This window comes from Ornithodoros turicata, unplaced genomic scaffold (assembly GCF_037126465.1).
Source record: "Ornithodoros turicata isolate Travis unplaced genomic scaffold, ASM3712646v1 ctg00001209.1, whole genome shotgun sequence".
In the NCBI taxonomy this organism is placed as follows: Eukaryota; Metazoa; Arthropoda; class Arachnida; order Ixodida; family Argasidae; genus Ornithodoros; species Ornithodoros turicata.
In genome coordinates, this window is record NW_026999503.1 from 34,523 (window position 1) to 106,611 (window position 72,089).

General features: G+C 47.0%; 2 protein-coding genes and 1 long non-coding RNA gene across 4 annotated transcripts in view; 1 reads left to right on the forward strand and 2 right to left on the reverse strand.

Annotated features, from left to right (window-relative positions):
* Window positions 1–1,727: 1,727 nt before the first annotated feature.
* Window positions 1,728–28,272, reverse strand: LOC135376667 (uncharacterized). 2 transcript variants are annotated; one of them, XR_010417793.1, is made up of 3 exons: window positions 28,179–28,272; window positions 21,980–22,180; window positions 1,728–1,822 (listed from the first exon to the last, which is right to left on the reverse strand). It is a non-coding gene; the product is annotated as an uncharacterized LOC135376667 (long non-coding RNA). The 2 variants fall into 2 exon arrangements; XR_010417794.1 differs by lacking the exon at window positions 1,728–1,822 and adding an exon at window positions 8,748–8,764.
* A 30,356-nt stretch (window positions 28,273–58,628) lies between these two features.
* On the forward strand, window positions 58,629–59,579 carry LOC135376668 (uncharacterized). Its single transcript, XM_064609171.1, has one exon. It carries the CDS (start codon window positions 58,629–58,631, stop codon window positions 59,577–59,579), a length of 951 nt encoding a protein of 316 aa, XP_064465241.1.
* A 12,316-nt stretch (window positions 59,580–71,895) lies between these two features.
* LOC135376666 (uncharacterized) overlaps window positions 71,896–72,089 on the reverse strand; it is a 4,123-nt gene continuing 3,929 nt past the window's right edge. Inside the window, exon 2 of the mRNA XM_064609170.1 lies at window positions 71,896–72,089. This exon is cut by the window's right edge and continues 270 nt beyond it. The gene's annotated coding sequence lies outside the window, so the exon portion shown is untranslated.

Consider the following 72,089-nt stretch of genomic DNA (forward strand, 5'->3'; position numbering starts at 1 on the left):
GATTGTGTTGGCTTAGAATCGGCCATCTTGGATTAGAAAAAAGATGCCGTTATAGCGCTCGGTTCTTGTGCCGCTCGGTTCTTATGCCGCTCGGTTCTTATGCCGCTCCAAAATTATGCAGTCTATCTCTATACTACTTTCCTGATTATTTCCGCACAATGCGCTTTCCTGTACTCAGTGCTTTCCAAAATTTATTCGCTGTTTCACGATCCGCGATGCAGTGTATGCCGAAAAGCTTGCAGTAGCACAAGAACAACTGGCCAATTTCCCTGTTAAAAAAAAAAAGGCAAATAGGTTTGTATGGGATCCTAGTTATCCTATACAAATTGATGTAGGATCCTTTATGTCCTATTTTGTTTCATGTGGGAAAGTTGTGGGATCCTACATGTCCTACATTCATTCACATATAGGTGAGTCATAGGATCCTACATGTCTCATATTAAGCTATGTAGGAGAGTTGTGGTGTCCTACTTGTCCCATATACGGCAATATAGGAGAGTTGTAGGACACTACATTGCCTATATCCGGCTACGTAGGAGACTTGTAGGATCCAGGAGCTATGGGAGATCTTATGTGACCTGTTTGGCTTCATGTGGGGAGGACGTCGGGAATTATTTTGAGATATGTAAGTGATATATTAACAGAGCAACAAACATTATTTTATTGCATATATATATATATCCTTCAAAATTGGGGCCCTGGACGAACTAGGTTATTCAATCATGTTTGCCAACGTGCACACATACGGCAGGTTATAAAGTGCGAATTCTATTAGAACCACTGCAAATGAATCTATTTTTTTAGGTTGAAAACAACTGAATGGACTGGTTGCATTCATTTACGGAACATGCATAGAGTATGTCCATTACCAGTCTACGAAACATCAAGCATACAATGATGCGTGCATTCCTTTGAGTGCTATTTAAACACAGATTTAGACTGAGCAGAGCGCAACCGGTCGAGGTGGCGGGTTGAACCCCATCGAGCGATATTGCGGTGTCGATGAGGTTCTCTCGGTCTAATATCTAGGACTAAACCCGTCCTATTAGGACACGGTTTGTTGTGACCGGACCTGTAAAATGAACAAAAATTATCTATTCCTTACAAGAACCTGATTAAAAATAAGGTCTGTACTTTGCATGTTGGCACGGTTTGGAAGCACGGGGAGGGAGCGTGGGGGGTCTGATAAAGGCACTAGGCGACTACCTGGATCAAAAAAATTACAACGGATGGGATGGGGGGAGGGGGGGGGGAGTTACAAGGGCAAGAAAGAACGCGTTCTCCTACGAGGTACACGGATAATCTTGGCAAAAACAGGAAACCGCCTTTCTAATTGATAATGTCGGCACATTTTTACCCTGTCAGTCAAGCGAAACAATAACAGACATACGCGACAGAAACGCGTACGAAGTAAATTTTAATTTCGTTCTTTCGACGGCGAGATGAAAGAACGTTCCGTGCAGTGAGCTAACTGTAACATCTTCACTTCTTTGACATAGAAAGGCGGGACCAAGGTCGGAGGACCACCAAGAAGAGGACCCCCTCCTCAATTTCTGCCTTCACGTCCTGTTTTATTGACCCAGATGGTGTATCTACCATACTGGCTAAGGCCGGACACCCATATCAGCAAAATCCTAGATCTGCCCCTGGACGGGACATTCTCTACAAATCAGTTGTTTAAAGAGCAGCAAAGCACCACCAGCACTTTATTGCAATACTTACATGTATTTCTTAAGCCCGCTTTCAGTGCTCAAGTCCTGGTGCATCTTCTTGCACTGCGCATCATTTGCTGCAATGTTTTCCGCACAGGTGAGGCCTGCATCTGCGTCGAAAACAGAAACGGATCTGTAGAGGAACATCACACAGATTGATGCACGGAGTAAAGTGTTAAATTGCCGATATCCGCAACATTCGGGAACTTTAGAAAAGCGAAACTGTAGCTGTGTTTGTCAAATGGTGTGACATCATCAGTTCACGCAAGTCGGCAACCAATCGGCAATGGGTAGGCAAATCGAATTGGTGGACGTATTCCGACGAGGAAAAAACAAAGATTACATTTCTTTGTGAATGCGGAATCGAATATGGCACGCTATTTGTTCGCGCTCAGCCACGTCCTGATACGCATATCTCAATAGCTGTGCGATGGCTAACGGCGTTGCGGGATCACATCGGACACACTGAAACAATGCACTCCAGCGTCGAGAGTGGTACGGTTTCTACATAAAGTTCTGACAGGAGAGAGTAGTAGGAGGCCAGAGATCGGAAGAACCAGAGATACTGGTGACCATCGGTATCCCCGTCCGCAGCAGATAGAGAGATATTTGGAGCAAGATAATCTGCGCCACGGGGGAGCGTGCGCCAAGACCGCCCCACGGGTTTCGCGGCCGCGCGTACCGTACAGAGGGCTTTCCTTCTCACATTCGAGCATGCGTCAACATGCAAAGTACATATAACCACCAACCATAATGCATCTTATTCCATCTCCCACCCAGTTTCACATACATTACATCCCCAACGAGGAGGTCCACTGCATGGAAGAGCGTTTCATCTCCCCATGCTTCCCCTTAACCTAGCGTACTTTCCTTCTCGCGCCCAGACATGCAAGCAATAGACATACACATTTGTACAAGGGAAAATATTTTATTAATCCAAAGTACTAGCAATCAGGATAGAGATGTGTAAAGTTGAAACGAGGAATTTCTGCAGGCAACATTCATATCCTACACACGCGCTACAAATTTCAAGATATTGTAATACCTGCAGTTAAAGCAGTTTAATATCAAATGGATACGTTCGCTAACTCGAGCGCGCAGACAATCACTTCCCCAGAGCAGATAATATTTATTAAAGAACTTCCAGGAACACAACTTTTAATGAAGGAAGAGATTCTTAGTCCATACAATGATAATTAAGATTAAAAATTCTACCATAACAAGTCTGAGCTTCATGTATGTGACCTCCATCTTCGTGATGTAAATCAACATAAAAAAATAATACACACGTAAATAATTAATTATCCCATGCCCAAATCATTTCAATGCTATTAAATACGAGCTTTTCGATTGAAGAGCAGAAAAGGGGGACACACACCACCGTCCAGGAAAGCAATAATTAAACAAGCAATAGTTAACACTCTCAGAGGACATCATTAGCACAACTGTCAATTACAGAATCTTTAACTTCTAAGCTTGCTATCAACAGGACCTGACCTAGGACGAACGCTGAGGAACACGAATTACATATGGGGGCACAATTTTCATTGATGTGAAAGATGGTACAGACCTCACTTTCTTGTGCATTCAAAATCATTACATGTACACACATTAAATATAATCTCGACTTACATTCACGCATTTTGCCGAACATTTCCATGAGAGGAACAGTGACACACACACACACACACACACACACGTGGTCAGATAGAAATGTTCACAAACCCGGTCCCCTAGAAACGGTTTCACCTCTCCTTTCATACATCCCTCTTTCACTAGTTCCTCGAAACACGCGTGAGATCTCCCTCAACCCCAGAATCGAGGATTCCCTTCCAAAGTCACAATACATATTGGGATATTACAGTGGAAGATGATATCAAAACACAAGTAACACCATAAATGCTAGTGGATATAAATGCATATATGCAATACATAAATGCGACTAATCTTGCTGTTATATGAAGGCGATATTTTTTATGGTCCTAATTGAACACTGTACTATGATCACAAATACTCTACGTGTAAGCATCTTGAGGGTAGTCAATTCGAATTTTGTTGCAACTCACATCCCGTTGTTTTTCATCACGTCACCATCACAAACAGGTGTAATAATTATCCGCTTATATTAATCAAAAGCTACCAAATGCGGATCTATCAACGGAAGAGCAAAACGCAGGAACCTCACTCACTTACTCACTCACACACCCTCACACACACGCACACGCAGGCACGCACGCACACATACACACACAATCATCGCAATAGTTAGCATTAGTCAGCACAAGAAATATTATGCTTCAAGAGGGACAAGCAGAACCTAGGAAAATGTAAATAGATGAAGAAAGTATGGCGGAGTATAATCGGACACGCAGAATCGTAGCAACAATTATCAATAGGCAATGCTTGAAGGAATTCTGTATTTACATTAATCGAAAGCTACCAAATACGAATCTAGCAAGTGGAGAGCAAAATACAGGAACATGTAGATAGATGCAGAAGTAGGAGAAGTCGAATCACACACACACGCACAATCATAGCAACAGTTATCATTAGTCAGCACTAGAAATATTATGCTTCAATAGGGACAAGCAGAACCTAGGAAAATGTAAATAGATGAAGAAAGTATGGCGGAGTATAATCAGACACGCAGAATCGTAGCAACAATTATGAATAGTCAATGCTTGAAGGAATAATAATTCTGTGTTTATATTAATCGAAAGCTACCAAATACGAATCTAGCAAGTGGAGAGCAAAATACAGGAACATGTAGATAGATGCAGAAGTAGGAGAAGTCGAATCACACACACACGCACAATCATAGCAACAGTTATCATTAGTCAGCACTAGAAATATTATGCTTCAATAGGGACAAGCAGAACCTAGGAAAACGTAAATAGATGAAGAAAGTATGGCGGAGTATAATCAGACACGCAGAATCGTAGCAACAATTATGAATAGTCAATGCTTGAAGGAATAATAATTCTGTGTTTATATTAATCGAAAGCTACCAAATACGAATCTAGCAAGTGGAGAGCAAAATACAGGAACATGTAGATAGATGCAGAAGTAGGAGAAGTCGAATCACACACACACGCACAATCATAGCAACAGTTATCATTAGTCAGCACTAGAAATATTATGCTTCAATAGGGACAAGCAGAACCTAGGAAAATGTAAATAGAGGAAGAAAGTATGGCGGAGTATAATCAGACACGCAGAATCGTAGCAACAATTATGAATAGTCAATGCTTGAAGGAATAATAATTCTGTGTTTATATTAATCGAAAGCTACCAAATACGAATCTAGCAAGTGGAGAGCAAAATACAGGAACATGTAGATAGATGCAGAAGTAGGAGAAGTCGAATCACACACACACGCACAATCATAGCAACAGTTATCATTAGTCAGCACTAGAAATATTATGCTTCAATAGGGACAAGCAGAACCTAGGAAAATGTAAATAGATGAAGAAAGTATGGCGGAGTATAATCCGACACGCAGAATCGTAGCAACAATTATCAATAGTCAATGCTTGAAGGAATAATAATTCTGTGTCTATATTAATCGAAAGCTACCAAATACGAATCTAGCAAGTGGAGAGCAAAATACAGGAACATGTAGATAGATGGAGAAGTAGAATCACACACACACACACACACAATCATTGCAACAGTTATCATTATAGTCAGCACTAGAAATACTATGCTTAAAGAGGAAGAAGCAGAACTTAGGAACATGTAAATAGATTAGGAAAGTATGGCGGAGTATAATCGGACACGCAGAATCGTAGCAACAATTATGAATAGTCAATGCTTAAAGGAATTCTGTATTTACATTAATCGAAAGCTACCAAATACGAATCTAGCAAGTGAAGAGCAAAATACAGGAGCATGTAGATAGATGGAGAAGTAGAATCACACACACACACACACAATCATAGCAACAGTTATCATTATAGTCAGCACTAGAAATACTATGCTTAAAGAGGAAGAAGCAGAACTTAAAAACATGTAAATAGATTAGGAAAGTATGGCGGAGTATAATCGGACACGCAGAATCGTAGCAACAGTTATCAATAGTCAATGCTTGAAGGAATAATAATTCTGTGTCTATATTAATCGAAAGCTACCAAATACGAATCTAGCAAGTGAAGGGCAAAATACAGGAACATGTAGATAGATGGAGAAGTAGAATCACACACACACACACACACACAATCATAGCAACAGTTATCATTATAGTCAGCACTAGAAATACTATGCTTAAAGAGGAAGAAGCAGAACTTAAAAACATGTAAATAGATTAGGAAAGTATGGCGGAGTATAATCGGACACGCAGAATCGTAGCAACAGTTATCAATAGTCAATGCTTGAAGGAATAATAATTCTGTGTCTATATTAATCGAAAGCTACCAAATACGAATCTAGCAAGTGAAGGGCAAAATACAGGAACATGTAGATAGATGGAGAAGTAGAATCACACACACACACACACACACACACAATCATAGTTACAGTTATCATTATAGTCAGCACTAGAAATACTATGCTTAAAGAGGAAGAAGCAGAACTTAAAAACATGTAAATAGATTAGGAAAGTATGGCGGAGTATAATCGGACACGCAGAATCGTAGCAACAATTATGAATAGTCAATGCTTGAAGAAATAATAATTCTCTATTTATATTAATCGAAAGCTACCAAATACGAATCTAGCAAGTGAAGAGCAAAATACAGGAACATGTAGATAGATGGAGAAGTAGAATCTCACTCACACACACACACACATACAATCACAGCAACAGTTAGCATTAGTCAGTACTAGAAATAGTATGCTTAAAGAGGAAGAAGCAGAACCTAGGAACATGTAAATAGATGAAGGAAGTATGCCGGAGTATAATCAGACACGCAGAATCGTAGCAACAATTATCAATAGTCAAGGCTCCAAGGAATAATAATTCTCTAAATAAATAATTGGGTGTTTACGTCGCGAGACAAGAATAATAATTCTCTATTTATATTATCGAAAGCTACGAAATACGAATCTAGCAAGTGAAGGGCAAAATACAGGAACATATAGATAGATGGAGAAGTAGAATCTCACTCACTCACTCACGCACACACACTCACGCGCGCACACACACACACACATACAATCATAGCAACAGTTATCATTAGTCAGCACTAGAAATATTATGTTTAAAGAGGAAGAAGCAGAACTTAGGAACATGTAAATAGATGAAGGAAGTATGGCGGAGTATAATCAGACACGCAGAATCGTAGTAACAATTATCAATAGTCAATGCTTGAAGGAATAATAATTCTCTATTTATATTATCGAAAGCTACCAAATACAAATCCAGCAAGTGAAGGGCAAAATACAGGAACATGTAGATAGCTGGAGAACGTATGGAGCAGTAGAATCAACCACGCAGAATCGTAGCAACAATTATCAATAGTCAATGTTAGAAATACCATGCTAACAGAGGAATATCAAATAATCATTGAAGGGGTAGAATCATGGCGAGCAGTCATAGAAGTAATTAAAATAATCTGTAGTCAATGCTAAAAACTGTCAGAGGGATATTAACACAACTTGAAATTAAAGAGTTGACTTGTAAGCATGCTGTCATTGCGACCTGAACTAGGGCGGATACCAAGGAACACGAATTTCAATAGCAGGACAGTTTTTGTCAAGGTGAAAGAGGCGACAAAGCTTACATTCTTTTGCATTACATGTGCACGCATTAAACGCAATATTGACTCACATTCTCGAATTTTGTGGACTATTTCCATGAGAAGAACACAATAACACGCACGCACGCACTCAGAGAAACATGTTCACTGATCTCCCGGTAACATCTCATTACGGCCAAAGTCTCATTACGGCCGAAAGTCTCATTACGGCCGAAGGTAGTCTCATTTCGGTCGAAGATGTTTCATCACGGCCAAAAAGAAAAAAGAAGCATCCACTATATTAGCAATCGCTGTGTTTTATGCTTCCCAAAGTGTGTCCGAGGCGGTGTGTCCCCACGGCTTGTGTCACACACAATGGTTCATGCACATAATATTGCGACAGTGTTTCATGCATCCCTCATGAAAAATGTTTTTATTGTCATGCTGTGTCACATGATATTTGTATGTGTTACGCCATTTTGTCTCAGTATTCGAGCAACATCCTACTCGTTCGTTCTGTGAGCAAACTGTGAGTCTGTGTGTTCTGAAAAGTTACTCCACAAGGGAGCCCACTGGGAGCTCCAGGAGCCACATGACCTATGACCGTGATCTTTTCCCCCGCTTGCTGCCTTCCACAATTTACGTCCACCTGAAATAAAAAAAAAGTATATAAGATGCTGAACAAAACGACATATGCTCTTGTTTGATGATGACCGCAAGACATATGCTGTCAAGCAGACTTTTTTTCCATATATTCAAAACATATTCAAGAATTATGGACAACAATGACAATTACATCATAATGATGCAGCTGCATAGCCAGGAAAATATTTCAGGAGGTGTTTTATGAGGCTTTACATGTGGTGGAGGAGTCCCCCTCGTCAGTGCTTTATCCAGACCCCCCTACACCCCCCAAATGTTCAGTGACACCCCCTAACTTTTTTTGACTGTGCACCCCCTACAGGGGGTGCCCTTGCAATTCCAGCTTCAGACACGTCTGTAATGATATGTTGAGCTGTAATAACGCAACTATAGTGATGACCTCCATCCCCAATTTTTTCCAACACCCCTCTCGTGCTTGGGCTTCTGGATAAACCACTGCCCCTCGTTCATTTTTGTGGGGCACTACATTAGTGCTTATGCCACTGCGCTGATGTCACAATGTTATAAGCGTGTGTCACTCTGGGCATTCGGAATTCCTCTAAGCTACAATATGTAAATTCAGAATCAGCATATCCGAAGGGTAAGCATCAGATGTTACCTGCAGGCTTCATGCTGAAACGCGTGTGCGCAAACCACTTCCGCCGTGGAGGGCGACGTCGTTAGTGTAATCATACACGCAGGACAATTGCGGGCATATGGAGTAGTGGCAGCAACCTGAAAACGATACATTTTCGCGTTATATATGAGTAATCAAAAATATACCTTCCCACGTGTTTCGTTTTGTTGTTTGTAAGGAGGGCTAGTAAGGGAACAGCACTTGGTTGGTCACATGCAAGGCGCAACGCGAGAGGTGCCGATATTCCGATCATACGATCAAAAATTAAAAGTCTAGAACCATGCACACTTCCCATGCAACTACTTCCCCAGCATCTTGAGACACGACACGCATGTATTCAGTGTCACAGTGTAATGTGAAATGATACGCAGGAATCAAAAAGATGCCAACATGCCTGTAATCCATTGTCTCATAACTTCGCTTCGTTTCTGGCAGCTACCATGAAGTGCAATGCACTATTTACAAGTTTTGTTTCGCCATGCTGCACATTTCGCAAGCGTCACGCAATCCCACGTGACCTCTTTTTGATCAGTGAAAATAACTCGCGCCATGGACATGTATGTTCATGCACAATTACTGCATGAATGTGAATTCGTGCACTACTTTTATAAGAAACGAGAAAAGGAAAGTCATGCATGCATCATTTCATGAATTGTAATGTATCACTGTTTCATATTCACATGTTTCCATTATGTGAATGAACTATAATGCAACTAAATTCATCTCATGGTCATGCATTGTGTTTACCTGGAAGTCACATTCTTAAGGTTTGTCATTTTTTGTCTTGATGAAGATTTATGATAGCCTTGTATGAAATAACGGATACATATCAACATGTATGCAGCTTGTGCACATTAAAACCAGCCATGTTGAGTCAAATGCTTGTGTTTTTTGTGTTTTTTTTTATATTCTAGCCTATTCACGGTTGCTCTTTGCTTCTTGCAGGTCTACTCATTCCAGAAGCAAGAACTGTACCATCGTAAAGCGAATGGAAATAAACTGACGTCGACTGAGATAGGTGTTCCTTCTTGGCCAGTGACTGTAGGATGACTCCAAAAAACGTCACAACAAAGGCGTTGTTCAACTAGCTCTCCACAAGTAGCTAACTTCACATAGTAGCAACATCAACACCACCTTTGGGGTGTACACATTACACAATATGCTGCATGTGCTGTGGTATGATAACATTCAGATTGTCTCACAATATGCGTATATATATATGATAAGGGCCCTAAGGGCACACTGCATGGCTTATACCCTCTGGAATCTATATCCATACCTGGCTGCAACATTGCATATCAATGCACGTTACAATACACATTTTGACTTTTGGCCGTTATGAGACATCTTCGGCGGTAAGACTACCTTCGGCCGTATTGAGACTTTGGCCGTAATGAGACACTTAGGGATTAAAGCATTATCGGCCCTATTGAGACTTTCGGCCGTACTGAGACATCGGCCGTAATGAGATACAATCGTCAAGACCAGGCATGGCATTCTCGGGCCGTTCGGAGTACAGTTACTATATAGTCTATAGTGACTGTAGTTCGGACCGTCTACGGTAATCTGATGCCAAGTGTTTTCGCCCAGAATCTTTTGGTCCCCGAGACTTGGGAATTGTCTTCGCACCCTGACATTTGGAAATGAAGTAAATTATTATTATTATATATTTTTTTACGTAATGCGGCCGTAGTCGGGTTTTGTGACAGTGGCGTCGTCACTCTTTCCCTACCAAGAAAAGAGGGATGTTCCTGGAGTGACCTGTGAGAGCCCCGTTTAACCAGGTTTTATAAGGGATTATTGGATGAGTTTGGGAGACTCGCCACGTGGTTGGTCTGGAGAACTAAAGAATGTAAACACAAGGGGGACATCAGCGGTTTTCCCGCCGGAGAAGTTTGGAAATAGCGACGGCGGCAATAGTAGCGGTATGGCTCCACGATCGGTTTGAAGTATCAAGTGCAGGTTGCTGCACAGTGCAGTTAGATTATTTTTGTGACGTGTGCAAGTGTTGCGTGCCACGATGTGATGTCGAGGAAAATGCCAAAAGGCACCATGCCGACAAGAAGACGTCCCAGGCTTCGAAGAATCTTTGGACTTCCTCACCTCTACAGTGAGCTGACGAGACTAACGTAAAAATTGTTTAGTTAGGTAGCCTGTGCGGCAATTTTGTGTTTAAGGATTTGTGCAACTTGTTGTGTAGCCTTGCGATTGTGATCTTAAGAAGCAGATATCACTTTTGTGCAATTTGTCGGGTAGCCTGTGTGGCGATCCTTGTTGTGAGGAACAGAGATGTCGAGAAGCCCGTGTGGCGAGTTTGATTTTAAGTTTCTTGAGAATACAGTGTCTTTCGGTAATTTGTTGTGCAGCCTGTGTGGAATTTCAGCGATAGGTGAAGATTTGCCGAGCGTGAACGGGAGCCGTGTATTCATCGCGAGGCCACTGCTCGTAATCCTCTCCACCCGCTGAGTCCCAATCTTGATTAGCACGAAGCTCCAGACTTTACTCAGTATCGTCCCGACCGAGCCCGTGACCGGCACCTGTATGCTCTTGCTGAGCCCCAGACCGCGCCAAGAAAGCCTGGTTTAATCTCAGAAGGCAAAAGGATCGAGGATCAGACGATATTCGCTTCCAGCTCTGGATAATATAGTTGCAAATATTCGTTGGAGTTGGCGTCCTGCAGTCGTGCTGTGAGACTGTTGGTAAGGCTATCTTCGTTCCGTGCCGCGGCTCCAACGTATACATGCATTTCCTTCTGTTGCGTGTTCCATTGTTTGGGCTGCCGCATCGGCAACAAGCTGCACAAATATCCTTGATTGGAAAAATCCACACAAAAAGCCCGCGTTCTCGCGGCAAGTAGCGTTCGTTTATTTTTCCTTGTTTGTAAAGTATGTATAAAAGATATGTAAATTATGTTTGTAATTACATTAACATTATCTTCTCACTAACGTATTCATATATATTACTTCTGAAATGTTAATTATGGCCTGCCGTACAAGGATGCACATGTCGTAATTTGCCTTGAGCACGTTTTCAATTAGTGTACCACCCTTGTATTGCCTGCATGAGCTTTCAAATGAAAATAAATGATTAAGGTTATAGTAGCTTTTTGTTCGGCTTCCCCAGTGGAAAAATAGTTCCGACGCCACCGCCTCAAAACGACGTCTTCTATGACGTGCGACCAGGACAGCATGGCAGTTTTGACAAGAGCACCCGCTTGAGGGCAGTTATAACAATGGCGTGTTTGTGTCACCCCTGCGGCTGTAACTACCCTCAAGCGGGCGGTTTTGGCAAAACTGCCATCTTGTCCTGGTCGCACGTCATAGAAAACGTCATTTCGAGGACATGTGACTTTGTTTACACGTCGTTTTGCTGCTTACCGACATATTTCCGTGGTTACAAAGCCACGAGATGAACGTGTTTTGCCAGCGTAAACCATGCGGTACTGTAGCGGCGCTTTCATCCGCCAGACGAAGAACCCGACGAGACAGCAGCGTCACCCGACGCGAGCTTAACGTCCAGTGCAGCCCGCGAGTCCAGTCCAGCCTTCAGACAATAAACTGCTACCCCAACTGCTGCGACCGCCGCCCATCCCAGCTGTTACGTTCCATGATAGCTTCGCTCGGGGACCGCGCCCCCAGTTTCGACGCACAGCTTCTTCGCGAGCTCTTCATACAGCGCCTTCCATCTCAGGTTCAAATGATTCTGGCTGCCGCATCAAGCCTGCCGCTTGCCAACCTAGTAGAACAGGCTAACAAAAACAAAGTTGTCGGCCCCGGTGTCTCTACGGTCACGCAGCCATCCCCAGATCTTTCGGCCCCCGACGTCAAAGCCCCGCCTGTGCACCACAAGACGACGTCCACGCGCGTCTGGGCACTCTTTCTGCCGACGTCTCCCGCCTGCGCGCAAGCATTGACGCCCGTTCCAATGCCCATGCAGACCGTCGACGAAAACCCCTCCATCGCCCCCGCTCAGGAAACCGCAATTCCCAATCTCGCCGACGCTCGCCTTCCCCACGCTCTGGAGATTCCACATTCACTTGGTGGTGCTGGTACCACCATCGTTTCGGCGACAGGGCCGAACGCTGTGCCCGCCCCTGCGGATGGTCGGGAAACTCCCAAGAGGAGCACTGACAGCGACCACCAGCACCCTGACTACTCCCGCAGGTCGCGTCTTCTGTGTCACAGACCGTGCCACCAAGTTACGCCTTCTGGTGGACACAGGAGCAGAAGTCAGCGTCCTACTTGCTACACCTTCTGACCGGCGTCGCCCGCCCTTATTCCACCTTACGGCGGCCAACAATACCACCATCCCAGTTTTCCGCCAGCAGATTCTCAGCCTTAACATAGGCCTACGCAGGAACTTTTCCTCGTAGCCAGTGTCGGCCAACCCATATTGGGGGCAGATTTTCTGCAGCATTTCGGCCTCACGGTTAATGTCCGGAATAAGCTACTTCTCGACACTTGCACGAAGCTTTCCGTACACGTCATGACCGGCAACCGACCTCCCTGTGCCGATACCGTCACGCTTTCTGCATTGACATCGCCGTACGCCGCAATCTTTCGAGAGTTCCTCTCACCTTTCTCTCACCCAACCACCGGTCTGGATGAGACCCGTCGCGCACGTTATTGTGCATCACATCTGTACCACTGGACCACTTGTTTTTGCTCGACCTCGACGTCTCGCCCCGGAAAAACTCAAAATCGTCCGCACGGAGTTCGAGCACATGCTCGCTATTGGTGTTGCCCGACCTTCCTCCAGCGATTGGTCATCTCCGCTGCATATGGTCCCCAAAAAGACCGGGGAGTGGCGACCTTGCGGAGATTACATTGCCCTCAACCTCGCCACAGTTCCAAACCGCTACCCCTTGCCTCGCCTGCATTTCACCGTCAACTTGCACGGCGCTACCATCTTTTCTAAAATCGACCTAATAAAAGCATACCATCAGATTCCCGTTGCCCCCGAAGACATCAAGATGACCGCCATTACCACCCCATTCGGTCTGTTTGAATTCCAACGGATGCCTTTCGGGATGCGCAACGCAGCACAGACCTTCAAGCGGTTCATTCACTCCGTCACCAGAGGCCTTCTTTTCGTCTTTGCCTATATCGACGACCTGCTTGTTGCAAGTTCTACCCCTGAGGAGCATTCCGACCACTTCCGTCAACTTTTCGCGCGACTGGCCGCTCATGGCATCGTCATCAACGGTCAGAAGTGCGAATTTGGCGTTGAGTCCACCGAATTCCTTGGTCACATGGTCTCTTCCGCCATCATCGCTCCTCTCGCAAGCGAGGTCGACGCGATTCACCAGCTTTCCGCAGCCTCAGTCTCTCCGCCAGTTGAGACGTTTCCTCGGTTTAATTAACTTTTACCGGCGATTCATCCCTCACTGTGCCACCACTTTGCGCCCACTAGAAGCTCTCCTCAGTTTTCGCGACGGATCGAAGCCCCTCCCCTGGTCAGGTGAAGCCGAAGCCGCCTTTTCGAAGATAAAGGTGGACCTCAGCGCGCAGATACAGCTGTACCATCATGGCTGAAGCATGGCGCTCCGACCGCGCTAATGGTGGATGCCTCCAACGTGGCCGTGGGCGCGGCCTTGCATCAGAAGTTTGACGACAGCTGGCGCCCTATAGCGCACTTCAGTAAGAAGTTGAAACCCGCTGAACAGAAATACAGCACGTTCAGCCGGGAGCTCCTTCCTGCTTATCTTGCAGTCAGGCAATTTCGCCGCTTTTTGGAGGGCCGAGACTTCACCGTCTTCTCGGACCACAAGCCTCTCTCCTATGCTTTTCGTTCTGCTAGTGGCCGCTACTCGCCTCGTGAGATGCGGCAGTTGTCCTACCTGGCGGCATTCTGCACGCAGATCCAGTATGTGCAGGAAAGTGCCAACGGTCCAGCCGATGCCGTCAGCCGCATCGCGCCGTTCTCTGTACGTGCCACATCCGTCTCGCCGGAAGACCTCGCATCCGCTCAACCCTCCGACCAAGAGCTCCTCCGACTCCGTGAAACACAGTCGTCTTCCCTAATGCTGGAAGACATTCCGCTGCCCGGCACGGACATCACGCTGTGCTGCGACACTTCGACCGACCGTGCAAGACCTTTCGTACTAGCAGAGCTCCGGCGCGCTATCTTCGCTTCCATTCCCCCGGCGCCCGACCTACTCAGAAACTCATCGCCGAGCGCTACGTGTAGCCATCCATGAATGCGGACATTCGAGCTTGGGTGAGGTGCTGCGTCGCTTGTCAGCGCTCAAAGATCCAGCGTCATATACCATCACTCCGCTTGGCAAATTCGCGCCGCCCGACGACCGCTTCGGTTCTGTCCATCTTGACATACTCTTCCCATCTTGCGCGGATACCCGTACCTTCTCACCGGCCATTGACCGGTTCACGTAGAGGTGCTTCCAGCCGCCGGACGAAGAAGCCGACGAGACAGCAGCGTCACCCGGCGCGAGCTTAACATTCTGGCTCGCAGCTTCTCATCCTCACGGACGTTCAGTCCAGTCCAGCCTTCGGACATGAAACTGTTGTCCCCAACTTGGAATACCCTCTCATTCCTACAGTACTTCTTCCGCGACATGGTAGCTCATTTTTCGTTAGTTTAAGCACATCGCATTGGTTCAGTGGTTCTTAACTTGCGGTCGACATCGCATCTTTGGAAGTCAACAGTACGAGGCCCCATGTGCAAAACTGCACGTTTTACTGCAAGATTATCGGATAAAATAATTACCGTGATCCAAAGAGTCGCGCAGAAACAACTGCATTGTTTACACACGGTTTGGCCGCCGATCACGGGCGTCGCCATCTTTAAGGTCACGTGTGCCCTGACGTTTGCTGCGACATGCGACCAGGACCTGTCCAGGATTCATTGCGTTAGCCCAGCACGCTTTCGTCTACGGAGCAATACATTAGATGCCACTCCTGGTTCCCAGGGGGTCGGACTCGCTCAAAAAAGCGTGACCACAAGCGAGCTGCCATCCGTCACCAGAGCATGGAATGGCAGGTGGTTTCGTTTTTGTCATTTCCGGTTCCCGTTGGTTCGCAGAGCAGCATGAACAGATGACGGTTTACTGTGTGTATTCATCAGTATTCATCTTTGGATTATTATTGTCTTCGGAAATACATGCCAAAATTTGCTACGATGGGTGACGATTTATTGATTTAGCTCGCAAAGGATACATACGCCACTTCAACACGTCATGGCGGTAAACATCACGTTCATCTGTGTTGGTGGAAAGCAAAGGGTTGGCGGTGTCTTAGGTAATCCTAATCGACTGTACTATAGCAGTGGGACTGGTGGCTTTTAAAAGTTGGTGAGTGTGTTTAAAAGTGAAATAATGCATGGAAGTGAGAGAAGACCATATACCGAGTCTAAAAATATCAGAATTATAAAATGATGTTGTCTGGAACCTTTTTTGATATCCATTTTATTAACACCATCTGAAGCACAGAAAGACACGGCCACGCTAAGCCTAACGGCTGCAGATGGGTAATGTAGCGAAAGGTATGAGCGTTGGGTTAGGCCAGGTAAGCGCATTTTAGTTAGGTTAGTTCGGGCTAGGTTACACAGACTGAGGGGGTCTGAAGGGCGCCCCCCCCCCCCAGGCACGCACTAGGTGGGTGCGGGCATCAGACTTTGCCTGACTAAAGATGGCGGAAATCAGTCCCATTGCTATAGCATATCCATCTAATCTCATAGATAAAATATAATTCACGTTTGATATGACAACGCTTACCTTGTTATTCCGATAGCTCTACTCAATTCTGAACGTATCCCGAATGTTCGTACGTGCTATTCGCAATTACACGGCTTCCTTGCTTCCTACGCTGGACGTCGTTCCCTCCACCGACTCGTTTCCCCGTTTGTTATCCCACGTGACTGCACAAGGTTGGCAACAAACGGAGAAGCTCAGCTGTTGTTAGGGGGCAGAAATTCGTCCACTAATCCGCGCTTGGCTGTCCATGACCATGGATGGCTGCGCAAGGGGCGGTCACGCTCGGGCATAGGAGAATCTCATTGACGGCGCGTCAAGTACGTTCTCTAGTCTTCCTTACGTTCATTAGTGCTAGAAAAAAGTTGCCGCTGACCTGCAACAGCCCATGACTCTCCAACTAAGAGACGATCGAGAGGGGCCGGTTGACACATATGACCACAGCAAAGAAGACAAAATAACACAAAGAGTACCAGCGTCCAACTTTCAACTTTTAATGGTATGATAAAATGTTGAAAGCTCGACGTTTCCTATCTTTCTGTGCTACTTTTGTCGTGTTCGCTGATGGGCCTCTAAACTTGTCCCTGCGTCTGATATTTATTCGATTAACATTACTATAGTCAGTGACAACATAAGTCAAACACTTGATCCCGCACCCCACACAAGAATCGCTCTGCGCGCGTGCCAGTGTAGCGCGGCACGACCAGGTGTGGACTGGCGGTACAGTGCAGGGGGATGGAGACCGCGATGGGACGTCGGCACTACATCGGGAAGCGGGGGCGTCGTGCAAAGGCTGGTAGCCAATCGCTGCGAGCGGCCGTTTACATCGAACGAACATCTCAACAAACAATTTAAACGAACATCTCAACACAGACCTTCAGATTGCGATTGCGTAATCACTTTCACACGCAGCTGACGCAATTGTTAAACACAAGATGTGCCAAGTTTCCTCATGACACGGCATATAAAGTGGATTGCTGACCGTGTGATCGAGCAACGCTATGTAACCCAAATCTATACGTTTTATATCGTTTGAAGTTCTGTTCTGTGTCATCTATATCAGAAACAGGCTACTCCAAGATCTTCTCGATGCGGCCAGGGAACACGAATGAGTTCGGCGCCCCTGGCCTATACAAGAATGAAGAAGAAGAAGAAAAAACAACAACAAAAAAGAAATAGCAGTCGACAGAAGGCTGTTGGGAAAAAGCTTTTAAAGGGGTCGCTCAGTTGCGGCATCAAGTGTGCACGTCCGGGTTTTTCTCTGTACCGCCAACTAAATTATATGTACCAACCGGCAGGTTTAGTGCTATGTCAAACACCTGTCACCGTGCCACCGGACTTCGGTAACAAACAAGTTATAAGCAGGGTGTCGAACCGAACCCGAACCTGAACCGAAAACCGTACCCGAACCGTTAATTTTGCCGGAACCGTACCCGAACCCGAACCGAAATTTTCGTGACACTGTTGAACCCGAACCGGAGCAGAACCGTAAAAAATAATAGCGGTAACCGGTTCGCAACAAAACGGTTCGGACATAAAAGAAGTCAGCATAAGAGTTCCTCTCAATCCCAGAACGAATACACATTGGTATCATCATCACACGTCCACATCATGAATTTCGGAAATTATCACCTAGCAGACAAACGAGGACATATAGTCAGTATACTCTCAGCGTCTTTTTAACACGCTGAAGCGCAGTTGTCCTTGTGAGCGCCGTGTCTAGCGCCCCATGCACGCGCTGCGGCGTCTACTCTTCAGAGACGAGGCGCCAAGCGGACGAATGAAACAGGAATGGAGTAGGCCAGTTATGTAGCTCTATAGGACGAATATGTGATTAAGTAAGCTCCAAACATTTCCCTTTACACGTGAGCAGTAAAAATTACACAAGTTAGAAACATGAGAAGTGGAGAAGCAGCATACGCAGAACAGTGCCTGTTGGATTGGTCGTGGTTTGAAAAGTAAATGCAGTTCTACTTATTGGTAGTGCAGTTGTGTCGCCTGTTGCCTTTGCTTTTGTCTTGCCTTTGTGTTGTGGATTAACTAGTACACTGCTGTGAGCTCGGACAGAGTAAGGCTAGCAGGCTTATTTTCGACATGTTTCCGTACGGTTTCAGATCGATTCACGCTACGAATGCAGTCTGCCGGCAAGTACCGTCGTCTATGTAACGCTGTTCATCTTATTAGGCCTCCTTTAAGTGTATCTTGCTGGCACTGTGCGTGTGAAAAAAGAGATTTTAGGAACAGAAAGTAGCAGGTCTACGACGCTTCATCCATTTCTCCTTTCTCTCGCTAAAGGGAGTACCTGACCGCTAAAAACGTCAATGCAGACAACAGCGGTACGCTATTAGCCACGCATTTCCTGATAAAAGCAGTTTTATGGAACATGGAGCGTTGAACCGGTTCGTGAACCGGTTCGAGATTGAGAACCGGTTTGCGAACCGGTTCGATTTTTGGCATGGCCGAACCGGAACTGAACCGGAACGAAATCAAAGCAACGCGAACCCGTACCCGAACCGAACCCGTAATGTTTGCGGTTCGACACCCTGGTTATAAGTAGCTTGTAATTATAAGTCGGTACATTTGGTAACTACGATGAAACCTGACGAAACCTGAGGAATGACGATGAGACCTGAGACAGGGAATAGAAAAAATAATACGACACGTTCTCAAACTCAGCAACCCATTTAATGACACAACCTACACTCCCAATAACCTCCTGATTGGTAGAGAGGGGTGAAACAGAGGGAGCACTAACCGCCGAATTCATGAGCAAACCTCGACTCGACGCTCCTCCTCGACACCAAACAGTGGAGGAAAGTGCCGCTCCTCCACTCGAAGAGCCCATGCGTTTCATGGAGTCTGCCATCTTGTTTTCCAGTTGACCCGACCGTGGTTGAGGAGCTCAGTCGAAACTCAACCGTGGTTGTGCAGTCAACCAATGTTGGCACTGCCGTGTAGCACTCTCGACCGCGGTTCAGTTCGACCGTCGTCGACTTATTTTACGACCCTCATTCGCGCTCTGCACGGTATCCCACCCAACAAACGGAATTTCCACTTTCGGGACATCTCCCAAGTACCCTAAAAAAACGGGAGGGATGCGACGAACTCTGGCGACCGTTTGAGACGAAAGGTGTACGCTTCTTCTTCGACACCAAAAAGAAAAAAAAATGCATGAAAGATTTGCTAAGCCATTTTGATCATAGCTGGAGCAGGGGTTGGTCCAGCTTCTTAATACAGTATAAAGATCACCTAGAAACAGCAGCATTGAGCAGACAGATTGAGATGTTTATTTTTTTTTAGATGTCCAATGAATGCACAGTTTCTTTCTTTTTTTCGTGAAAACATCTTTCATCCTTCTTTGCGCTAAGTAGCGCGACAGGAGGAAATTTTTTACACCTTCTCTTAAAAAATGTGCTGTCGAGAAACTGTGAGGTTTTTTCGACAACGCGGCATACTGTATAGGCTCTGACACATTCACAAGGCCTCCCGCGGCAGTCCGAAATGTCCTAACGCCATAAAATCACATGTCGACGGTCAGCTGTAGCACAGGAGGTAGCGGAAGCCTACGATTCCACACACTTTCCTCCACCGGCAATGCATCGAAAAGGCTTCATACGGTTGTTGTCTTCATGAACAGGTACCGCATACAATATCAGAAACTCGTGGTCATCAGAGTGTTCAAATGGAGTTCGTCGCACAGTGGTAGTGTCGTCAGCACCCAGTTAAAGGCCACCGTGGCACAAAACGCAGTCGATGAACGCAGCCAAAGACCTGTCTTCCGCCATGACGCCAGCCAAACCCGAGTTGAAGAACGTTCTCGAGGTAGCACCGATGCTACCTCGAGATTTTCGAGGAATGCGCGGGGGAATTCCTCCACTCGAGGAGCTCCTCGAGTGGAGGAATTCCCCCGCGCATTCCTCGAAAACCTCGAGGCAGCTTGGGTGATACCTCGAAAACGTTCTTCAACTCGAGTTTGTTTAGCAGGGGTCATGGCGGAAGAGAGGTTGTTCAATGCGTTCATCGACCGCTGTACGACGACGTTCCATAAGAGACTCCCTTTGGACATTTTGATGGTATACGGTACTTCTTCATGAAGACAACAGTACGAAGCCTTTCGGCTACGTTGACGCTGGAGGAAAGTGTGTGCAATCATGGGCAGCTGCCGCTACCACCTGTGTTACAGCTGCACGTCGACATGTCATTTTATGACGTTAGGACTTTTTGCACTGCCGCGGGAGACCCTGTGGACGTGCCAGAGCCACCCGACGGTGTGCCGCGTTGTGGACAAAATCCCACGCTACATCACAAGCACACTTTTCAAGACAAGGTGTAGTCAATTTTCTGTCGTGCTACTCAGCACAAAGACGGTATGTTCGAAGGATATTTTCACGGAAAAAGCGGTGCAAAAAATAACTTCGCATTTATTGGACATCTAAAAATAAATAAATATCTGATCTGACCACTGAATGCTTCTGTTTCTCCGGAATCTTTCCATTGTATCAAGCTGGGCCGACCCCTGCTCCATCTATGACCAAAACGGCTCAACAAATATTTCATTCATGTTTCTTTCTCTTCGTTTTTTCGCAGGAGTTCTGTCGGGAGATGTCCACATAGTGCGAATTCCTTTCGTTGGGTGGGATAACAGGGTCCGCGGTTTAGGCAGGACGCGAATGACCATAAAAGCCATGGACCATAAAAGTTCGTACGACATGCTTGCGTTGCCTCCCCAAGAAAGGTCTCCCCGATTCCTTCGAGCAACTCTCCGAAAGTTGCTGTCAAATATGTTTATATGTTTGCTTGTTAATAGATGCCCTCTAAGCGTTGGGCAAAAGTAGATATCCGCTAGCAAATAGCGTTCACGCTACATATTGTAACATGCACTGTGACAAACAGTGACGTCATCTTTCATATTATTTGATACGAGGTTACCATGCCATTAAGCTAATTAAGCTAGCTCCTGTCGTTGTGGTTGTAGTTGCAGGACCAGAAAACTAGAAAACCTATCTGTCTGTTTCCCTGTTCGAAACACGTGCACCATGTCAAACACTTGCAATTTTTGTTTGTATTAGTAATGCACATTGGCCGAAATAAAGTAAAGAAATATACTTATTTTTCATCCTAAAAGTGTGTTTTAAGCACGAAAATCAACATTTCCGAGGTGTCCCGAAAGACGGCTGGGGACGAGAGCACAGCTTTATTCGAGGATGGCTTCTCGAGGAGCGCCTTGGCGCAGGAATCCCCGAAATGGGTTCATGAAACGCATGGGATCTTCGAGTGGAGGAGCGACACTTTCCTCCACTAGTTGGAGTCGAAGCGGAGCGTCGAGTCGAGGCTTGCTCATGGATTCAGCGGTTACTTAACGCAGACCGAATGAGCGAGGCCACAATGCCCGACTTTATCAGATTGGAATGGGAGCTGTTACGGGAAGTAACGGCTTGCCAAGTCATTTTCGTGGCAGTTGCTACTTTGATAAGCTAGCTGCTTGTTTAGTTACTACTACAGTTGCTCTTTAAATTAATTTTCCTATAACTTCCATATAGTAGAAGCAGTGGTTATACAATAAGCAGGAAGGAGAAGCTGCAATTCCTACTCAGGAAACACATACCACTTAGTTGTCCAACGAACGTGACAATGCCGGCTATGTCAATGGGTGAACGACGATTGCGGACGTTGTCTGGGGACATCAAGCTCGTGGTCTGGTTTCCTGCACTCGATAACGGGCTCGTGGATAGGCCACTGGAAACAGTCAGAAGGTGCAGCAGGATCGACAGGGCAACGAAGCAGCCACAGGAACAGCTCATTGTTTCTGTCGAATGAAGTTGACAGTCATCTCCAAGTATATTGATCCGTACTGAGTTAGAACAATAACAACAAATTTACTCATCATTATCTCAACAGTAAAGCTAATGCATAACCCAGGAATGGCAAGGGTTATCAAAATTGGAGATGGTAAGAAAAGCGAAATACGTCAACCAGTGCGTCATTACAGACAGGTCAGCATCCTACTAATTGTGGATACCCTATATCTTCCTTGCAGTAAGGTTCGGGTTCACATCTGTCATTTCGACCCCGATGAAGGTAAAGTTTGTGTGCAGCCGGACAGCCGAACGTAACAAAAAGGCGGGGTGCTAAGTCAACCATCGGACAAAGTTTGTTGTGCTTACAAATACATATATATATATATATATATATACTCATTGAACGAAGCGACAGCACCAGAGGACACGTGTTTCGCCGTGTTTGCGGCTCGTCGGCCCTGGGTAGCTGCGCATCGTTCGGGATTGGCAAACCAGGGGTCACTCAGCGAGCGATATACACCTGGGAGGGTGACCGAGCACTCCTCAATGCCACAGTGCAAGCCAGTGAATTATAAAGAGGGGGGAAAAGCCATTAAAAAATAGGTAAATGATGCTAGACGTGTTTGAAATTCAAACTTACAGTTAAGGTGGCTTCTATGGCTGCACGTAGAGAAACAGATACTCATTGAACGATGCGACAGCACCAGAGGACACACGTGTCCTGTCAGCATCATTTACCTATTTTTTTAATGGCTTTTCCCCCCTCTTTATAATTCACTGGCTTGCACTGTGGCATTGAGGAGTGCTCGGTCACCCTCCCAGGTGTATATCGCTCGCTGAGTGACCCCTGGTTTGCCAATCCCGAACGATGCGCAGCTACCCAGGGCCGACGAGCCGCAAACACGGCGAAACACGTGTCCTCTGGTGCTGTCGCATCGTTCAATGAGTATCTGTTTCTCTACGTGCAGCCATAGAAGCCATCTTAACTGTAAGTTTGAATTTCAAACACGTCTAGCATCATTTACCTATTTTTTGAATGGCTTTCCCCCCTCTTTATATATATATATATATATATATATATATAATGTCCCTACTTGAGATATAGGGGAAAAAAGACACCTGAGACTCAAGTAGGAAGTCGGGGAAAGGTATTTATTAAGCTGGCATTTAAACTAAGGGTCTGGGGAAGTCTACGTTTCGGCCGAAGCTCCGCCTTCTCATAGCCGTCGTACAATCAATGTTATTGCAACATAGAGGTGTGCACACACACACACACACAAAGAAAACGCATGGATCAAAGTTCGCCGTTTGCTGAGTGAAACTATCAACGCTCATTTGCGGTATCATTACAACCCCATTGCTCACGAGCAAAAGACGCATATTGAAATGCGAATTACCATTTCGCATATCGAGCACACGAACACACAGAAAAGTATAAAGAAAAGCTCATAAATAAAGCTCAAGATTTAAAGCACGGACCTATTTCTCATAAACGCGTTTACGGCTCGCGCCACACTGTCCGTTCAACCAGGGTTACCAGACCCCAAAGCCCTGGCCCGCCCAGTGAAAGCCAGAAAGTCGCCAAAAAATAGCCAACTCGGATAATTTGAATATAGCCAAAATAGCCAAACACCTTACAGACAATTTATTGGTGTATTTATATTAGGTGCGGTCGCAGGTCAGTCTTCCATGCCTTGCAGAAAGCAGAGCTCGATTACAGCGCCCTAGAAGATTGTAGTGGAAAATGCGACGATCCCTCTGTGAGGCTCTTGAGGCGGATGCCGCTGGGGGGCGCTAGCGTAGACACTCCGAGCAGAAACTGACGCCGGCGTACCGGGTCATCGCACTAGGATTGTTATTTGTGTGTGCGGTGTCTCTTTGTGAATTATTTCTTGTTACTTTTTTCAAAAACGTTTACTACACGCCATAGTCTACCGGCATATGCCACATAAAACAGGAAGCACACGCAATGAGGGAGGCAGGTTTATGCTTTCAGTTATGGAATGATCGCAGGCTATGACGCTGTAAAGTTTGCTTATAACGTCCACACAGTATGAATATAAAAAACACAATAAAACTGCAAATAAATGAAACACTGGATACACATAATGTAAAGAACAAAATTAATTACTGGCAGGTAAAAATGACAAGTTATGTGCAGCGACTGAGCTTCAGATATTTTGCACAGTCATGCTTTCATGGTGAAGTTCCTGCGTACTGAAGCAGCTCGTAAACACGTTTTTCAAATTTCCCACGAACCAAAGCATAAAGCTTGATGGATACAACAGGCCCCCCTTATATTTCAGCTGAGCTGCCTGCAGGTTCTGTACATCATTCTTGTTACTAAGCAACAACGACAACAACAACAGATATATTCTGATGATGAAGTGGGGAGGTTTTCCACTCTAGGAATGGAACGCTACCCCATAGCTAGGGGGTCTAATATGAGTGGTGACAATGATGAGCGATGACGATGAGAGATGACGCTGAGAGATGACGCGAATGATCGGAGCGGCGATGGCGATCCTGATCGTGATGGTGGGAATGTCCGAGAGCGCTGTTGGGGTCACAATGCGTCCTTTAGGCCTGTCGCCTCAAAAAAAGCCAACTACATGACGTAAGGCCGTGGTGTCCCAAGGGCCGAGGATGCTCGACAAGTTGAAGGGGCGGCAGCCAAGAGTGGCAAGCTATGACTGCAGTGTACTCCTCTCGTTGATATAGGTCCGGCAGCGGAGGAGTATATGTTCTACGTTGGCAAGTACACCACACACGTTGCACATAGGGCTAGCCTCACAACATAGCTGGTAGCGACAGAACGGAGTGAAGGCCACATTCAGACGTAGTCTGTGGATGAGCGACTTCAGGGGACACTAAGCATCAACTTTCTACACATCTCACACTTTGATTTAGACAGGAATTTTCGAGCAAGATAGCCAGCTATATAAAAAGTCTCTGGTCGCTTCTTGATGATACGCATTCGACATGGTCTGTTGACTTTTCAATTACAAGATCGGCACTGCTGAGATTTCCAATGAACTTGTCCATCAGAGTCTGCATTGCGCATTTATATTCCTCTATGCCATTTGTACTGAGCAGAGCATCTAACACACCAGGCTCCGCATTTCCATTTGCAACAGATTTTGCCATACTATAAAAGCTAAGGCAAGAAACAGTTATCAAAAACTGTTGTGGTGTTGGATGTGACAGCCTGAGGATTGCCTCAAAATGCCAAAAATGTTCTCAAGCGGATCTTAACTTCGTGATGTCACGATGAACTTATACCCGACGTGCCTTGTTAAGTAGTCCATCAAGGATAGCGTGCTGGCAATGGTGACCCTTAAAGGGACAATGAAATGATTTTCGAGAATTTCGAGTACTCTGCAGGAAACCGTTCTCATGATCCATCACTATCGTACACACATCGACGTATTCAGTAAAACGGGGCCGCAGTTATCAGACAAAAATAGCAGGGCGTGACCGCTGGATATATGCCTTCGAAGTGGGCTTACGTCATCGCCATCCAATCCTCTCAGCCAACTGTGAACGACGAGGAGGACACACCCCGCCAGACCACGTGGGTGCATGGTTTCGGTTTGGACAACAACGACGTTGTACACCTCCCTCGTCGAAATCACTTGAAATATGGCGAAAGGCAAATTATCAGCAATGGAGGTAGAGGTTATGTGACACATACAGCGTCTATGGATCGTTCGGTACGCAGCAGCTCGTAGAATGTCACCGATGAAGGTATGTCCTGAAGAAGAAGTTCAAAGAGGAAAACTTGCTCCGGTAACCATGCTGACAGTCAACGGCTATATTACATTTCTCGTAGGATTCTGTGTCAACGGTTAGTTACAATCTTGTCTCCAAGTCAAATTAAAACATATTTCATGACAAAGTATGCAAGCTTGTTGGAAAATTTTACACTTTGCTCGCAAAAGCCCGTCCGCGAAACGGCAACATGTTCTGTGTATGATGTCACGGCCAGGTCGCCTCGGAGGCGGGCCGTAGCAGCTGCCATTCACGCCTGTGGTAAATATACAGTATTTTCGCTATTTGTACGATTTTCAACTTCATATTTCACAGAGTGAATAGTTTAGTACAGGGGAACTAATTAACAATGATCGTGGGTTTGTCAAATATCTTTTCATGGTCCCTTTAAGCCCACAGCTGTTGAGCTCGACAGAAAGCCACCCGGGCAGCCAGTCTTGCAGCGGGGCGCGAAGCAATGTGTCTCTACCTTCTTTTTTTCTTCTCTATCGAGGATTAGCCCACTCAAATACCCGCAAAATTTACAGGAAGCTTCACTATTTTCATGCGTCACAGATTGTCTTCTTTCGGAGTCACCAAAGCATCACGCAAACCACGCAAACACAGCAAAAACGCTGCAGCGGTCATAGGCGCTTCGCAGTTTCTCCCCGGGAATTCGACAGCAGCGGCCATCCGCTCGTCCTTCCTTCAGCTATCGGGCTGAAACCGGTTCCACTCTTTCCACTACAGTCTTCTAGGGCACTGTAGCTCGATGTTGCTAAGGCGGCAAGCCATCCTGCAGGAATATCGAGAGGGACGCCCCTGTAGCGAAGGCAAAATCGGCTGCAGGTCTCAAAAGCCCATACGTAACATAGCAAAACCACTGTGGCATATCAGAATAGTATCAGTTTAATTTACCGTTAGAGTCTGCATCTTCCTCCCATTCCTTTCTGTATCGCCGTGGGTACTTTCCGCAATTCCCCATTACGAATTGGCCACTTGCCGGTGTCCGAAACGTGAGTACCAAGAAAAAAAAAGAGGGCAGCTGTCCACACGCCTCAGTACATCTTCCAGAAAGAGCGAGGGGCTGCTCCGGGCTTTCGAAGTTATTGGCCACACACCGTACACTGGTCGTAACGTGTATTTGATCCTTTGAGTTCGTTGCCTTTCTGGTACGGCCTTCTTTGTGCAACTTTTAATCGTCGTCGCGGAATATAACTTGGTCGGGACCCTTTCTTTCTGTATCTCTCTACGAATTGTGGCCTTCAGCAGAGAGCAGCTTTGTGGAAACAGAAAAATGCAAACTATGCCGGGAAAGTATTGAAATAGCCCAAAAATAGGCAAGCTTGAAAATTTCCCGCCAGACGAAACGAAAAGTAGCCAAATCTGGCACCCCTGCGTTCGACCCTTTGCAATGATCCTTCGCGCTTTTATCGTTTCGTTGCTTGACGTCAGCGCCATCTTACGGGCACATACCGAATTATAAATGCCAAGTACAATTACGGTGCCACTCAAACATTGCCATCTTGCACACCTGTACGTCAAGAAAAATGACAAACAGCAAAAAAGGAAATTACGAGCTTGCTTTTCCGCACATTTTCCACGAAATTCAGTTTTACGCCGGTAGTTTTCTATTTCCGACACCAAAGAACCGAAGCAACAAGGCAGGCGGGCAGATCACAGGTGTGACCTTTGGATTCTCAGGAGAAAATAGCGATAAGGCGGGTCGCATTCCAAGATAATACGTGGGGCAAATGGTTGATAGAAGTGTGTCAACCACTTTTAATATTCACGCCTTTTTCGATTGCCCACGAATGACAGAAGAAATTTAAAGTAATCGAGGTAGATTACTTTGACCAGGATAGGGCCCCAAGTTAACAAACCAAGAAGAGGCAAAATGAAAGTTGGCCGTGACGTCACTGATTTGAGCGGTCGATCCGACGGCAAACCAAAAAATTGATTTCCCCGTAAATACAGGGTATTTGACCAATCTATTTTGGAGGTACATTCAGTAGGCACCACCCTTTGTGCCTGCTCGCTTTTGTTGTGATCTGTGAGAATTTTCCCTGGAGGTGACCTTTAAGACGCACGACGCTACGAAACTCAACGGGGATGACGGCAAGGAAGTTACTGCTAAACAAGTCCAGTCATACGGCGAAAATGCTTAAGACGAGCGCAGAGCTAGGTAAAAAGTAAAAACGCACCAAGACCAGACACATCGGGAACGAGGCCTAACCGCGACGGTAAATCACTCACCTTTCCTCCACGGTGACGGTGCGTATGCATCCGTCGACAGCCAGGATTCAACTGGACTGACCTGGGCTGCGTTCCTGGCAGCACGTGAGCACCGTGGCCGTAGCCCCGCAGCATCTTCCGCCGGAAGCTCCCGTTTACGCAAACCGGCTGCAACGCAACGTACGTGCCAGTTCGTAAAGCGTCACCATTATTGAGGGGAAAGACACGACGTTCGACATTCTACTGCCAAGGGCGGCGCGAATATGGAAAAGGTCCATTGCACGCTAGTTGCAACCGCATGCACACCGTGCACACGCATACGTGGGATGATGATGGGACTCGTCCGCTGCCGGTACATTGCTTTTCCAGAAGTTCGTTCGATCTACCGGTACCGTACACGAACTGGACAAAAGCGCTTGTTACAGAAAACTAGAGCTGCGTACAGTATATGGTTGCGCATCGAAAATGACATCCTACAGTAATTACTTATCACAGTTGCGTCTGCGTCTACGTGCCCATCATGACCGTCGCACTCCGATTCGCAAGCTTCACGCTAGACGGAACGCGACGGTTCATGCTGCTGTGACATCATTCAGACCGCATATCCCCAAATTCATAGTCGACCAGACGGCACCCAAAGTGCCTCCATCGACGTTGCCATCGCCGCCTGTCACTGTCTCCATCCCCGGCTTCAAGAACAACAAGAAGAACTATCCTGATTTTATTCTTAGGCAACTTACCCTTGACTTCATCGAGGCTCAATACCGCAACAGTACCGCTGTATACACGGATGGATCGTCGACCAGGGACACTTCATCTTCAGCTTTTGCCATTCCATCAGAGTCTGTTACACGTGGGTGTCGTCTATCTCACCGTACCTCATCGACATCCGCTGAACTTTATGCTATCTTCTTATTCTTGACATATGCGGAAGACTGTGAACCGCGGCACTGGGTAATTTACACAGACTCCAAAGCAGCTCTCCTGTGCATTAAAAACATGGGCAACCGCGGTTCCCTTGCCTCAGTGGTGATAGACATCCTGTGCGCCCTGAAGTCCCTACAAGATCGCTCCCACTACGTAGCCTTTCAGTGGGTTCCAGGGCATTGCGGAATAACTGGGAACCACGAGGCCGACGCTGCCGCTGCGCACCAACAACGACCTTCTATGCCCATTAAGCTCTCGAGAGGAGACAGAAGATCCCTCCTCAGGCATTTGTCTGATTCTTGGTCTACCCTACAGTGGCAACACGACATTCCAACTATGTCCTCTTTGGGAAATGTAGACCCAACGCTGTCATACCGGCTGCCTGCAAAGCTTCCTTGTCCTCTGAAGTCACTCATCCACAGGCTACGTCTGAATGTGGCCTTTACTCCGTCCTATCGATACCAGCTAGGCTGTGAGGCTAGCCCTATGTGCAACGAGTGTGGCGTACTTGCCAACGTTGAGCACATACTCCTCCGCTGCCGGACCTATGTCAACGAGAGGCGTACACTGCAGTCACAGCTTGCCACCCTTGGCTGCCGCCCCTTCAACTTGTCGACCATCCTCGGCCCTTGGGACACCGCGACCGACTCCAGGGCGGCCTTACGTCACGTGGTTGACTTCTTTGAGGCGACAGGTCTAAAGGAGTCATTATGACCCCAGCAGCGCCCTCGGACATTCCCACCATCACGATAACGTCCAGCATCGTCATCGCCACTTCGATCATTCCCGTCATCTCTCATCATCATCACTCATCATTGTCACCACTCATATTAGACCCCTAGCTATGGGGTAGCGTTCCACTCCTAGAGTGTGGAAAAACTCCCCACTTCATCATCACAATATATATGTTGTTGTTGTTATCACAGTTGCGCGATGGCATTCACACGAGCAACCTGATGGGTGCCAACTGCCAAGTGCACTTGAACAAACCCAGACGTCCATCGGCCAAACTTTTTCTCAAGTGAGAGTATCCAAATGGCACTGAAAGCGTCGCAACATTACATAAGGACTAGCATGAACCATGAGTTAGTTGGAACTGCAGACTGTGGTGACTAGATTAAGTATTGCTCATGTACTGTCATGGGAAGAGCCAGAGTGCCTTAAAGTCTCTGAGCCATAAGCTGTCAAAAGATCAATGGTTTTGTGGCGAGGCTGGATCTTCCCTTCTGCACCGGGTTGACCCCGAACTAGCTCTGGTCCTCCCAACATCCATGCCACGGCAGATTACGTCATTGTTTCACAGGCTCCGGCTCAATGTACCATACAGTGCAAGACTCCTGTACAGGCTTGGGAAGGCGGACTCTCCTAACTGTCCAGTCTGTGGCTCAATCGAAGACGTCGAACATATTATAGTTACGTGCCCAAGATACTCTGAGTGTCGTGACAGACTTGTAGCCGCGTTAGGCCGGGTTGACAATCGACCCTTCGGAGTGCAGAAGGTGCTGGGCCCATGGCCAATGAGCACTCAACTGCCAGCTTTGCGAGCCGTTACACAGTTTTTAAGGGACACCAAGCTGTTAGATGGGCTATGACCTGTCTGTGGCGTTCGTCGCCGCTTCGCGACATCTCCAGTGGGTGATGGTGGATGTGTCTGGAATTCCTTTCCTTAGGTGATCTGGGGTAGCCGGCCCTCGTGATGAGGGCTACAATCCCCATTTTTTTCTTTCTTTCAATCAATCAATCATCAAGAGCCAGGATATTTTGAGCGACGGTTGTGAAGTGTACTTACCTGACACTTTACCGCCAAAAATCTACAGCGAACAACGGAAAGGTCATAAAAAAGAAAGTACTCCAAGTATAATATAGAAATATCAGGAACATAAGTATAGTAAAGACTCCCTAAATTTGGAGACAGATTCACGTGAGTTGCAGTACTTGAGACCTCGTTAGGACACTTCACATCTCTACCTGCAATTCAGCACTTCGCCAGCTTGTTCTTGCATACCATTAATTCGGCACACTCAAATATTCCACATTTGTCTCTATAAAAGCGCTTCATCTGTCCGCGTTATCACGTATTGTGGCCTGTGACGAATGTCGCTGCTTTCTTTTCCTTTTTTTTTTCTTATTGATAAAGCAAAGCTTTCTGCGCGCGCGAATGAACCACCCACGATTGAAGTGCTCCGTTGTTTCATGATGTATCACTAGTTCTTTTTTTTTCTTCTTAGAATCTTGAGAACGAATAATGCTTTCTCCCGTTCGGCTATTTTTTCTGATTGGATATCTCCCGAATATGACTTAACTTCAGTGAACTCGGCACGCTCTTCATATTGGTGGGGTAAAAAAGTGACACTTACTTGAGAAATTTCCGAGTTCAGTTCGCAAATATTTACATAATTAAACTTAGCATACATGACATTCACACCAGCAGTTGGCTAAAAAAAATAAGAACAAATGCCGTGGACCGCATGGTTCTAGGCGGCGTAGTTTTTTTATTATTATAATTATTATTATTATTATTATTATTCAATGACACGTTTTCTGGGACACCCTGTATATTCCACCACCACGTTCTCCCTCTCTCTCTCTATGTGTGTGTGTCAAAGCTCATTTCCTTACTCACGATAAACAACGGGTCTATGACATTTCAGTGTACGGACATTTCGGTGCACGGACATTCCGGTGCAAAGCGGACAATCGCTCACCAAAAACTGCTGTGGCCGGACAACTGCTCACCGCCTGTTTCATCACACTTATATTGTGACTTTATTTCGCGTTTATGGCGCTTGATTTTTTTTATGTTACCTGAACTTCTTTTTTAGCTGTGTAAGTTGCTCCAAATAGATCTAGGAATCCACCAGTGAAGAGGGTGAGGCGAGGGGTCGTCCACTTGAATGCACACCTAAAGCGTCTTTGTCAGGACCTGTGTCCATGGGGCGTTCCTAGAGGATTGTTCCAAGGGGGTGGGCAGCAAAGTGCTTTCAGGGAGGCAAAGTGTGCAACCACCTCATCTCCTCCTCTGTGGAGACGGACGCTGCGGACTGTGCGGGTGTTCATAGGTTCATATTATGATGACTCTGAGAAAAAAGTCATGAGTGCGCAGTTTTACAAAGTGACCTTGTCCCCCTCTCGGTACGCTCATGCCTGCGTCACCAGGATCTTTCAAGACACGAGACGGAACAGATTTAAAATCACATCATTATTTAACCACTAAAATTAACAAATTTTCTATATCTGTCCAACTCGGTTTAGCGAACGAAAGCCACAGTTTAGCGGCCGTTAGGCTAAGTAGGGCGGATACTACTGAACAGCACGGTGGTTAGTTTATTATTAGGTTGGTCCAAGTTCAGTGCTTGCACCGCTATGTCCAGGTTAGTCTAAGTTCGCTGTTGGCAGTTTGAGCAAGTCTTTTCCGGAACCCAAATTCACGTTCGCGAAGCAAGGAAAACCAAGGACAACCAACGACAGCGACGGGGGAGGGGGATTTATTTATTAGACGAAAAGAAAAAAAAAAGAAACTGGCTAAAGGTCAGCCAAACGGGACTTTGGCTTGCTATTCCGGAAGCACATAAATAAATATATAAATAAGATTAAGAAAGAAGAGATAAATGAAACGGACGCGGCGGAACAGCACGTTAGTTAGTTGGTTATGAGGTTAGTAAAAGTTCGGTGTTTGCATTTTCCTGTTCAGGTTAGTCTAAGTGGGCTTTGGCAGTTTCGGCACAGAAATATCCAGATAAGATTGATTTACAGTAGTTTATTTTTCAACGGGGACTTCGATCACACTATTTTGAGATACGGCCAATTTTTCGATACCGGTTCCCTGGATTTTCCATCTTTCGACAATCCTTGCTAGTTGCACGTTGGATGACCCAAAACCTGTACCCGTCTGTCTTTGCATGGCGGACAAAGGGAGGCCTTCTGAGGAAGGTGAAAGCTCCGGGTCACTGGGGATTCTCCGCTGAACTAGTGTCTACGCTGAACGAAAGGTCTGGTGTAATGTGAAGTACCATGTGAAGACCAAGGAGTGTCTAAAAATATAGTACTTAAGTTTCCGGGTAATAATCAGCGCATTATGAGGGAAATCGTGCTCCGAGACCTCGTCGCGCGTCAAGTTCCTTTCATTTTATCTTGTTCATTTATACATAAAGATGGGGTTCAAGGAGTTATTCCGAAATCCTAAGCTGTTTGGAGAAGGCGTTTGATCGAGGACCGCTTGCTCGCAAGCCGTTCGATCGAAAGCCGGTTGATCGACGCCGTTTGTTCGAAAGACGTTTTTTCGAAGGGAGTTCGAAGCTCACAGCGTGTCCTTAGCACTTCTTTTTCTGTAACTTTTGACTCGAACATATGGAGCATGAGGCAATCAGTGTCCTTTCCTTTTTGTTTGTTTGTTTGTTTCTTGCTTTTTTTTCAGTTAAAGGGGGGAGACCACTGGTTATTTGCAGACCTTTGGCATTCACGAACAGCACAGCCTGCTGGCTTTTTACTCTCTCCCATCCGAAAGGAAATAAAATTGAATTGAATTGAATAGAACAATGCGGAAGTATCCCGCGTAGCAGTAGGACACATACCGAAGAAAATGTGTCAAGTTGGGAGCAGCCAATAGTCTGTGCTTCTTCTGGGCACCCTTTTCATTGCTGGGATCCGAAATGGGATAGTGATATGTGCACGAAAGGCACTCTAAGTCTGAATGCTAAGAAGGAAGTTTCGCCATAGTATAAAATACAGATATTGTATTAACAGCCATATAAAACATTAGCTCAATCTTGTTTAGGGTATGCATCTGCTCCAAACGAAACAATAAAAAAATATCAATCAAACGACCGCTGCCGTTTCGATCAAACGGTGTTCGATCAAATGGCTTTCGACCAAATTTCCTGCGTTCGATCAAACGGCTTTCGTTCTTGTGGAGATGATTTCTCCGGGGGATTTTTTTTCCCTGGGGACGGTTCTTCCTGGGGATTTTTTTTTTAGCGAAATCCGGCATCTCGGGCGAGCTTTGATAATACGAAACGACATCTCCGTGATCATTCCTTCATTTGGCAACTAGCGCTCATATTCATCTCTGGAAACCCCAATTTTGTAATTGCATCTGTGTGCACTTCAAGAATAGTGATTTTTCTAAAATACGCATAAATTTGGCTCATATGGTGTCCAGTTCTTCGGCTTTTCAACGACAGAATTTCACGTTTTCATGTTTGGATTGAATAAACTGAGACCTCAGCATCCAACGTGGCGAATTTCCCCATTCATTATCATTAACTTACTTGTTGTTGTTGTTGTTCAGCATCCAACACAACGAAATCTGGAGTAAAAATTTACGCTTGAGAAGTTCTTCTAAAAAAAGAAAAGAATCCATATATTATCCTGTCCCACATAATAAGGAGGCCGAACTGCACTTTTTTGCAACACTCAAACAAGAACCTGTTATTATGTCAGGTGACCATTGTTATTATTTTTCTACTCTGTGTTCTTCTATGTTTTGTCGAATCTTTCCTCTTGGCGTCCTGGAAAAAAAAAGACTGTGTTGAGAATATCGCGACTGCCGTTGCGATGCCTTGCGGCTCGACCTTTCCATATCTTCTCTGGATTGTTTCCGTGTGTCGACCCGGAGCCTTTATCGCCCTTCACCTCCTTTGTACGGTTTTGCACACTGGCACACCAGAAGAAAGGAAGTTCCCTGTCACTGGGGTTGTCGACTGACATTTTTCTGAGCGGGTGTAATGTGAAAGGAATAAAAGGGAGAACATGGGGGAAAGGAGCCTTTCAAATATGTTACTGAAGTTTCCGGGTAAAAATAAGAAGTCTGTTCTACGACGGAAATTTTGAAAAGTCTTTCGCACCAACGCCTTGTAAATGAAATCAGATATTTGATTATGCTTACTTGCAGGAAATATACATATCAAAATGTCATTTTTGCATGATAATAGAGTTATTATCAAGGTAAATTTCATGTAAGCGACTGCGAAAAAAAAAAGGAATACCGTTTCGAGCACTAGATTTTCCAGACCTGCATTGTAAGCGCTATGTGTAGGCAATGTTTATAGCCTAATTTACAGCCGCTGGTAGGATCAGTTGAGAGCCTCCGAGATACCGGCATCCGTACTATCCGATCACACTTGTACGTCGGCATACAGTAAGTATGGACTAGTAAAACAATACGAAGAGCAACTAAAAATTCCATAATCAGTAAGTACAGGCGCCAGTGACTTGTGAAAACAATAATTGTAGCATAAATATATAACAACAAAATAAAAATAAAGTACTCATATAGCAATAGGAGACAAGCAAAAACACGTGAATGTCTCGAATCGAACTGTGGACCTTTCGTGGCAAGTAGACAGCTCACCCTTCTTTATGAGTCATAGGCGAGTAGGACTCTCGAATTTGCAGAAGCTTGCGGGAAAAAAACATTATATACTACCTCTTTTCCAATAAGAAGGCAATGCCAGTGCCTTTCGAAGTCGCGGAGCAGTACTGCTTGTACTAGTGGTCCTGGAAAGAATTTTCTTAACCCTTCGTAGTGAGCACTTTGCACTTCTCGGTTGTCTCTATATTTCTCTGTCTCGTTTTTCAGCTACCGTGCTTAGTGTTCGATACGGGAAGTGCCGGCAACAAGTGTAGGGAAACAGAAAAGGAAATGGGATGTCCGATGATCAGAACAATGGAGAAATGTCTTGCATGCCAGGGTGTAGCGAATGGCAGCTATTTGAACCACTTTTAAGCATTTTTGTATGGAGTCTCTATTACATAATGTCTATTGACACTTCTTAATACATACACGGTGGCCAATTTGGAATAGGAAGTCAATAGAATTTCTATAGACAACCAACCGTGTTTCTTTATACTCTTATTGACATTTGTCAACAGAGTTTTTACAGACAGTCAAGTAGTATAAATATATGTCCTATAGCCAAGAGTTTTCTCTAATCCAATTCCAATCCAATTCTAATCCAATTCCAATCCAATTCTAATCCAATTCCAATCCAATTCTAAGCCAAAATCCACTGCTAAGCCAACACAATCCAGTTCTAAGCCAACACAAGCCAAATCCAAAGCCATCTGATTGGCCGCCTTCACGTTGATTGGCCCATTGGTCCACTTCACGTTGATTGGCCCATGCTAAGCCTACTGATCTTTGATTGGCTGACCGTCCGTTCCTTCATGCTAATTAGTTGGCTTGGCTCCGCCCAGTTCACGCTGAATGGCCCGTGATAAGCCTTCCGATCATTGATTGGTTGACTGTAGCTCCGCCCCTTTATGCTAATTACTCGTCTCTGCCCGCTTCACGCTGATTGGTGCATGCGTATCGCTGAGCACAGCTGCGCCCCTTTATGCTAATTAACTGGCTCCGCTGATTGGTCCATTCGAAGCCTACTGATCACTCTCCATATTTTCCAGGACTAAGGCAGGACTAAGAACGGCGCTTGGAATACCCAGCTTTTCTGGAATTACCCAGACCTACCTGGAAGCCAAGGAAAAGCCTGTCAGTATCCACTCCGAGCTTAGGGGGCTCCGCCACTTAGACAACTTGGCCACGTCCAGAAGCAAGCACTCTCTTTTTTCTGCCCTCGTAAAAAGGTCACACACGTCTCTCGGCCGCTTGGCCAGCGTATACGCTACTAGCGCTGAGCACAGCTCCGCCCTTTATGCTAATTAACTGGCTCCGCTGATTGGTCCATTCGAAGCCTACTGATCACTCTCCATATTTTCCAGACTTTCTAAGCCCTCTGATTGGCCGTCCCCCGTTTAAGCCTACCGATTGGCCCATTCTAAGCCCACTGATTAGCTGACTAAGCCCGCTGAACATAGCCTTCGTTAGCGCCCGCCAGATGGCGCGCTCGGCAGCGACCCTGCTGCGGCTTTATCTCGGACAGACAGGGAAAAAATACCTTTCAACGTTTATTGAGTACATGTTTGAGAAAAAGCATGGCGGTCTTGGAGAGATTGATTCCTTTGATGCTGGGCGTGGTTCCGTGGAAGTGACGGATCATGTAGACGTCTCCGGGACAGCGGCTGAGAAAAGTTTCGTCCTCCGTGAGCTGGCACTTCCGCGTCCACTGGATATCTTCGTAGCTGTCGCTCACGCCCAGCGAGTGAAGGCACGTACGCAGCGATCCAGTAGCGTTCCTATTCAGGTTAATACCGGATCGCATAGGTACCACGTGCCACTCTCTGATGGCCAAGATGTCGCCAGGGCATTCGTGCGCGTACGTGTGCTTATCCTTCTCCAGCTTGATGCTCGCAGTACAGTTGCCAGCGTCCAGCGCCAGCGCGCACGAGACGAGCGAGAAGAGAACGAGGTGCCACATCCTTCCAGTGACGCAGGTCAAATGATGCTACTCCTACTCATCCACTGCATTATCTGTGCGGCGGGGGGGAAAGAACGCCAGGTGAAATCTTGCTATCTACGTCATCCACTCGAGCTTACCATATTCGCAGCTTCCGTACGGGTAGGAGTCTACGTCATTGTAGAGGTATCGTTTGTCGTCGTACGCACACAATGTTCTTTTTGACCCCTTTAGCTCTTGCAATTTGTTTTCCCCCGGCTAATTTGATGGAATACATTTTGGCTTTCAAGCATATTACTTCCTCAATGGGTACGCTACCCGTTTCACTTTTGAACGCGCCAAGTCTACCGCGATTCCTCTCGCTATACAGTGGATGATCACGATCGAAGGAAGACAAATCTAAATGGTCGTCGGCGATCGCACGTAACTGATCTTCGTACTCCTTACAGAATAGGCCGAGGATCAGAGAGTCCGTGTCAAAGTAGCAGGTAATCACCGGACAAGTGAGCTTACTCAACAGGGTTTCATAGTAGAACGAGTACATGGTTAACTTACTCAGTTCTAAAATCGTGAAGCCAATCTGCAGGGGGAAATCGCATCGCACTTTTCTTTTGCGCATTTCGTACATGACACAATCGCGGGACAAAATTTCCATTCGTACACATTCCGCCCGACTCCCGAGGCGACTCGCCGTCTCCTCATCGAAGGCTACTCGAATGTCCCGCATATTAAATTTATTTAGCAACGTACGCCCGAAGACTGCATTATTTGAGATTTTATAGAAATTTTTCTCGAACGTCGTGCTCGAGGCGAAGCGTCTGGCAACATTGTCCTCGATGTAGGGACGCAGGAATGGTGCCTGACGAAATTTTAGAATTCGGTGAATTTTTGTCACCCGCATGCCATGTCTACAATAGAGCGCGATGAACAACGTACTCGACCTTGTCCTTGCACGTGAGCAGCAGCTTTTTGCTGTTCGCCAGCTGATACATAAACTCTTCGAGGAGCCCTCGCTGGAATGGTGAGAGCCATTCCTTCGGAACGACCACCTTCTCGGGAGCCAGGGGGAAGTACCGCGTCAGCGCGTGGATAGATTTTGGATACTCCAAATCGCACACGTACACGTATCCCACATCCGAATCTGTGGGATGACGCATAAAATCCACGGAGCTAAAATCCTCGACCCATTCGAAATCGCCGACGGGGAGGTGCTTTATCATACTGAATCCGTAAAGATTGTTGCAATCTATGTACGATATGTACACCTCCTCTTTATCGGGATCGTAGCCACTGCACAGCGGGTTGTTAGCCCGTAAATGACACCTGCTCGCCTGACAGAGTCCGCCTCTAACACCCCATTCGATGGTCCGGTACATGTCCTCGTCGATGATCAGCTCCAATTTTGCCCGCGTGTAATTTAGAGCGCACTGCCACGAATAGGATGCCAGAGAAACGCAATGAAGCAATTCCAAACCGCGTGCGTCGTAGCACAGGCGTCGGAAGTGCTGCATTACGTCAGCATGTAACAGGGCATCCATTTTCAGGTACAGTGCATTATAATCCCTCAGATTCGAGCGTCCAAAACGTTCAAATACGTGCAGGGCGTACTGATAGTCTTCATCGCTTATATCCTCCCGCGTTAGATCGTTTCGGAAGGCGGATTTTGCCGGCAGAGCCAATTCGTTGTAGACCGCGAACGAGCTAACGTGGCTGTACGGGAATACACCTTTACGAAGCAAAATTTTGTAGTCGTTTCCAAATACCTGCTTCAGGCATTGGAACGCCTCTGCGCCCCCCCATGGATTTGACGGTTTCCACGAGCTCTCCCAGCGACGAATTTAGGTACTGCATGATATCTCTGAATAGGAAGGTGCCAATTTCGAACGAGCGGATTTTTTCCATGGAACTGGCCACGATGAAGGGAGCTGGCTTCCACCCGAGAAGGTGAAATTCCCGCAGTAGTCCGGCCAAATCGTAGGCCAGATTGTGCACCATGATGGGCAGTTTTTCCCGCGTCGTGCACGCCACGTTACAGGTGTTGCACAGCGTCGCGATGTAATTTGTCTCGCCGGCAGTACAACGCTTGGAATGGTCGTGGTGCCGGACACGGGGTAGATCTTGCGCGAACTCCTGCCCGCAGTACGCGCAGTGGGTGGCAGCTCTGTGCCATGCTCGTTGCTCATCATTCAGCACCATTTCCGCGGGGCAGGCGTTCAGGGCGATCATCTCGTCCCGCATTTCCAAAGCTCCGCAAAGCTCTGACGCACTGCCTCGCAGAATCTTCACCGTGGTGCGTCCTGATGCACATCACCTTCGAGTCGTGGGTGCGCACGAGCACGGCACAGAAGCTCGAGGTGACGTGACGCTGCATGCCAACACCACTGGGCGCGAGTACGCTCTCCATGTCCAACGCGACGACGTAGTTGTACTGCTGCTTGTACTGTATTTTAGTAAATTCTACAAAGTTTTTGCCATAGTTCGGAAAATTCCAATATGATTTCGTTTACGTCCGCGCACAGGCGACGATGTTTCGCCATGCTCTCTTCCTTCAGGAAAAAGCGCGTGCAACGCTCGCAGACGAAACGCTTGTCTTTCCTAATCAGTAACCGCTCGAGGGACTTGATTCCAAAAAAATGCTGGTCTATAGCCAATAAGTGAATTTTCTTTTCATACTCGAGTTTTGGGGGTCGCGACACGTGTACTCCCTGATCGACGTACTCGTATACGTACACGGATATCATGTTTTTGTCTTCGAATTCGTCCAGGTCAGAGTAGGAAACGGGGAAGCGACTAGGCCACCAGTACTCCGCTGCGTAATTTTCATATTTTTTTGACCATGTATTCCAACTCTGTGGATGCAGGAGGGCGAGCGTGTTGTATTTAAAACACTCACCCTCCTTACGTGCCGGTCAATGAATATTTGTTAGCACGTTCCTGCGCTTAGCCAAATGATCGGGAAGTGTCCCATTGCATCCGAATTTTTTCGTTTTCACGGTGGAAATGCACATTTGAACGTTTTGGACGTCGGTGGCCACGAACCCGCTCCCTTCCCGCTGATAATTTTCTACTCGTCCCATAGACTCCTGAATCACATCCATCAGGGTATTCGCGATGGCTCCGTCGCTGTGGACTTCGCGAGCAAACGCCATAAAGTGGGCAATGTGCGCGATTATCTCCCCACGAGTCTCCTTTACCATTAAAACATCCGAAAAAATGCAAAACCTAAAGGGTATTCTTTGCGCTCTCAATATAGCGACCATATCGTGAAAGTGACTCATTAAATATTGTTGCAAATCCTCTACTCCCTGATCGTGAACAGATGCCAATAGCACGAATCTTTTGACGATACCTCTAAATGCGGAGTCAGTCTGGAAGAAGGGCAGGAAGGATGTATCCACGTCGGGGTGCGATCGCATCACGTGAGCAGACAGTGTAGGAGGTGCGCCGTCCCGAGAGTCGTCGTCTGATTCATCCTCGATATCGTGAGGATAAAAAAAGCAGAACACACACCGAGGCACTGAAAATAAACGCGGATCCGTAAGAAACGTGCAACAAGTAAGGCGAATAACTTACTTTTGAAGCGAGTGAAAGCAGACTGTTCTCCCCTGAGGCGATCGCGCGGCTTATAAACCAGCAGCCATGCTGCATGTCAGAACACGTTGGGGTCATCTGTTTTATATCAAAGCTTGCATACTTCCATGCTTTGGCGGTCGTAAATCATGTGTTCCAAGAAATGAGGTCACGGAGCTTCATCGGCCATGCTGCATGTCAGAACACGTTGGGGCCATCTGTTTTATATCAAAGCTCGTGTACTCCCATGCTTTGAAGGTCGTAAATCACGTTCTCCGAGAAATGAGGTCACGGAGCTTCATCGGCCACTCTGCACGTCAGAACACGTTGGGGCCATCTGTTTTATATCAAAGCTCGGGCACTCCCATGCTTTGGTAGTCGTATATCAGGTGTTCCAAGAAATGAGGTCAAGGGGCCTCCGCGGTCGCGGTGCACGTGTCAACACGTTGGGGCCATGTGTTTTATAACCTAAGCTCACATATTCCCATGCTTTGGTGGTCGTAAATCATGTGTTCTGAGAAATGAGGTCAGGGACCTCCATCGGCCATCCCAACACGTTGAGGCCATCTGTTTTATATCAAAGCTCGCGTACTGCCATGCTTTGGAGGTCGTAAATCACGTTTGTCAAGAAATGAGGTCATGGAGCCTCGGCCGCGGCGCTGCATGTCTCAACAAGTTGGGCCATCTGTTTTATATCAGCAAGCTTTCTGTAACCAAAAACAAAGGGTTCGCTTATGCACTTTGGTTTCCAAGAAGTTCCAAATGTCCTTCGCGCGCGCGCGCGCATCATAAATCAGATGCTGTTCCTGCGTGATTGTGTAAACAGAATCGCACCACCCTTGCGCTCCTCCAGGGGTGCTTTATATAAAAGTTGCGATATATACAACTCATTTGAGGTCTGTGAAGCTACTTCCGTCGGTCTACTCCCAGTGAAGCGCACAACGAGAAAGGTATGTTTCACTATTGTCTTCAAGATGAGGAAAGTTAGGTAATAGTTGTCCTCATTTTCAGTTCATTTGGCGTGCGTAGGAACTTGCACTGAGAGATATGTCATCTATTTTCGAGAAGCTGGATAAACTAAAGAAACCCGGTGATGGGGACATTCAGAAAATGAGCACTGTTCCGAACAACGAAAAGCTCGACGTGTTGGACTCTTGCGCAAAGTGGATACTATGTATGGGGAGTCCGTGTACGTGGAACTCCTGATGGACAACGATAAACGCGTAAAGGTGCACCTGCCCAGTCGTTTTAAGCGACTCACAGGTGAAGATTTGCAAGAAATGTGAGAATTACCAGATCTGAAACTAGAGAAGAAGGAGAGATTCAGGGATGGTAAAAGAGTCGCATCGCCCGACATCATCTTTACTCACGCGAAGAAGAAGTGACCGCGAGACCAGCGAAAGTCCGCGTCCCATATGTAATCAGCAGTAAAATAAAAATACATGTATTTCTGATTTTAAGAGAAAAAAGTGTTGCGTTGTTGTGATGGATTAGGAAGATAGGCTGATATGGTGGGAAGCTGTATTGATAGAATGATATGATAGGGAGCTATAGCGCGTATTCATTGACTAAGCAAGTATAGTTTGTGGGGAGCTATAGAGAATAAAGGACACCAGGCGTTTTTAAGCGACAAACAACTTTTCTAGCAGCTTTATTGATTTTAGGTCATTAGCGGCGAGATTGTCGGAAAACAGAGATACAATGCTCTTCGGTGATTTCCCTTTCGCCAACAATGTCGCCACGATACAACAGTACACACCCCACATTGGAGAATACAGGCTTTGAATACAGACATCATTATATTCGTCGACGGCGAGGCGTTTCAACTCAGGTTCGATGGGTGGCAATCCGAAGGAATCAAAGTAGATGAGGTCATCCTTCATTTTCGCGTACACAATCAAGTGCTCCCCAGCTTGCTGTCGCCGATCGGTGTTCACCACGATTATACCCGGTCTATCCAGCGCGGGCAGACGGTCGTCTAGAGCGTATACACCACGGAAGAGTGCCGAAGTGTAATCGTTGTACTTCAAGAGTCTCTCGATATCTTGCTCGAACATCGCTAATCCAGTGTGACGTTCCTGTTCTTATCGATGGACATAATTCGCACACTCTCGGACAGTATCAATACGGTCGTGGGTTCGGCCAAGGCACGTCGGAACTTGAGTTGCAGACGAACGTTTCCACGCCTGATCGGTGACAGGTGGACGGAGGATTGATCGGGATCCAGGTCGTAGTACAGTAGGAACTTGTTTCCAACGTAGTGGTCGTATTCGTAGGAGACGTGCTTCTCACACAGTTGCTCCAGGAGGTTGAAGTAGCTTCGGTGGTTCAGGTTATTGTTGAAGTCGAACGTGTCTATTCGCTGCGTCCCGTTCACGGTGAGCGTCGCCGACTCAATGTCGCAGTTCACGAATCGGTACGGGTCCCGATTGAATGCTCCCTGGTAGGCTAGGGTGGGCACCACCTTAGACGGTATCTTCTCTGGAAATAAATCTTCCAGGCATGCATCCAGGTTGCCAACTGGTAGCGAACGAATACGCGATTCACTTCCGGCCAGTGTGTAGAGAGCCTTGCGCTGCTGCAATTCCGTTTCGTGTCCGAGGAATAGGCTGGGAGACACGGTGATTTTCTTTATGTACAAGGTGGCACTCATGATTTCCACTTTATGCGTGTGCTGCTCCTGATCGGTCTTCATAATGCAGAACGCGTCGGGGCCTTGATAAAAAGCAAGCCTTATTTCCACTCCCGATATGAGTAGCTTAGGCTGCAGGAAAATGTCCGAGTTGATCTTGGAAACCAGGTCGATGGTCTTGCCGCCACGTGTGACGTTGTATCGTTCGGTCGGTCCACGAGCGCGAATGTTGTTTTCCGATTGACGCGCTTCTTCTTGCGTGTACAGACCTGCTTTATGCACGGTATTTTGCTCCGTGGTGCTGGCGTGAAGCAAAATATCCAGGTAGCTTCTATAGCTATACAAATCATTATTCGTAATCATGGTCTGATTCAAGAAGACGGCTACGTTCTTGAAAAGCAAGCTGGCGAACGCGTTGACGGAGTAGACCTCGTCGTAGGTCGTCCGATCGCCAGCCTGTGTTTCCGGTAGCGAACCATCGTCACGTACGATGCGGACTTTCGTCACTATGTATGCGGAGTTCAAATCGAGATAGTGATGCTCCAAATTCGAAAGCTGGAACTCTATGACGGAGGATATGTCAGCGACCGGGTAGAATACTTCATATTCCCCCTTCAGTATACGCCACTGCGTTCCCGGCACGAAAAATAACTGTGTTTCCGACTTATCCAACAGAGGAGTGTCGGGATGTACGACGTTAATCGCGTCCATCTCGGAACTTAATTGTGGCCGCGCAACCGGCGTGATTTATGCCGTCGAAAACGTCCGGTTTTCTCTTCTTTCTTCGCCCGTCAGCCCCTCCGAGGTCGCGGAGAATTTCACGGCCCGTATCTTTCGCTGATCTTTTAAGCGCACTTCGGAAAAAGTCTCCCTCCGACAGATTTTTGGCCACGCGTTTAGCGGCCGCAACAGCCGTCTTTTTTAAGTAGGGCGATACGCGTTTAAAGAGTGGAATAGCGAAACGCCCGAGCTGAGAAAAGAAATTGCCTCCCCTCTGGTACTGGTGCGACCTGTATACCGTCGGAACGCCAAATCCGTAGATTGGTACCGCTTTAGTGTACATGCTTAAAGTGCAGCGTCAGCGTCGATCTACCGCAATTTTGTAGTGGTAGCTTGCGACCCGTGTCGTCGCGTATAGAGACGGTGATTGAGGAAATTTCGCGCTGCACTAACTTAAAATACTGAACGGGAAGAAAGCTGAAACTCAGTTGTTCTTTCGTTCTATCGTATACGAATGGAATTAATTTCAGTATCGGATGCCGCCCGTTTCCCACTACGGAGGGCGCGACGAGATCCGTGTATATCATAATACAGTTAATGGGAAGATCTATGGTCACTTCGTCGACGCCCGTATCGTTTTCGGTAAATACGGTTTTCGCGCCGAAACCCAGTAGGTACGCAAAGTAATCGGATAATGTAAGCGACATGTTTTCCCGCAAGCTTAACAAACACTTCCTCGCCCATGCATCGTTCGTGAGGGAAGCCTCCGGCTGCAGACGCTCATGGATGGCGCTCACGAGAGCTTCGGGTGTTTCGTAGTAATTCGGTGGAAGTGAAATGCGCCGACTTTCCGTCTCTCGAGTGTTTATGTGGATGCGGTATGTCTTCACTATGGGATTACACGTGATGCGCTTTCGGGATCCTTCAACACGGACGTGCTTCACCTGAATGAGGTCCAGGAACTCGGTCGACAAGTTGAAATTCGCCGGGAGAGAGAGCAAGTAAGTTTTGTCTTTGTATTCCACCCTTGATTCTGTATCGTTCGTCGCTCTGAAGAATTCGTTGAATGTGTCGGTAATGAGCGATCGGGGTTCTAAAATTAGATCGTTATTGATCACTATCACCCGGCGAACTCGCATCATAACGGCTCTTTCCTCCGTGAGCGGTAACACGTTTGGGACGGCGCGTACTTTACCGCCCTCCGGATGATCTCCATCGGTGTCGACGATTCCAAAGGCGAGATGCAGCGGTCTGTCGATTAATTTCACAGAGACGGTAGCTTAAACACGTAGTGATCTTCCTCGTAAGTCCACTCTATCCCATATTCGGGGAATATTTTATTCAATAGCGTGTCCGTGTCTTCGAACGTGAGCTGTTTTGTTTGGCACTTCTCCGTTGATAGCGTTATCAGGTTATCAGGCGCTTGGTTCACGTTCAGGAAGCTGTTGGGAATGGAAAATCCCTCTAGACCGACGACGTACGAATCATCCAGGTGTAGCGGCTTATCTAACGCGATCGTGAAGTCATTCAGCGTGTTGGACGGGTACAGGTCCATGCTGGCGTTCGAGAGCAGATGCACGAAAAATTCATTTTTTGACATCGCTGGCGGGCACCCAACAATCGTGATCTTTGGCGTATCCGAACCAACGAACCAAGTAGTGCCCAATACCCCGTTAATTTTCTGCTTTCTAATCACCGCGGATATGAGTCTCTTATCGTACGAGGAAAGATGGAGGACGGGCTGCAGCTCCTGCTCGTAGAATGATCCCAGTATTTCTTTTCCCGTCGAATCTTTCACGTACACTACGGGCGGATCGATCTTTCTCGTTCACGACACCTCGAACACTTCGGCCGTTCACCTTTGATCGTAGCCTTTGGCGAACACGCCGCGATCTAACGCGAGCCTCACCTGGTCCCCTGCTTTATACTTGCTCTCGCGTGGGGTCGTCTTACGATTCAATCTGTTGAACAGAGCTACTTCATTTCCGGCGTTCACGTTTTTCGGCTTTTCGCCCGTGACGGAGTGTACCGAGTCGTTATAGTCGGCCACTATCTTCGGCAGCGCGTTGATATAATTAAACTTTCCCGTACTAGTGAAATGCCTGGCTATTCTTTCTCTAATTGTTCTCTGCACGCGTTCACAGGAGGCCGCTTTCATTCCGCTTTGCGTGCTATAGTGATTTAGTAGCGACTGAAAGTACTGACGAACGGGGGAACCCCAAAATTCGCTTCCGCGATCCGTGAGCAAATTCTTCGGAATTCCGTGACGGAAAACTCGTTGCAAGGCTTTCTTTACGTCTTGCGGGCGCTTTGTGCGAATGGGGACCATGTACAGGTACCTCGATAGCGTATCTATGACCGTTAAGATGTACCTGAAGCCCTTGTTAAATTTCTGATATTTACGCATATCCAGAAGGTCTGCCTGATATAAATCCCGCACGTGATTTGCGATGATGGAGCGCCGCTTAAATTTTTTCTTCACTGGCTTGTGAAGGGTGTAAGCATCTTTTTTCAGCTGTTTCACGGCTTCTGAGCGCGTGAGCTTGTGATAACGTCGGTACCGATCCACTCCACCTAACCCTTTCTCCTTGATCTTTCTATAGGGCCCCATATTTGCTCCAGCGAGCAATGCGGTGTATTTTCAGAGCGCTTATAATTTTTGATACCTTTTTGTGCCAGCTGGGTTTCTTGATGAGCGCGCTTCGACGTGCTAAGTAGCTCACGAGAGCCACAATGTTTGAGTGATTGATTCGCTTCCCTCTATATACTAGCACATTATCCGCCTGCCAGGTGAAAACTTTCTTCAATTCTTTTAGCACAGATTTCGCACTTGCTTTATCGACGCCGGAGGGCAGAAGATTAAAATCAAATTGATTGGGTTCCGGTTCGGGCTCCGAATTGACAGGTTCCAGAGGAGGAGGAGGAGGAGGATGATAGTGAGCGCGCTTCAGCAGGTAATAGAGGGCTTCCAGTATTTTGCCCACTTTTACATCGTCCGAATCGTTAGATTTCAGAACTTCACCTATTTCTATTCTATGAGCCATGACCGATGGCTTTGGATATCGTTCGCCCGGCGACTCCCGCCACGAGACTTGATAGCCCTGAGAGGAGCAGGGAAGTATGGGAATGAGACCACCTCGTTGTCCCCTAATATATTTCTTCAACTGCCGGGGGCACTTATGAAGTGACTTGTAAGCGAGGAAGCGGAGGATTTTTTTGTGTTTCTTCAGGTTTTTATGAAGTTCCGTCGAAAGTGGGATATTTCCGCGTAGAATATTCAGACAGATTTCCGAAAGGATTCGAATGTCGTCGCAGCTGAGCTCTTTAAGTAACTCCGCGCGGTGCGTCGGTTTGCTGGCGGCATATACTTTGAGGAGCGTGAGATGTCTTCTAAGATCGGCCGTCATTTCGCGGGCGTAAACAGGAACTGCCGGTCGTGCGGTAAAATACCCGTTCGCAGGCTACGAGAGGGAGGTGTTTGCGCGTGCAGATCCACAACTAAATAACCGTGCACATTCTCCGTCGCCTGGTTATATGCGTCGAGAAAATAGGAGAGCCCGTTTCCCGAACACCTGACGTCCGAAGGTTTCGATCTGTTGTACGGACCGAGCGTTCCGGAACAATACGATATAACTGGCGTTCAGCGATATCGTTCGAAAAGCGGCATTGTGATAGAACAAGGCTTGTGTGATCAGGATCACGGACGCATTCTTATGATGGCTACCACATACAAACAACGACTCTACCTCCGATAGAACCCCCTTTTCCGTGATTTGATCGTCAATAACTATGAGAGTGGGATATCGCTCATCCCAATCTGCGGATATCCTGTCCATAAACTCCACACCGTCGAAATCCTTTTCCCAGCCGGCTGCATGCTTTCGTACGTAGAGTATCTTCTACGGTGGAACGCTAAATAACTTGGGGTGTCTCATTATATTCTGCGTGAGCACCGTCTTCCCACACATGGACGCGCCGGAGATGAGAATTCGAGCGGGGTACTGGAACTGCATGCGCATCGTGGAATAACTCGAGCAGACTGTGTAGCGAGGTGTGATGCATCTTTATTTTCATCCATAGCTCCTAGCGCGATTGATGATCGTCTCCAGGACTCTTATTTCTTCCTGACATAGTTCCTGAAGCTCGCACAGTGATTGCTCCCTGTAAGCCGACAGGTACTCGTCCAAGATTTCGCGTATGATTTCCCGCAACTTGTTTGCGGTGATACGGGAGCGCAATATGTGGCGGCACATCTCGACAAAGTTCTCACGCTCGTGTGACGCCTCAAAGTGGAACAGCATCGAGTTGATGCACCTGAGTCGCGCCATCTGGTGGCATGAGGTAAGTTTGGACGTCTGAGATAAAGCCGCAGCAGGGTCGCTGCCGAGCGCGCCATCTGGCGGGGGCTAATGAAGGCTATGTTCAGCGGGCTTAGTCAGCCAATCAGTGGGCTTAGAATGGGCCAATCGGTAGGCTTAAACGGGGGACGGCCAATCAGAGGGCTTAGAAAGTCTGGAAAATATGGAGGGGGTGGTGATGGCAGGATAGGCTCGCCGTTGTTGGCCACACAGAAGTGGCCGTCGTCACGACTATAGCCAAAAAAAGAAAAGGAAGAAGCATAGCAAAACAAAACACAAAGGAAGGACGGACGGATGGAGGATAGAGGAGGTTGAAGGATGGGGATGCGGTGAGGTGCACGAGTTCATCGGGGATAGTGCAGTATTAGATGGGTCGATCAGCAAGGCCTGCCTTCAGCAGGAAGAGAATGAGGTTTCTTGCTTTGGCGGAACGTTCGGCAGAAGAACCAGCGGGGTAGAGGATGTCTGCTAGCGAGCCCGAGGTGGAGCGAGGGAGATGTGTTTCGCGCGCAGAATGGTATGCTCGGCAGTCTCACAGAATGTGTTCGATTGTTTCGGGTTGTTGACAGTGGCCACAGCAGGCGTCACCCCTAGAGCCAATCTTGAACAGCTGAGAGTTGGTGAACGCGCACCCAGTGCGGAGCCTATGGAGCATGGTCTGGATGCTTCGAGGAAGATTTTTCGTGGGAAGAGGAGGGCGATTATGATGCATGATGTCCCGTATTCCAGGGTGGCGCAGTTCAACAAGGAGCTGAACAGACATCTGTCTGTCGGCGTCGTCCGGAGTTGGCAAAACATTGCTGCAGCCGAGGTGTGCCGAGGACACCAGCTGGTCCGCCCTTTCGTTGCCGCCGACACCGACGTGGGACGGTATCCATTGGAAGGCGATATCGCCTCCAGCTTGTTTATGTTGGGCGCACGATCTTCTGATGCTTCGCGCTAAGATGTTGTCACACATGGGGTTCATCACGTCCCATAGAGCGCTTCTCGAGTCTGTGAGTAGGACTGCTCTGGCAAACCCTCGTACCTGGACCGCAGCAGCCGCATACAGGAGAGCCAGGAGCTCAGCAGTCGTGGAGGATATCGGGTAACGCGATGATCTCCCTTGCCAGGACACGTTCACTGACGGGATGTGGAAGGCACACGTGGCACTTTTGGTACGATCGTCAATAGAGCCATCAGTGAATACCAGAGTATGTGAGTGGTAGACGTCAGTTATGAGGTTCTCAGCCGCCGTTCTAGCGACCAGGGGGCTACATTCCCTCTTTTTATGAATGCCCGGAACGTCAAGCGTTACACCCGGTACAAACTCTCGCCATGGCACTGAAGGTAACCCAGCAGGATGTTAAGGCGATCGCTCACTGTGGGCCAGGGCGCTAGTAGCATATACGCTGGCCAAGCGGCCGAGAGACGTGTGTGACCTTTTTACGAGGGCAGAAAAAAGAGAGTGCTTGCTTCTGGACGTGGCCAAGTTGTCTAAGTGGCGGAGCCCCCTAAGCTCGGAGTGGATACTGACAGGCTTTTCCTTGGCTTCCAGGTAGGTCTGGGTAATTCCAGAAAAGCTGGGTATTCCAAGCGCCGTTCTTAGTCCTGCCTTAGTCCTGGAAAATATGGAGTGTGATCAGTAGGCTTCGAATGGACCAATCAGCGGAGCCAGTTAATTAGCATAAAGGGGCGGAGCTGTGCTCAGCGATACGCATGCACCAATCAGTGTGAAGTGGGCAGAGACGAGTAATTAGCATAAAGGGGCGGAGCTACAGTCAACCAATCAATGATCAGAAGGCTTAGCACGGGCCATTCAGCGTGAACTGGGCGGAGCCAAGCCAACTAATTAGCATGAAGGAGCGGAGCTACGGTCAGCCAATCAAAGATCAGTAGGCTTAGCATGGGCCAATCAACGTGAAGTGGGCGGAGCTAATGGCGGCCAATCAGATGGCTTTGGATTTGGCTTGTGTTGGCTTAGCAGTGGATTTTGGCTTAGAATTGGATTGGAATTGGATTAGAATTGGATTGGAATTGGATTAGAGAAAACTCTTGGCTATAGGGCATATATTTATACTACTCAGTCAATAGTTTTTTTCCATAAGGGACACTTGAAGAACAGAATTCGAGCGCATCCCCCAGTGAAGACCTCCTAACGGGATCCTGCCGACTGCGTCAGTAGAAATGCGATGATGATGATGAAGACCTTAAGATGTTCGCCAGCAGGAGTCCGGCCGACGATGATAAACCTGGAGGAGTCGTTGATGATCTCTTCCCAATCGTCGTTCCCGGGTCCGGTTGATACTGGACCCGTTACCTGTCTTCACTGCACTGGAGCCGAGACTGAAGTTCCCGTGATGTACGAGGGATTTATTTACAACCTATAGTTACAAGAGTCAAATATAACACATGACGGAGGAAAGTCGAGTAACCTGACTTTCCGACTTTGTTGTCTGGGTCAGATCTCCCTCCCCTGAAAAGGGTGACAACTTGGGCCACAACCTTAACTTGGGGTAGCCAATCGGGCAGCCCTGGTTCATAATGCATCAGCCCGTGGTTGGACTGGTTTAAATTTTGACAGCAGCAGTTCCTCGGAATTCTCCGGCCTTCATTCCCAATTTACGAGTAACGGTCCCGGCTGTCAAGTCGTGCACATCGTAGTTTTGAGCAGTGCAAGACACGGGAGTCTTTTCTCTGATTTAGTGTTGCGGGAAACAGTTGTCCCCTGTCGCCCCCGCTGCAGCTGCGTAGCCTCCGTGTTAGCCAGCGAGTGTCGTCCACCCAGAGCTGTCTAACGACCTCTACATGTGGGATGGTCCCGCCCGTCGGCCGGGGCTTGACCAATACCTCGACCATACCTGACCACACCGTTCAAGGCTTCTACACTTCACCTTTCATCCCCTCGGCACGGTGCGGATAACACCTCGGGACTGGGAGCTGGGAACCGTGGTGGCGATACTCACCAAACACCGGACTGAGGCAGCGCCCCCTGCGAGGTGCTTCAAAGAAACAGGGTAACTGACTTATCATGTTTCTATAACTGATATCGTGAACGCCTTCCGATGTACTAAAACTCGTTCTTAGGCCCATTTCATATTACCGTGTTTTTAGTCCGTTTGCTTCAAACATAGAACCTAAGGGCAACATCGTAGGTTCCAATGGGTGCGTTCTGCCTCTGTGAAAAACACAGATAAAGGGAAAAAAATCAGAAAATAAAGTTAGTATGAAAACGGCCAAATGAACAGTTTCAGGAAAACGTAGAAGTTTCACCATAACGTTTTCACAAAACATGATAACCCAACTGCATGATTCCTTCGCGGTGGGTGACACCACGTTGCTGATGACAGCGATACGAAATCGGATGGCACATCCCTAGCAGCACAATGTACTAAAAGTCGAGTGCAATGGGGCTGGACGGGTAGATGGGAGGTCTAGAACAGAGTCGTGGAGCTAAAGAACATTGATAAGACACATACCGTCCACCCCTATTGCACTCGACTTTCAGTACATTGTGCTGCTTAGGATACGATTTCCTCAAATTCCGTCGAGCTCTGAAGGGCGTGTCCCCACAAAAGAATCCTTTCTCAACATTGGCTATCGTTAAGGGTGTGGATGAAAACACGCTAGCGACAGATTTTTCCGTCGTCCGAACGACACCCACCTGGCAGCTGCGAGGTGCTTCAAAGGAACAGGGTAACTGACTTATCATGTTTCTATAACTGATATCGTGAACGCCTTCCGATGTACTAAAACTCGCTCTTAGGCCCATTTCATACTACGGTGCTTTTAGTCCGTTTGCTTCAAACATAGAACCTAAGGGCAACATTGTAGGTTCCAATGGGTGCGTTCTGCCTAAGAAAAAAAAGAAAAGAACGTTAGTATGAAACCGGCCTAATGGAGAGTTTCAGGAAAACGTAGAAGTTTCACCATAACGTTTCCACAAAACATATTATAACCCAACTGCATGATTCCTTCGCAGTGGGTGACACCACGTTGCTGATGACAGCGATACGGAATCGGATGGCACATACGATTTCCTCAAATTCCGTCGAGCTCTGAAGGGCGTGTCCCCACAAAAGAATCCTCTCTCAACATTGGCTATCGTTAAGGGTGTGGATGAAAACACGCGAGCGACAGATTTTTCCGTCGTCCGAACGACATCCATCTGGCAGCTGCCTCGACGACTGCGGTATACAGAACTTCGTCCAAAGCTTGACGGCCGAAATTCACCAAGACTAGCCCCATCCACCGAAGGTTATGGACTACAACTTCACTCTAACCGAGCTAAAGACGGCTTTGAAACTTGTGGATGTGGGCTGATCTCCGGGACCAGATAACATCACTTATGCTCCACTGCGAAACCTTGACGGCCGGTCACTCCAAGCTGTTCTTCATGTTTATATTACGTCATGGTAACACACTACCATCTACCTGGAAGGAGCCGTTAGTCGGAGGCGTATACAACCCATTTCTTTTCTTAAAGTGCATCTTAAAAGTTTCATAAAGGCACATGAAAGTCGTGGTTGTGCCTCATATGCACCAAATGCTCATAACCTCCAAACGCTCATATGCACCGAAAAAAAGTTGGTGGTTTTGAGCGTTTGGTGGAAATGAGCAGGAGGGGAGAAGCTGCTCATAAGCACCAAACGTCGACTCCAGAACATCCGAATGCTCATATGCACCGAAAGGCGGGCGACCACAAAGGCCGGGTCTTCCTCTCCCGCATTTGGAACAAGGTCATTGGGTGAGAAAGGTGGAATGAATGGCGACTACCAAGGCCGCTTAATGTGTCAGTTAAAAGTGTATGTAACAGCTTGGTCCTGCTTGTATGTAGCCAGAACGAATAGCACCTTCTCGTTTATGGAATTCAATTTGAGCTTTATTTTCATAGACATGGAGGCAGCCTAGGACAAAAGACTTGATTCTAGCTCGAAAGGCACTCGGCTCCCCGGGCTGTAGCAACAAAGAGCGTGGTCCCCTCCGAACATATGTCCGGTTTTTTTCTTTGAATCATCATCATCATCATCATATGTCCGGGTTCACTTACAATGCAGAAGCTGGAATACGATATTTATATAGGGTTTATATTATGCATACATAGGCCTGCAGTGAACTTTTGCGCAAAACCCTTCTTTCGAGCCATGTTCTTAGCAAGTTGGTTAATCAATGCGTCATAGTCTAGAGATATGATAATCATGTTTTCGTTTGACTACGAACTCAGAAAGCCTGACATCTCTTATGGTTGAGCGCAGGATGTTCTTGATCAGTCAGTTTCATTGTGCTGAGGCTTCTTTCAGCATCAGCGACAGTAGCTGGTGTGATCAGAAAATAGAATCCTGACGCAAATGCAATGATTCAGATATATCTCCTGGAGGCTTTCTTGTATGTGTACGTTAAAAATTAGATGGGTAGAAATCCAGCGAACCGGTAGAGATGTAGGAAGGGAGTTGCCTCAGGACAGAAGCCGCCGATATTTCGAACAGAGACTGTTCTTCTTCTGGGCACCGTCCTCACATTGGCATGGTATTTAAAGGGTTAGGTGTGACATGTTTAAAGGTTCATGCGAATTGTGGGTCAACAGCCCGGAAGGAAGAAAGGGTCCGTACGGCTTCTACGGCCGGAGTGAATGGCTGCTTTGACCTCGTGATTTGTTGATACCGGACCGGTATCAACAAATCACGAGGTACCCTAGAAACACTTCACAAATAAAATATGCTTTTCCCTTCTACCTTCATTATCATCTGTTATGTTCTGCATGGCCACTGCTTTCTGCTCTCTTTATTGCATGCCACAACTTTGTATTACAAATATATATTTAAAAAAAATCCTTTGCTCGTTCTGGAATTTTCCCCACGTAACCACTAACCTCCTTATCTTTCGCTATGCTTGCCAATTCTTGCCTGTTGTCCCGTTTCGTCCACGTGTTCGTGAACCTTCCATTTTTCTGTAACCGGTCTGTAGCCTAGATCACTACGTTCACATAATCCCCTCCACACTCTAACAAAGCAGCCATTCACTCCGGCCGTAGAAGCCCGTACGGACCCTTTCTTCCCTCCGGGCTGTTGACCCACAATTCGCATGAACCTTTAAACACGTCACACCTAACCCTTTAAATACCATGCCAATGATGAGGACGGTGCCCAGAAGAAGAACAGTCTCTGTTCGAAATATCGGCGGCTTCTGTCCTGAGGCAACTCCCTTCCTACGTTAAAAATTGTTTGGCGTCTTTTTGTTTGGCGCCCTTTCTTTTTCTCAATGACACAAAACGATATTCCATTATAAGTTCGCTGGCGTCGATGTGTACCATTTTTACTTCAAAATTTTTGCTGCGATTCTCCAGTTCAAGTTCCCATTTGACACTGCCCCAAGTTGTTAGCGTTTTACAGAAATTGAAACAACTTTTACCACTCCACGAGTTGGTCGACAAAACAGAAGATATGGCCTGATCAGTGAGAATAAGAACTGAGATTTGAATTTTAGTTCTGCAGAAAGACGACTCTTCCTTTTTGTTTTTATTTATTTTTTCACTTTTAGGAGAAGGTAGCAGACATTGCAGAACTGCTTCCTGAACTTGTCGCGTTGTCTGTACTCCGCAAAATAAAGAGAGGAACAGAAAGAACAGACGCAATTTGTACAAGCGGTGCAGCAAATGGAACCACTTTTATGTTCCTCATTAGATGGCATGCAGCATTTATTGTTCATTAAGATTAATGTTAACTAAAAAAAAGCATGTCTTCCAATTTCGAACAAATGAGGAGTGCGAATGATAGCACTTGATTGGCTATGATCCGGTTGATCAGATGTCCACAACGACGCTCCTGTATTTTTGGGCGCACGGAACCGCGCGGCACCATTTCTTCCGCCACACAACCAGGGACCAATTTTTCCGGGACGAACTTTTCCGGGACTATTGTTTGCCGGAACTCCATCCAACATGCTCTACACATTCTCGCTCCTATAGTTATTCTCTCTTCGGTCTGGAAGATGACTGGCTTGGTTCTTTGGATGATTGGTTTTCAACTAATTTCTGTTTGCCCACCGTTTTAGGCATTCAAGAACAACATTACTTCCTCTTATAAGTAGAACTCGAAAATTTACGTGCCAAAACCATGAAAATAGACAGGTATTTAGACCCAAAAAAACACCTAAACAGGCAAGAACATGCAAAAACAGGCACGTTGTAGCACATACCAAAACTACTTCTAATGTACTCTTTACGACGCAGACTTTATACTGTGGAACTGTAGCGAATGCTACAGAACCATTCGATGACGCCAGTGCCTGACTGCGACGCTGTGCAGCGTCAATCCTCCTTCCTGCACCGCTAGTTCAAGCTCACTGGGTGTTATCGTTGAACCTCTAACATATATTCAGTTGAATGTTATTTCTTCGGTTTACTTTTACTACTCGATTTCTCTTATGTTTACTCGTTTATGGAGTAGACGGCGTTCCATGTTGATATCCGTTCATCGGCCACATTTTCTCTTACACGTTTTGTCAACCACACCCTACCTCAGGTAGGCGAATTTAAGTCACCGTGGTGACGATAAAAGGTCTCACCGTTGTTGGCCTCACAGAGGTGGGCAATGTCACGACTGACGGCCTCGGGGAATGTGCATCCTGGTCGACTTTTAAAGGAACTGTGCCGACATATGATTTGGTCGAAAGACATTTCATCGAAGATCGAAACGGCAGCGGTCGTTTGATCGATTTTTTATTGGTTCACTTGGAGTGTTGAAAATGAAAAAAAAAAAAAGAAGCCGGAGTTCTAAATGCCGTTATCCTAAGCAACATTTAACTGCCGCTTGCTCGTAAACACATTCCTCATGCTAACCCACTTTTTCGTGTCCAAGAAGCGGTCCAAGGGCCCATGTTGTTCACCCTAGCCCGTTCGACAACCTGATAGGCTTTTCCGCTCTGACACATAGTGACTAAACATGCCACACATGTTAATCCCCCAACCATTTGTCAAATAATAATTGATTTGTAGTATTAAACATTTTTGGCAAATAAATACAAATAAATTAATGACATTTTTCGATGATTTATTCCTGTTGAATGTGGACAAATTTTAACAATGTATTATTGTTTGTAATGAACTGACCATTGTATAGGAGAAAGAACAGTTTTAGTTTATTTACTTTTCGCCTATGTGCAAGCGAATCTAAATTTAGTTCTTGCAACAGACATGTAACGGAAGAAGTCCCTCGAAACCTAGACAAGATAAGCAGGGCAGCAGATCTTTGTACTTTCTCTATTTTTTTGGATAGCGTGCTTGTGTAGTGACCCCAGATTGCAGATGCATACACTAAACGAGGTTGAACTAAGGTTTTATATTCTGTTAATCTTTCATTGTGCCATGGCGAAATTTCCTTCTTAGCATCCACAGACTTCGAGTGGCTTTCGCGTGCATAGGGCTATCCCGTTTCAGACCGTTCCCTTTAAATATGTCACCAGCAATGAGAAGGGTGCTCAGAAGAAGCACAGACTATCGGCTGCTCCCAACGTGGGGCAACTTTCTTCAACATGTGTCCGACTGATTCGTAAATTACAAACGTCTGCAAGTAACCAGTGGTCTCCCTGCAAAAAAAAAAAATAATAATAATAATAATAAATAAAAATAATAAAAATGAAGAAAACGCTGAGTACACTGATTGCCCGCTCCGTATGCTCGAGTCAAAAGTTACAGAAAAAGAAGTGCGGATGACACAGTGCATGCAGTTTTGAACTCCCTTCGAACAAACGGCATTCGATCAAACGGCGTTCGACCAAATGGGCGAACACTACGGCGGACGTGTTTGTCACGTTCAAACGCCCATTGACTCACGGTACCCATTCAAACCCACACATTCAGCCAAATTCGAACTTCATAAACTTCGTTTATAAAGTAAAAATAAACTTTCATAAAAATTCGTTCTGACTACATACAAGCAGAACCAAGCTGTTGCATAAACTTACACATTAAGCGGCCTTGGTAGTAGGCATACATTCCACCTTTCTCACCCAATGACCTTGTTCCAAATGCGGGAGAGGAAGACCCGTCCTTTGTGGCCTCCCGCCTTTCGGTGCATATGAGCATTGGTATCATCTTATTTGGCCCGAGTGTGCATAAGGCCCAAATGTTCATAAGACCCGAAAAGAAATTGGGCCTTTTGAGCATTTGGGTCAAATGACCAGGCAGGGTAAGGTGTCCAGAAGGCCGAAATGCCCAGAAGGCCAAAATAGTCATGTGGCACGAAAACCAGAAGGGAAGATTAGGAGTGTCCTAGATATTTTCTTTGTTCCTATGCACAATATTAAATGAATGCGATACAGGAGAAAAAGGTAACTGAACTAAAAATATTAATAAATGTGCTGAAATGAGGAAACAAATTTTCAAGCAAATAAGATATAGATGTGGCTGTGAAGGACCAGATGTGACTGCTTAACTTCACAGTTCAAATGGACGTGAAGTGAACAACACAGCCGTTACACAAACGTTGTTTACGGTTTCGGGGGCGTCGTCCAGTTCCTACAGTCGAAAGGGTGTAATGCGACACCGTCGATCGGCCCCGTGTCCGTCGCTTCTCGGAAAGTGTCCGTTGCTTCGGTTTGCTCAAAAACTCTCGAACACATCCGGGCGGGGAGGCAGTGGTGTCACAGTCCCCAAAAGACGAACAAGGGTCCAGCACCGAAACGGGGGATGGAGGAAGCCAAGAGACAAGGCAGCGGCCACTGAAGCTACTCGGAAGACAAGGGCGACCACCAACAGGGAGAAGACGACGATCTGTGAGCCAACATTTTCATTCCGTGCTCATATTAAATATGTGTGCTACAAAATCTGGTATTTCGTGTGCTTCCTCTCAGCGTGGACTCACGCGTCGGTAGCGAGCCTTCACATTGGTGTCAGAAGTGGGGTTCGCTGACGTACGTCGGAGGAATCGCTGAGAGAACGGTTGGCTTTACCCCAACCGGGAAGTACACGAGCCGTACAGCTTTGGTAACTTCAAATATGACTGAAACTTCAGGTAACAGCGTGCCCTTGGGGGCAAGTGTGTTTGCTGCAGCAACTTTAGTGCAGTCATTTTCGGGTGATGGGCAGGGTCCGTCAATTTCAGAGTATTTTGATGTTATCGAGCTGATTGCTTTCATGTCCGCATGGTCCGACACACAAAAGCTCGGACTGTCGAAGTGTCGAATGTCAGGTGCCGCTTATGATTTTGCATGGAAGGATGTACGTGCTAAGAGTGCGAAGACCTACGAGGAATTCAAAAAGGTCGCTGTCAGTCGATTTGATACCGAAACGGATTCCGTACGTCGTCGTAAATTTCTGGAGGCAAAGCAAGGGCTAAACGAGGACGTCAGGAAATTCGCGAGCAGAATACAGAGCCTCGCCTACGACACGTTAAGGCCGTCGGGTGACAGCAAAAATGCCGAGCGTGAACGTTATGCGCGCGAAATTTTGGAAGATGAGTTGCGGACACAGTTTGTCGCGGGACTGCGCGATCCTGTGCGGCGTTTTGTTCTCTCTAAAAAGCCAGCCGAGTTTGACGACGCGGTACAGGCGGCAGCCGATGAGGAGGAAAATGAGATCGTTTCTGGGGCATCGGAGCCTGTGCGTGTGTTGGAGCATCACGAAGAGAACGCGGGGAGCCACGCTTTAGTTTGGCTGACCGAGAGACTCTCCAGGCTTGAATCTTTGCTATCGCGGAACGTGCATGTTGAACGGCGTGCTTTCGAGGGGGACACCACTGGAAATGCTAGTGCACCCCGAAGCCGCCAATTCAGGGGGCGACGATTCATGGGGCAACGGCGTTGCTTTGCCTGCAACGAGGTTGGACATTTTGCGAGGAACTGCCCCGGGGTTCGGCCGACAGTTAGTAACATTCCCCCCGATTATATCCCAGCAGCCAGTGCACCTCGGACCTACCACGAATGGGGCGCACAACAAAAAAACGCGTAAATCCCGTCACGCAGGGCAAGCGCGTGCGGGATGAAAGGAAAAGTGACAGTGTGACTGTTGTAGGAATTTTCGACGAGTCTTGCCCTATTGTTGAATGCGAAGTGAATGGTTGCAAAATGAAGTTTCTTGTGGATACCGGCGCAAGAATCTCTGTCGTGCGTGAAAAGGCGTTCGAAGTAATTTGCAAGAAGGGAGAAAGAGAAGCACAATACATAAATGGGTTGGATGCAAAGAGCTTTGTGGGTGTAACGGGATATACGATGGGCATTACGGGAGCCGCATATTTGCACTTTGCGCTTGGCGAGATTTGTTTCCGTCACAAATGCTATATCAGTTCCGGCAGAATTGCACTTCCACAGGAAGTGTCGGGAATCCTGGGACATGATCTCTTGAGGACACAGAGCATCGACCTGTTGCTAACTGAGAACGCACTGAAAGTGGGAGAACAGCGTATACCGATCCTAAACTCAGTTCCAACCTCCGCTGGACCACAGAGTCAACCGCTCATTCATTGAGGCTTGTAGCAGAAGTTCGAATACCGCCGCTGTCGCAATGCGTTTGCTTTGGTGTCGTACCCAAGGACATTAGAAAAGGAAGTCTGGGCGTCATTGAGCCGAACGAATCATTAAGCAATGGTCTCAAGGAAGCTAACTGTTTGGTACAGGTGCAGAACGGACAGGAAGTTCCGTTTCATGTTGCTAATCTTACAAAAGAGACTTTGGTGCTTCCTAGAAATAAGAATGTCGGCACATTCCATTTCGCCTAAGCGGTTTTAGATGATCCAGTTCGTGTCTGTGGGGGCCAAGTACAAAGCGAAGCGCAAGTTGACACCGAATTCGACTTGTCTCACCTCCCAATGCCCCAAAGGCAAGGATTGGAGCGTATGCTTCATGATTACTCTAATGTTTTTGCGTCCTCCAATATGGATTTGGGGCGTTGTGGCATCATAAAACACCGGATTCAAACGGGGAGCGCTGCACCGGTGTATCAGCGTGCGTACAGGGTGCCGTACACACTTCGAGAGGAGATGGAGAGACAGGTGCAAGAACTACTTGACAAAGACATAATCGAACATTCGAAATCGCCATGGGGTTCACCGGCGTTATTAGTACAGAAACATGACGGGAGCTACCGATTTGTAATCGATTACCGAAAGCTGAATTCGGTCACACGGATTGACCCGTATCCGCTTCCAAATATTGAGGAGACGCTCGCACAGCTCGGGTCGGCTTGTTACTTTACTGTGATCGATTTAGCAGCAGGGTTCTGGCAAATTGAAATGGACCCAAAAGACAGCGAAAAGACGGCGTTTAATACGCCAACTGGCCACTATCAATGGAAACGAATGCCGATGGGCCTCGCGAACAGTCCGGCGGTCTGGCAACGTACCGCCGATGTCGTCCTGGCTGGACTGCTTGGAAAACAGTGCTTCGTCTATATGGACGATATCATCATTTACAGCAAGGATTTTGAGAGCCACTTAAGAGATATTCGGACAGTTTTAGAACGCTTAGACGCCGCAGGGCTCAAACTAAAACCAAAGAAATTCCAATTCTTGCGGTCGGAAGTTAAGTACCTCGGACATATCGTGTCAGTAAAAGGAGTAAGTCCGGACCCCGCAAAAATAGAAGCTGTGCGAAACTTTCCAAGGCCAACTAACATAAAGCAAGTTAGGGAATTCCTCGGACTTGCGGGTTATTATCGGCGACACGTAAGCGACTTCTCGGGAACTGCCAAACCTCTTACGGCTTTGACTAAGAAGAACGCAGTTTTTAAATGGACATCAGAGGCGGAGGAAGCATTTTCCGCATTGAAAAAGAAATTGATAGAAGCACCTGTGTTGCGATACCCTGATTTTCGACGTCCGTTCATTCTGGCCACTGACACGTCGAAGTTCGCAGCTGGAGTGGTTCTTTCACAGCACTTTGATGATGGTGAACATCCAGTGGCATTTGCGAGCAGGCAGTTCAGCGAAGTCGAGCAGAGGTATGGTGCGACAGAACGTGAACGCCTGGCTGTTGTGTGGGCCGTGCGTCATTTTAGGTGTTATTTATATGGGCGCAGATTTCAGCTCCTCACGGATTGTCACGCCTTGAAGTGGCTCATGTCGGTCCGCGATCCGAGTTCGAGATTAGCTCGCTGGAACCTCCTACTGCAGGAGTACGATTTTGACATAAAGCACAAGTCCGGGAGGACACATACTAACGCAGACGCATTAAGCCGGGCAGCAACTACAGGGATTCGCGCCGTACAGGAGTTCGTGCCTATACTAGACTGCGCTGAGATCAGGCGTGAGCAGCAAGAAGATGCAACACTGACCAAGATTATTGGAGATGTCGCGCGAGGTGCTCAGGTCAAGATTAGGGGAAACAGGTATGTTCTCAATCAGGAGGGCGTTCTGTGCGTTCGTAGGCGACAACGTCGGGGGAGAGCAGACGGTACCTGGGAACGGCCAGTCGTTCCTAGAGGGCTTGTAGGCAAGGTTATGCGAGCCTTCCATGATGCCCCATTTTCGGGCCACCTGGGAAAGCGCAAAACACGTCAGCGCATCGGGAGCCATTACTTTTGGCGAGAGATGGGGAGGGACATTGCGTCGTACTGCAAGCAATGTCATTCTTGCGCTGAAAGAAAAACGCCAAAGCACAGAAAAAGGGCGCCGCTTCAGCTTTTTGGTGATGTCGATCGTCCGTTTGAGCGAACCGCAATGGACATTATGGGGCCGCTACCAGTGACAACAAGCGGTAACAGGTACATGCTCGTGCTCGTGGATCATCTCTCGAGGTTTGCGGAAGTGATTCCGATTCCTGATCAGAAAGCTGATACAGTGGCAAGGCACTTCGTGGAGAGAATTGTCCTGCGACATGGAGTGCCGCGTCAACTGTTGACTGATCAGGAAACAAATTTTCTCTCCAAGCTCATGAAAGACGTCTGCCGACTACTAACCATCGATAAGATTCAGACGACTCCGTACCACCCACAATCTAACGGTACCGTAGAGAGATTAAACCAAACGCTGGCGCACTTGTTATCGCACTATGTAGCCCACGATCAACGCGACTGGGATGAGTGGGTCCCCTTCGCAATGTTCGCCTACAACACTGCTGTCCACGATGGCTCCGGAGAGTCTCCGTTTTACTTGCTGTATGGGAGAGATCCCGATTTGCCGAGCACAATTACCGCTGCGCCACGACAAGTATCATACTCCTGTATGGAGGACTACCGAGAAGAATTAACGAAACGAATGCAGATATCGCATGATATCGCAGCTAAAGCTTTAAAAGAGGCCGCAACAAAGCGGAAGCAGGTGTACGATAGGCGAAGTAAGGAAACAGGTTATAGAGTAGGGGACAGGGTGTACCTTCAAATTAATCACAACACCAAGGGTCTTGCGAAAAAACTCAGTCCAAAATGGAAAGGTCCGTACATGGTAGTTGAGAAAACGTCCCCTGTAACGTTCAAAATAAGGTGTACACAAGGGGGTGATACATGTCACGTGCATGCGAACCGCTTGAAGGTGGCGGCCGGTGGACCCCCATTATCTGATGGTCCCGAGGAAGAGGGTAATGACGCACCTGTGGATCCACAGGCTCACGCAGCGCAGTCCCGTACAGAGGATGGTAAAGCGTCCGGTGTCCGCAGTTCTGATTCTCGCATGCACCCGGCGTTCGGACCGGACGCGCTGCTACCCTACTTGCCTGCCCTCGTCGAAGAGGAGCTGAGCATGGTGGCAGCACAGCCGCAGTTAAATATTTGTAATGAAATGATTGATGAAGGGTCAGTTTGCCCAAGGGGTGCGCCACTTATCCCACCTTGTCGCTATCCTCTTAGGAGCCGAGGTGGGGTACCCAGTAGCTAGAAATATTGGAATGCATTTTCGTTACATCATTCCATATAGATTTCATAACTCTTACATTTAAAACACCCTTAAGGTGTAATCCGGGTGTAACTGGGGTGTAAACTAATTTTTACTCCCAAATTACACCAGCTCGAAGAAACATCCTGGGATGAGGGGTGTTAAATGGGTGTAATAATAACGTAACACCTTATTTACAACGTCCACTGAGCTCGGGTGTAAAAGAGGCATAAAATGGGTGTAGCGGGCATAGAGCTTTTACATGAACTGTATTTCTTTTGAAAGCACAATGATATGCTTCATGTTACCTACAGATGCATACAATAGGGCACCTCAGTAGAAATTTTGAGTCTACACTCTAAATCCTGTGACGAACATGTGCCGGTTAAAAAAGTTCCCTCAGAAAGTACAGCCGGTACACAGCCGTAACCGTCTGGAAGCAGCCGTAACAGCTATCAAATAGCAAGCTCAACGATCCCTATCGCCAAATATGTGTGCCCCGCTGAATAATATGTGTGCCTCCTGAGCCGTATACTCGTGTGCTTGTCGAATAATCCGTGTGCCGGCTGAATATGTGTGCCTTCGCTGGAGCGTACTACGTTGTTCTGCGCTCCGCCCGTGAGGAGTGACGTGGCACCGCGTATTCTACCGCAGTGCATTCGTCGCTGCGTTCGTGCCTGTTATGTGCGCTGCAACCTCGCCTTTGAAAGGACGACAACCTTGCTTTTTAATTACAAGTTTAATGTTTGCTTAAGGTAAGTCAACCTGGCTGTGATGCAACGTACGGCGCCTGCGTTTTACTTGTGTTTAACAATCGTTCTGTTGCAGACGATGGACACATTGCAAATGGCGGCAGGAGTGGATCGGCTACATCGGTGGAACGACGATTTATATTACAAGCGAGACTAATTGTATTCTTTCGTTATAGGTGAACGTGGGACTGTATCGACTGCAAGGACGTGAGTTACAAAAAAGCTGTAACATTCTAGCATTAAAGGGAGGGTCCGCAACGGTTGTGCCCAAAATTAAGTGAAAGTTGATTTCAGCAGAGACCACCCCACAGATGCTGACAACAGCCCCCGTTTCGTATAAATGTGCGCGTATAATTTATAAACAGCGAAAACGATAAAGCGAAACCGAAACTATGAGAGCAGGCGGTGGCATCGGAATCGAGGAGCGCCACGCCGTGACGTCAGTCGCGAGATTCGTCTGCCGTGATTCCCATGTGTTGTATTGCATTGAAGACGCCAGGAAGCAAGTTACGCTCAACGTGCAGTCATGGAAACCGACTCCGCATCAGAATAGAACTCCACGGGACTTCAGCCCGATTCAGACGTGCATTCTAATGAGGAGAATGACTTGACCGCCACCATAAACCACAACGACTCGCCGTATTCGACGGACCCTGTACTAGTGCGCGCGTCGCTTGAAACCGAGACCTCGGACCCATACACTGAAAACTGTCGAACTCGGAGTAACTAATGATGAATTTCTAATAGGTTGTCGCACATTCTTATACAGGGTGTCCCAGAAAACGTGTCATTGAATTATAATAAAAAAAAACTACACCAACTAGAGTCATGCGGTCAATGGCATTTGTTCTTACTGGGTTTTTGCCACCTCCTCATATGAATGTCGTGTAACGTAAGTTTAATTATGTAAATTTTTGCGAGCTTAAGTCGGAAATTTGCCTAGTAAAGGTAACTTTGTAACCCCGCCAATGTGAAGAGCGTGTCTAATATAGTCAAATTAATGATAATTGACAGGGATATTCAGGAGCTATCCCATCGGAGAAAATAGCCGAACATCATACTCTACGGAGGTCGCACAGAATAGCGCACGATGAATTTTTCAGCGCAATCTTTGTCAGTCCGACGAAAGGAGGTTGGAAACCCAGCCCTCCCCGACATCGCAGAAACAGATAAAACAGGCACGGCTTATCATGTCCGACTTTCGCTGGGATTTTGCTTTCCCTCTCCCAATTTTAGGAACTGTTACTTTTTCTACTATCACTCTGTGGGCTGGCTTCGGAACCTCCTTTCGTCGCACTAAGAGCGATTGCGCTCAAAACGTCATCGCGCGCTATTGTCCGGTGCTCCGAAAAGCATGATATTCGGCTATTTTTTCCGATGGAATAGCTCGTGAATATCACTGTGAATTATCATGAATTTGAGTGTATTCGGCACGCTCTTCATATTGGTGGGGTAAAAAAGTGACATTTACTTGGCAAATTTCCGAGTTCATTTCGCAAATATTTACATAATTAAACTTGGACTAATGACATTCACATTAGGAGGTGGCAAAAACTAATAAGAACAAATGCTGTTGACCGCATTATTCTAGGTGGCGTAGTTTTTTTATTATAATTCAATGACACGTTTTCTGGGACACCCTGTATAAGTGCCACGGGTGCACGCGTAATATGAAACATGTTGCAGGTGCACATGCGGTCGGTGCATCCCGCAGGTGCCTGCAGGTGCCACTCCGAGTTCCCGCATGAGCCGTCTTTTCGTGTCGACCATTCCTGGCTCAAAATGATGAGAACATATCGTTCTCGAGCTGGTCTTCCTCCACTTGATTTTGCGCAGCGCCATTTCCCACTCCAAACGACGTTGTTTGGTCGTCGGAAACTCGAAATATGCTACGTCTGTTGTTGTTGCCACACGACCTGTTGCCCGACCTGTTGCCACAACTGATTATACAGCATGTCTTACCGGCCATCGTGGTGGATGTAAGATCAGTGTGCGACGTAACGAACACAATTGCTACGGAAAATTTCCTTCGTCAAAACTGCCAAAACACACAGCAATGCAAGGCGGACGGCGCGGGATATCTCGCGACTTACATCACGCTCGGTGTTGCTTGCAGAAAAGCGCTCGTGGCTCGCACTACCCTGTCACCGAGCGCGTCATAGAAGAAAATCATTTTTATAAAGTTTGACTCAGTTTTCGAAGGAGATATTTTACAGGCACGGTCGTTGATGGCTAAAGGTGACGAATATTCGAAAATCTCGGAAGGGACCTTATGCGGATTCTCCCTTTAACGTTTGAACAATACCAGCGTGATGTTCACTTCGGTTTCTTTACAGACAGTGTCCTGTCTCAACGGTCACGCATATGCATGCAGAACTGCAACTGCTTCTCACATCGAAGAGGGGTCTGGTGCCACATGCTCGGACAATTATTCGTCGGCCATTTCGTTTGAGGAACTGTCGTGTTCGTCACTAAGGATGATTTTGGTTGAGCTTTGCAGTGCCAGCCTGGTGCATCGGAGGGGTTGTGTCCATGCAGCGTGTGCTCCATATGTGTGTGTTGGGATTAGTGAACCCTGTATGCTTTCCATTCGGCCAACGATGATCTACTGGATGAAATTTAAAGGTATGTGCACTCCAATAAAATTTTGTGTTTCAAGTTCAATGTCCTTCGTGCATTTTTTCCCCAATTTTCTTCTTCTTCTTTTTGTTTTTTTGCGAAGCCTGGAGATCATTTTCTGTTAGAGAACTCGAGAGGCATAATGTGTCTCGCGTATTAGTTGGTACAAGTATTCCTTCATTGCGTCCGGTACACTGTGGCTCCTGGCTTCAGCAGCGATGTCGTACCAGTTGTTTCAGGGGGCACAGGGCACCTACAGCTTTCGCAGGCTTCGTCTTGAAGTCTTCTCGTGCAGAAATGTGCCAGTTGATCAGGCGGCACCTATCTGTCAATGGGTTTAGAGTGTACATTTTACCTATTTGAGACGTACTCGTCTGAAGATTGGGTTTCGGGCTTTCACAGCATTCTGCAGCCTCTGTGAAGAGTCGTTGCAAGTAGTAAGCAGCAGGCAGGTCGGGAAAAATCTGCTGTGCCTGTTTATTACTCACTACCTGCAGCATGCCGCAGAAAGCAGCGAAACCATCAAACCCAAATGACAGACAGTATGTCGCCAGCAGTACATGTCCAGCTTAATATGACTTTTTTTTCAGAGCATTCAAGAAAACCTGTGAAGCGAAAAAGCCGCTGATCATTGCTCGCTCTTTCGCTGCTCCTTGAGGGCACATTAAGCTTTGGCACACTTTGATATACTGGCGTCAAGAGTTTTAAAGCAGTGTTGTCCAGCAGGATTTTACATCATTCTTGTTGAATGTTTCTTTTAAGACCCCAGAACTAAGGGAGACCGAGCTTTGTTATGCAATGCACAAAGCAGGTGCTTTGTATCCTGGCAAGCAAGAGTTTCATGCCATATATAGCTTCGGTGGTAATTACGGTTCTAGTATTGATATGTGGTGTTTGTCTGGTTTGGCCTCATTAGCAATACAAAGGATTGTAACTGCGGTAGCAATTGGACCTCAAGCACTATAAAATAAAGAACCTGTATACTTAACCTACGTCTGGACTTTTCCTTTCAGGTGCATTTCCCAAATGCTGCAGTGGCTGTGCATTTGATGCTCGTGGAAATTTCTTGTGTCCACAGTAATTAGTAGAGAGGCACTCCCCTGAATTATGTATGAGTAATTCAACTCCTCATTTATTGGACTGCGTACATGTGCATAGATTCACAGTTTCTGGCTGCTGGCATTTGTGAGAACTATAGCATCTATCTCTCAAGTAGCACATATATTACTTGACAGATACACAACACCTTTTTGAAGGGTGTAATATTACCAGGGGTGTTAAATTACACCCTAAAGGGAGTGAGTTATAGCACTTTTGGATTACACCCTAAAGGGTGTTTTTGAAGTAGCAAATTACACCCTTTTTTGAGGTTGTAGCCGGTGAAAAAGGGTGTGATATTACACCCTAAAGGGAGTGAGTTATCACACTTTGGGATTACACCCTTATTACACCCTAAAGGGTGTAAAAAAATTAAGAGTGTACGACATCCTGAAGTGCGTATTATTGAATTGATGTTTCTGTTTTGTTGTTGTCGGTATATATCTAGCTGATAACTATGCTTTGCTTTGTTTCGTTTGCTATTTTATCTGCCACGGTGTAGAAGCACGCTTTAACATTTCGTTTGTTTGGTTTTCTTTAGAGTTCATTAATACAGTTTTTTTCGTGCTTATATAGTGCATGCTGTTTCATGTACCATTGATGTGATGCGCATTTTGTGCTGTTGTTGTTTTTCATTGTGTTCATTGCAGTTTCACAAAGTGCTATATCCGGCGTTAAACTGCTCCATGTTTTGACCATTAGAAGTTTCAGTCATATATTCAGTAAGAATTGGTTTTCCAAGGCATTTGCCGTTTGAAAATGAGCACGGGCTGAATTGGCGACGTTATATGTGTCTTCCCACGTACCTGCTAAAGGAACTGCTCAGTGACCCCCTGCAATAGGCGAACGCACTGTGCTTCCACCATACGTGTTTATGAAAAGGCCTGAGGCGTGCCCAAGAGAGACTTGGCCGAATATTTCAGTGCAACACCTGCATAGCTCCCAGCCACCGACCCGCTGGGCCTTCGACGTATCGGAACGCTCTCGGTGAGAGCATTCCTCTAGAAAGTGTGGGCGGATGTGAAGGATCAGATGTGACTGCTTAACTTCACAGTTCAAATGGACGTGAAGTGAACAACACAGCCGTTACACAAACGTTGTTTACGGTTTCGGGGGCGCCGTCCAGTTCCTACAGTCGAAAGGGTGTAATGCGACACCGTCGATCGGCCCCGTCTCTGTCGCTTCTCGGAAAGTGTCCGTTGCTTTGGTTTGCTCAAAAAACTCTCGAACACATCCGGGCGGGGAGGCAGTTGTGTCACAGTCCCCAAAAGACGAACAAGGGTCCAGCACCGAAACGGGGGATCGAGGAAGCCAAGAGACAAGGCAGCGGCCACTGAAGCTACTCGGAAGACAAGGGCGACCACCAACAGGGAGAAGACGACGATCTGTGAGCCAACATTTTCATTCCGTGCTCATAATAAATATGTGTGCTACAAAATCTGGTATTTCGTGTGCTTCCTCTCAGCGTGGACTCACGCGTCGGTAGCGAGCCTTCACATAGCGTCATGTCATGTAGCTTGATTATCGTAGAGAGTGTCCTACGTAAGTTGAGCCACGCCATAAAGAATATTGTATATTATGCGCCAATAAAACCGAATAGATATTGTTGTAATTAATTGGATGTAGTTATGCGTGTTGGTTTTTTTAAATACAAACTCTGGAGCCGAGTGTAAGTTGAAAAGCTATGGAAGCCTCCGGAGATCCCGGACTCAGTTGTTTGCAGTCAAGCACCTCTTCCGTCGTCCTTTCTTTTTGTTTTTTTTTCTCGGGTTCGAAAGGAAGGCCTCCAAATTTGAAGAAATCGTACATGAGGATGCACCCGTGCGCGACAAAAAGCGCTCTCATGTGCACTGTGGATGAACGAAGTCCGCTCCTATAGACAAGTGTTTCCCAAACTTTTGGCGGTGACGGACCCCCGAAAGCGATGAGAACCAATTCACGGACCCCCCCCCCCCACACACACACACCGTCACAGCCAGTGCATAACCAGCAATCTCGTCAGCTGCTGCGAGCTTTCGATACAGCTTCAGAAACGATTCCGGACTGGTTTCTTCTTCTTGTTTGTATGTGTATGACGCGGACAAACGTGCATTGCAGGACTTTTCTATCAGAAATTAGAAGCTAGCCGTTGAAGCATGCTTGTAGCAATTTTGTAAGTTCTGGGTGTTTGGAAATCGGGCAGCATGTACGAGCGCGTGTTTGTGGGGACGAAAATCCTCACTCATCCTCACTCAAATGTGAGAGACGGTAGCGGACCCCCAGGGGTCCGCGGACCACACTTTGGGAAACACTGCTATAGACGACGTCTGTGGAGGTGGAACGAAAGGGTTCGTTCGTTCACGTCGCATTGGATCAACCCCGCCTAGACAGAAGGCCAGCGCCTCCGCGTAACGTCCTACTTCGATGGGCAACTCCCACTTACACGAAAGCGGTGGATCGGGGATGCAGACGACACGCGCTCCATTGAAGAGAAACTATCCGAGTAGGCCGACGTATCGCGAGGGCGAGCGGATATTGGAGAGGTCTTCTCTTCTAGGTAGTGTTGGCTGGACAGGCGCGTCGTCACGTGGGATTTCTTCGGATTTCGCGGGCTTTCTTTGGAGCCTGGAAAACGGAACCACGAAGTCTGCAACACCGCGAAGTTACTTCTTACTGGGTTCGCCACGACTCATTCGGCCACATACTCTCGCACCCATTGTTAGCGCAGAGTAACAATTTTATAGTTTGCATAAAACCACTTTTCTACTGCACACCACAATGGGATTTGATAAATCTCAGCTTTCTCAAACATCTTCTGTCGAAAGAATTCCAAGTTGTTAGAAATTTTCCGCAAAAGAACTTGAGGTGCCGCCATATTGCTTGGATGCGGCACTTGTTGGCAAATATGTTAGTAGTAGGGACCTATTACGCACAACGACATCCTTTTTCTAATCCAAGATGGCCGATTCTAATCCAATTCTAAGCCAAAATCCAATCCTAAGCCAAAATCCAGTTCTAGGCCAACACAATCCAGTTGTAATCCAACACAAGCCAAATCCAGAGCCAATCTGATTGGCCGCCATTAGCTCCGCCCACTTCACGTTGATTGGCCCATGCTAAGCCTACTGATCTTTGATTGGCTGACCGTAGCTCCGCTCCTTTATGCTAATTAGTTGGCTGGGCTCCGCCCAGTTCACGCTGAATGGCCCGTGCTAAGCCTTGACTGATCATTGATTGGTTGACTGTAGCTCCGCCCCTTTATGCTAATTACTCGGCTCTCTATTACACGCAACGACGTCCTTTCTTCTAATCCAATTCTAGGAATTCCTGTTCTAATCCAATTCTAAGCCAAAATCCACTTTTAAGCCAACAAATCCAGTTCTAAGCCAATCCAATCCAGTTGGAATCCAACACAAGCCAAATCCAAAGCCATCTGATTGGTCGCCATTAGCTCCGCCCACTTCGCGTTGATTGGCCACCACGCTAAGCCCACAGATCACTGATTGGTTGACCATAGCTCTGCTCCTTTATGCTAATTAGCCGGCTCGGCTCCACCCACTTCACGTTGATTGGCCACCACGCCACTGATTGGCTGACCGTAGCTCCTCTCCTTTATGCTAATTAGTTGGCTGGGCTCCGCCCAGTTCACGTTGAATGGCCCATTTTAAAGCCAGATCATTGATTGGTTGACTGTAGCTCCGCCCCTTTATGCTAATTACTCGGCTCTTCACGCTCATTGGTGCACGCTGAGCACGCCCCCGTTATGCTAATTAACCGGCTCCGCTGATTGGTCCATTCTAAGCCTACTGATCACTCTCCCAGCCCCCCATCTGATTGGCCGCCGCCGCCGCCGCCGCCCGCCGCTGAAACACACCGCTGCGGCCTCAAACTTACCCGGGCTGACCCGCCGCCGCCAGATGGTGCGCGGGTCGCTCGCCGGCGGCTTCAGATGGTTCTAACCTATCTCAGATAGCTCTACGAGAACAAACAGACAGGGGAAAAATACCTTTCAACGTTTATTGAGTACATGTTTGAGGAAAAGCATGGCAGTCTTGGAGAGGTTGATTCCCTTGATGCTGGGCATGGTTCCACGGAAGTGACGGATCATGTAGACGTCTCCGGGACAGCGGCTGAGAAAAATTTCGTCCTCCGTGAGTTGGCACTTCCGCATGCACTGGATATCTTCGTAGCTGTCGCTCACGTCCAGCG

Coding starts and splice junctions, on each gene's coding strand:
- LOC135376668 (XM_064609171.1), top strand. CDS start 58,629: ATGACTGAAACTTCAGGTAACAGCGTGCCCTTGGGGGCAAGTGTGTTT.